Raw genomic sequence first — 72,089 nt, forward strand, 5'->3', positions numbered from 1 at the left:
ATCTATACAGAACATGTAGACAATCCAAAGGAGTGAAGTTATCATAGACTGGCATCACCAACAAAGGCTTCATTGAGCTGGGTCTCAGTGTAGATTTTGAAGAATGTGTCTAGACACAGAAGGAGGAAATTTTCCAAGTGAGAGAAATAGCTCACTTGAAAATCCCTGATATAGGAGGAAGGCCACGGATCTGGGTAGTTATTTTCAACAAAACATGAACATTAGCATATGTCTACGCTCAGTTTGTGGAAGGCAGTTCATCTGTTGAGCCAGGTAGCAAGTAACTCCCAGCCTTCCAGCTAAAGGCCTGATTACCTTTTATATCTACACAGAGACAAGGGGTAGCACTGGAGGAATACTTAGTACATCTGGAACCAAATGGGGAAGACATGCAGAATAATATTTAAATGGCTTTCTCAAGCCTGGCAAACACTTTGCAATTGGGTCTGTCAACCCACTGCATTTGCAATCCCTCTTGGTCACTGTCACAGAGTGTAGAAACAGTGCCATTGAGGCTCTCCTGTCTGTCTTTGAGGGCAGGGATGGAAATGGCACCAAGCTTGCTTGTAAACTCGAAACCACTTTCTTAAAGAGCACCTGCATTGCCACCTTCCCCAGCAGGCCAGGAGTTGACTGGCCACCTTTCCTCTGTTGCTAGTCACCCACAGCAGACCTAAGTTGAACTTGGTTTCTTTCTCTGGATAGATATGTGTCTATCTTTTGAGCAGCTCTCTCTGTTCTCATTTTGCATTCTTATCACTCAGCTGCAATTTTGTATAGAGCGTTGAGCAGCCTCAGGTTTATCCATTCTGTAATAAACCACCCCAAGGAAACTGTTTGGCCCCACGTCCATTTCCATGCCAGTTGCATGGTTTAATCTCCTTGTTTTGGATGTCATACACAGGGTATAAAAGACTTGGTTCCTCTCTGTGGCATGTCTCTGAAGCACTGTACTGTAACAGCCTTTCTTAAGGCAGGAATGAAGCTTAGAGATGAGTCATTACAATGCTGGAAATAGGGCCTCTGTGTGCGGAGTGCATGAATACTTCACCTTCTGGAAAATCAAGTTTCCTCCAGAATTAACACGTTCTCTGCCTCATGATATGATCTCTAAGTTTCCAGTTTCCTGGAGTTTTTCTTTTCTTTTTCACTTTAATTTTTTTTGGGGGGGTGGCATTTTTAAATTCTCACCTGAGGATATGTTTATCGATTTTAAAGAGAGAAACACCGATGTGCAAGAGAAACACCAATCAGTTGCCTTCTCATACATGCCCCAACCAGGGATTGAACCAACCTAGGTATGGTGAACTGACCAGGAATCAAACCCACAGCCTTTTGGTGCACAGGATGGTACTCCAACAAATTGAGCAACTTGGCCACTGTTCTGTTTCTCTTTTAAATTAAGGTTTTGTCTGACAGTTTAAAAACCGAACATACCCTGGCAGGTGATACAATTTAAACACGATACTGCTGGGATGTGCAGAGGTGTGAGGCAGGCCCCCAGCAGATTCATCTCCCCCAGCCTCAGAAAAACTTTCTGAACTTTGTGGCACTCATGTGCCTCATGTTCATGGCTTTTGTGTTTCCCTTCTCCAGTGGCACAAATAAACCTACCCTAGTAGAAAGATATTAACAGCCTAAAAGACACGTTCTGCCTCCATGGATCCCAGCAAACCTTCGCTGAGTGTGTCGTGTGCCTGGTACTGCACTGAGCCCTTGACATGCGTTGTTTATTTAAACCTCACTACAACCCTGTTTGTCCCTATTGCATAAATGGGGAACCTGAGTAACCGAGAGGTTAAGTACTTGTCTAAGGTGGTTGAGCCAGTCTGTAATTCTTGCTGTGGTTCTCAAGCAAGGGTGATTTAGTTAATGTCTGGAGACAGCATCCAGTGGAGGGGATGGAAGAAGGTGTTATTGGTATCTGGTGGGTAAAGGCCTGAGACACTTCTAAACATCCTGCATTGCACAGGATAGCCCCACAACAAAGAATTACCCAACTCCAAATGTTAGTGGTGTTGAAGTTGAGAAACCTTATTCTAGCAGTCATGCAGTTAATTGACTTTCATGCAGAAGACAGCAATGGTGTTTTCTGGACCAGGTGTCTTATCCTGATTATGAGTTACATGAAAAGGAAAGAAGAAACATATTTTCAGTCTTTATGATTTGGTCCAGATCCACCTAGGATCATCTTGGAAGTATTTAGATGTCCTGGAAGGCAGCACAACCCCTGGTTAAACATCTTCTAGATCCCTCAGACCACCCAGGATTGTAGTAAGAACTGGGCCTCAGAAATGAGATCTCCTCCAGTCTGACTCCTTCCTGACTCCAAACAACAGGGGACTGTAGACCTTCACCCCTGTCCCTGTAGCCAGGATCCGTGCACTGCTCTCTCATTGGGGTCCTCTTGCTGAACTAAAATATCTTTGAGAGGTCTGTCAAACCAGATCTTCGATTTCTTAGTGTGAATTCCTAATCCCCAGCAGGAGGAGAAGCCTTTAATTCTGCAGTGCGGATGGGGACTGAAGGTTAAAGTGGGGAAACGATGGCACAATAGGAAAGGTGGCAGCAGTTGGGACACCTTCACCTATTTCACACCTGGAGCCTCAGTCCTTTCCAAAGGAAAAGACAGATTCCCTGGGACCAGCTGCACTTGGGTAGTTGTTGAATACTTGTGCTGTATTGATTTTCCTTTCTTTTTCTGATATTTGTTCTCCACAGGAGGAAGAATCAATTGGACAAGTTAGGTGGAAATCTTTTAAGATAAAAAATGCTCACAACACATAGAATAATACATAGTGTCAGTAAAGAGGATGTTAGCCCTCTTGGCTATTTGTTTTTGCTCACTTAGATTGGAGTGCTTTGAAATCTACCTTCTTAACAAGTGAAACATGACTGGACCTCAGAAAGCAAAGGGGAGTAGAAGGAGAGACAATGTGCTTTTTCTCTGTAGATAAAGCATTGTTGTGAGTGCAACTTCAGATAAGTCTCCAGTTGTAGATTAACAAGCCAAACCCTCTCCCAGACTTTGCAAGAAAATAGATTGTTTTGCACCATTACCTACTTTCCCCAGAAGTCATATATTTTGATTAGCCTCAAGCTTGGCTAAAGGGAAGTATTGGGGGTGTCAAAGAAGAGGCTGCTGTCTGGAGAAGCAGAAACATACATTCAGCTCAACCCAACCCATTCTATCTACATCATGTCTCCTGGGTTTCCTTGGGGACCCAGGTTTGCGTACTCTACCAGTCATACACCCTGGGTTTATGTTGTAAGCAAGAGCATGATGGAGTAGAAAGATTTGGCGTTAGCAAGCTTGAGTTAAATCCTATTTATGCCTTTTATAGGTAGGACGAGTGGGCAAGTTAGTTGGCTCTAAGACTCTCCATTTTCTCTTCAATATAGGAAGATAGTAATAATACCTGTCTGAGCAACACTGCAGGATGAATATGAGGAACAAATGCAACAGAACACAAAAAAGAGCCTTGTGAGCTCAAGAGCACAATTCAGATGTCATCCTCTTACTTACCAGCATATAAACTTCCTGAGCTCAAAACACCTTTACCTCTCCTTTGCCAGTTCTAGAGCATGAGTGATGGGCTTGTGTATCCCCAGACTCTGGTATCTCTGCAGGGGCAGCTGAGAGGATGAGTCTCCACTCTAAATGTCCATGTCTTCTGTACTATTGCATGAGGTCAGTTTGGGTGGGGAGAAGAAAGAATCTCTATTTCTATCTGTCTCTGTCTGTTTGTCTGTATGTCTCTCTCCCCCCTTCCCTTCCAAGAACACTCCGGTCCCAGCAGCTGCTGCTCAGAAGCAAGCACGACCTCAGCCTGCCCCAGGGTGCACTGTCCCAAGCACAGGGGAAAAGCTAGCCAAGCAGCTATTTTGCTGTTGAGATGTCTGGCTGTACAACTGACTGCTCGGCTGAAAGTGAGTGCCTCATCATAGAGACAGAATCTATTTTGCCTCATGGGTAAAGAAGAACGATAGTTCTTTTGTTTTTTTTTCCTTATGAGAACACTAGGCTATGCCAAGTAAATTATTCCAATGCAGCGGAATTTTTAAAGCTACATTTCTTTCCCTCCTCATGTCTCCCCTGTTCTTACTGTGCCCCCTCTCTCATTGTAGCATGTCTTCTCTCAGGATGAGATTCCTGATGCCATTTCTTGGCACAGCAGTTATAACAATGAATGAAAAGACACTTTCTGTTTTATGATGTTGAGGATTTAAAAAAAAAATCATCTCAACTTTAAGAGGTTTTAGCATCAAATTCATCGTACAAGATTTCTACCAGGTCAAATTCATCGTACAAGATTTCTACCAGGTCAGTTCCTTAGTACAGCAGCCCTAAACCTTTTCGGTACCAGGGACTGATTTCGTGGAAGACAATTTTTTCATGGCCCAGGGTGGGGGCAGTGCTTTCGGGTTGATTCAAGCACATTACATTCAAGCTCACCTTATGCTGTGTGGCCCGGTCCCTAACAGGCAAGGACTGGTACTGGTCCCCAGCCCGGAGGTTGGGGATCCCTGCCTTAGTAGATCAATAATGGATCTGTCACCCTTTCCCATTTTCACCCAAGAAAATGTAAGTGTAAATTTAGTGATCATCTGTATGTTCAAAAGATAAAATGGTGTGCATCAGAGCTACTTCTTTCTCTTATTTTATGTGTAACCCTTTAATAGAAAGCAACTTCTATAGACAGGGAGCCTTAACTAGACCTGTAGCTGCAATGACAATATCACTGCCTGAGTCTTCAGCCTCCACCCCCATCCTTCTTGTGCACTGGTGTCCATGGGTGAAGCACAGTATTTATCTTCTCTTCCTGACCAGGATGGGGTTCTGGTCACCTACCAGAGAGATGTTGCAGAGAAAGATGAGCACTCAGATGCAGCACCTATTGGGTGCTAAGTGTAAGGGCTGGCCAGCTTCCTCTTAATATCCCTCCATGACTGATTGAAAATGTACTTACTGCCACTAAGGTGAGCAAAGAACAACTGTCTTGTTGATATTCTACTACTGATCCTTCTTTTCTTGGTTCTCACCCCATCGAATCCCGCTGAGTAGTGAGCAGGAGAAAGGCCTTTTAAACTTGCCAGTTCATGTAATAGCAGTGTCATAAAGTTTCCAACTACCTCCTTCCTTGTTGCAGCTGCCATTTCCTAGGCATGCCCCTTCCCCCACTTGTCCTGCCTCGATGGTACCTGGTTGCTGGAAGATGCATGGCTTACCATGTCCCTGTGTGGGCGAGGGGGTCATGAGCTTGAGGTCAGTGGACTAGAAGGTCTGGAGCTGCTGTCTGTCTGGGCCCTGCTGTCCCCCATAAGAGTGGAGAGAAAATGTAAGGTTCTGGTTCCTTTTCACCCGCTCACAACTGCTCTTGGGCATCTCAAGCCTGGAGTTGTCTCTGTCAGGCCTGGCATCTTTCTCAGCTGTTGACATGGCCTTGCTTTTGGATCAGCTCTGACAAGCACTGGGTGTCCCCATTTCACTTTTCCACAGCCATCATGGGGACACAATGCTCCCTACTGCAAGCCCCCTGGGCGCTTACCAGATGGTTCCACCATCAGCCACCCTGTCTCTCCTCTGATCACATGAAAACTTTGAGACCCTTCCAGGTCACCCAAGGTCAAAACAGGCACATGGTCACTAAAACCAGACCCTCCTCTGCCTGAATATGTCCAAATGCCATTTTATTTATTCTGATGCGACTCAGGATGCTCCTGGTACCCTTCCAGGCCCCCGCTGGGTGAATGGGACAAAAATCTGCTTGCTTTCATCTTTGCTCTCATCCCCCCAATACCTACCCTCTTGTCTCTAACGTGTAGGCTCAGCATGGGATTACTACTCTACACTAGTATGGTGGCTGCCTTCCTTCCCCTTCCCACAATCTAAGGGCCAGAAAAAAGCCTGTCGAGAAGACACTTACCTGTGTCATAACCTCATCCATTTCAAAGTGGCATCTGTCCTGTCCTTTTTCCTGGAGTCATAATGACTGATGAAGTAGAGTGAGAAAACAGCTTGCAGATAAGAGAAAACCCAAAATATTATCTTTACAATACTTCCTTCAAGCTTTCTAACAAGCAAACACCACTCCATAAAGTCATTAGTCATTGTCAAAGCAAAAAGAAAACATGTCACTCAGCTCAATGACATTAAACTTACATTATCAAACATTATGATGGGATAGGAGTGATTCAGGGGAAATTTTTATAGCGACAAGATGCTAGAACTAGAAGTCCTAGAATCCTAGAGAGCATCACAGACATTTCTACTTTGTAGAAGAGAACATTGAAATGCTGCAGTTTTAAATGGCTTATCCTTGGTCTTAGGTCCCAGTGAAAGAGTAAGAACCCAAAATCACATACGCTTGACCACTAATAAAGTCAGAGTTAACCAGCTACATTGTTTCCAGTGGGAAACTATAGATAAAAGGAAAAACAAAGCAAAACAAACAGACAAAAAGAGTATCAGGCCAAGGCCAGGTACATACTCAGCATAGTCCACCAAGCAAGAACAGATGTAAAGTGGGGAGGTTTGGAGCAGCCTCACGTCTCCACACAATTAGGTACATCAAAGAAAACATCAATGTAATATTGGTCCACTTGTTCAACAAATCCATAATAAATCTGCATTATGTACCAGACAACATGGTATAAGTCAGGACATAGAGGTAGGGAAGAGTAAAATAATGATCCGGGAACTAGAAAGCACAAATTCCAAGAACGAAATAAGGGAGGAGATCATAAAGGGAGCAAGAAGTTGGATAAAAGAAAGGCAGAAACAGATGGGAGAGTCTGGATTCCAAGCAAGATGTTTAGGCAAACCCCACGCCCTTTAGAAGACTGCATACTGAATCAACAATCTGCCCCCGGCGGGAAGCTTCTGTGTGTGCTAAGGCAGGAATCTCTCCCAAGAAAGCATCTGTAGGAATGAGCAAGGGGCACCAGCTGGAGTCATCTAGTTCCCTGCACGCACTCTACCTCCCAGTCCTTGGCTCTTAAAACACCCATTTTCAACTTCACTGCTTTTCCCTCCAAAAAAGAGTCATGTGTACTCATTAAGGCAAAGACAGCTGGTTTGATAAATGTTCAGCTCCTCATTACCATTATTTGGGTAAAGTTCTCCTCTTTCTTTTCTCTACTTTTTCTGCTCCCTATGCTTGTTACTGCTGCAGAGGAAACTGGGAAAATGAGAGTAAGAACAATTTTCAACTAGAATGATTCCAGCAAAAACGGGCTTTCTAATTACAAGAAATCTCCAAATGGTGACACAAGTTCCCCACTGAACAAAGATTTTGCTTCAGAGAATGGAGGAAAGAAATTTAATGTAAGCCCTCTGCAAAGTATTTCTGCTGATAAAGAGTGTAAGCTACCTGATTGGTATTTGACATTTTAAAACAATACATCACAATGTAAATACTACACCTAGAGGAATTTTAAACTCATACTTTTTAAAATTAACCTCTGCCATGTTCCAAAAGGATTTAAGTCAGGGAAAACATGCCATTGCCATGTATTTGTATGTGGCCATTTTGTTCCCTTTCATGTCCTTGAGAGCTTAGCATAGCAAGAGGTCTCTAGCTTGCTTTGCAGATATTTGCAGTGCTGTCCTATTTTATATTTTGTAATCATTAAGAAAGAAAATAGGCACATTTTATAAAATTTGTATGTAATAATTTAACTTTTTCCCTTTTTTGCTCTTTCTTTCATTTAGTAACACTTCAACATATGCATCCTCCAGAGGAAATGGTCAGTCATGAATGTTTTGTTATGCTATAACACATGCCAAACACCTCATAGAACTTACTCATATATTCCTTCCAGTTTCAAATCTGTTCTGATAAGAAGATGAAGTGATTCTGCTGAGAGTCCTCAACCTGAAATTCAAGCCCTCCCCATTCTGGTCTCTGAATGCTTTTCTAGCTTCTTCACACACTGCATGCTCTGGCAACACTAGGATCTTCTTTGGTGCCTTCTTTGCCTACTGCCATATTTTTACTCCTTATTTACCTTCCACTTCGGGATGTTTTTCCCCAAATCATGCTTTGAAATGTTCCTCAGCCCCCACCTCTTTCCATAAACACTGCCTTGGTGTCCAGTTTCCCAACAGCCCTCCATTTCATGATTGTGCCATGTGTGCACATGTATGTGCAGAAATCAGATCTATCACTTAGCTGTTTGCTCTGCTTCTTATCATTCTTGAATCCCAGATAATGCACCCTATTATCATGACTGAGATCTCAAAAGGCAAATCTCTCAGGTGATCATTCTCTGCACATCCATTCATTCATTCAACAAATATTTCCTGGGCATTAAATAGATGTAAGGAATTCATTATACTGGAGTAAATTCCAGACTACCCTACCCTTCTGACCAATGTTTTGCTTCATCTCTACTTGACTCTAAATTTGTGGCCCTGTACCTCAGGCCCTGTGTATTTAACTCATCAGCTTATAACTGCAGAGTTGAATTCCACAGTTCATTCACATTTCTCATGAAAACTGCCCGCTGTGGAACTGACCTGACCTAGCCCAATACCTAAGATAATGCCTGATGGTTCCAAACAGGCCAGCATTCCACCACCCCTCTATTGCTGCCCTCACAAGCAAAATTCACTCATTTGTATGTCCATGTTTTTATATTGTCAGCCTCACTGAATATGTGCTCAATAAATGGTTATTTCATCTAACTCACTGTAAAAATGAAATATTATGTGTCACTTTAACTGAAAACTAAAACCGAAAAAAAAACTTTGAAAGTAGATATACAATCTACTTACTGTGCTTTTTTGAGTATGATTTATATAGCACATGATCTATTCCTTTCTATTTGTTTCAATTAGATTATATGAAATTATTTCCTGGTTGGAATTTTTATTTATTTCTGAGTCACTTTGGCTTAGTAAATGATTAGGCTTGAACCAAGCTAAAGCCATCTCAGGAAATAACTAGGCTTCTTCCAAGAGGCCAGTGGGGTACTTCTAATAAAGTACCTAAGCCTATTCACTTTTCAGCTAATAGATAATCAAGAAATATTGAGATGGATGTAAGGGAAGAAAGAGGTGTCTAGTCCCACTTTCCATCCAATGTCACAATCGAGCCTGTTATAACATCACTGGTGACAGAGATTAGATATGGTACAAGGAAGTTTCCTGTTGGGAAAAGTTTACTTCTCAAACTTTCTACTGATGATGGGTTAAGTTAGACATAAAGCAACGGACAAATGCCACTGGATGTTTTTGACTGACCAGTCCTCTTTTGTCCTGGGGTAACTGGTCATTGATGGAGAACAGAGCTTCGAGTAAGAGAGCGCAAAGAGGGAGCAGTGGTCTAGGCAGCCACGCCAGCAGCCTAGCCCTGGGGAGCTGTTGGGGCAGAGATGGTGCATCCAGGCCACCCTTGTTTTTATGGGGAACCAAATGATAGCCCTCAGTCATTTCACCCAACAATCTTACTACTGACCCTTTCACTGAAAATATTCTTTCAGTATGAGAATAGTAATTGTAAGAGTAAGGACCAAGTAAGATAATACATGTAAAGTACCTGGGACAGTGCCTGTCATTTGCTACAAGGTGGCTTTGCAACAAATACTTCAAAACAGCTGGAGTATCTGTCTTTGATTTTCTCCTCTTCTCTAACTGTCATCCAAATCAAATAAGTGATTCCCTTATGGCATGGATTCATCACTAGTTCTTCCACAACTTCTAGCATAATCTATCATTCACCTCCTCAAGCATAAACTTTGTATGAAATAGCACTATAAAGTGGCTATAAAATGTATATCATCTGCCATATCATTTTTTTTAAAAACATAATTCTCTTCCAAAATTTTCATTTAATTGTCTGGATTTTTAAAAAATAATAAATGCTTTATTTGAATTATAGCAGCAAGTTAATGTTTTTATTATTTACCCTTTGTGAAATAGTCCAATGAATATAGCTTGACTAAGGTCATATCTTCAAATATGATCATAGAGAGGTCTGAGTGATGCCCACTGGTCTCTAAATGACTGAAATGTCCAAAAGCTGCCGAACAAATAAGAATAAAGAGCTTATGAGATGGCATAAGAAGCATAAGAAAGGAAGCACTGAAATGATTGTGTTTATTCTCTTAAAAGAACTCTGTTAAGTAATGCATAGCAAAAGACACAGCAACATTTCCCAAACCCAGCAGTTAAATGTTTTTCTCAAGGATTACAAAAAGGATGAATTCTTTTTTGAGAATTTCTGTGAGTAAATTCTTTTCATAGCAGATCACATTTTAATCTTTGTCTTTCTCAACAATTATCTTTTAGCTTGTACAACATTTTACAATGTTCAAAGACACTACCACAGACCATCAAGCCTGTTAGCAACCTTACAAATCAATACATTCAATTACCAGCCTGATCTCTGAGCCTCCTCTGCAAGTCTGCAAGTCTGGATACTCAATCTCTCAGCCATCCACATGGGGAGTTTATTTGCTCCTAAGGCAGCTCATTCCACATTTATGGCTTAGCACCTCAGAGACCTCTTATAGATATTTTACCCTGCAACAACACATTATAAATTGTATACCTATAAGAATTATAAGACTGATATTACTAGTTGATATAGAACACATAAACTTCATCTCAACAGGCACCATTTAAATAATAATAATAGTAAAATACCATCCAAATGTAAGCATTATTCACCAAAGTAAGCATCATTGTGTTCTTTAAAGATGAAAAAATGAGGTTTAAACAATGCCAGCTGATACCCAAAGATCCTCAACATATGAGTAACAGAGCTGCAACAGAATTTAACTCTTCTCTTTCCTGTTAACTCTATTCAACAACATCTCATTGTCAACCTGTATGCCTCCAACTCCTTCCCAAGGCAATATGCACATCAAATAACAAATCTGGTTTACAACCAGTGTATTCTTTTCCCTATTTATTTGACTGAAAATTTTGACTATAAACAAAGCCTAGATTTCAACATATTGTCTCTGAGAAAAATCAGATTTAAAAATTTAACAGTCATTTTGATAAAATAAGGCCTGGTTCAAAATTTAGTATGTCAGCAGATCTTTTTCACCAAACAGAATTACATGAATGCCATAAAAATGATACCTGCCTTTGGAAAGGAATCAGAAAAGAGGGCCTACAAGGTCTTGCCAATTATTGGATTTTCTGATTCCATTACTATGTTTTTATCCTAATGAATATCAAGGACATATAAGCTGCACTTGCTTCTCCAAGATTCCAGCTTATGGAACTAGGTACTGATGCTTTAAATATTGCAAAGGTACTTTATGTCTACTGCATCACTATGAAGTAGACTCTTTAAGTCATGAACAAAAGTTTAACAATATCTGAGTTATAATTAGTTTTCCCAATGATGGTTCTAGAAATTTTCTTCCTACACACTTTTGTTTACCACTAATGATCAAATTACTTTAAATTGGCAGTATTTTAAAAGATGGTATATTATTCTTTGTCTCATTATCAGCAGGTGCTCATATTACTCAGAGTTTTTGAGTCATAGGAAAGTTAATTATAAGAGCTATAATTATTTATCTACAACAATAAAAATGGACCCTTAAAAATACCATTGGGGGTTAATGTTTGACACATGGATAAAAATGAGCAATAATTTTTTAAAATCTGCTTCATTAAATCTCATAATTGGACACAAAAGATTCAGGTGCAATTTGTTTTTATAATTGTATTCTAAGTGGTATAATTTTTAATTATGCATAGAATTCAACATTCATTCCTGAAATCTTTTTAATGATTTTTTATCTTTTTTTTCCCATTACCATTTAGTCCCCTTATACTCCCTTTCCCCTGCACCTGAAATTTTTAAGCTGCAATTTTTATTTTCTACTTGTAGCTCCTCCTTTTTTTGGGTTTTTCTCTCCTTCGATATGGATAATTTGAGTTCTTAACTCAACAATAGATCCAAAGCTTAGTCATTTTTTCTTGTGCAGCAGTAAGATTAAAAGTATGTGGCTTAGAAAACCCAGGCTAAGCCTAAAGATAAAAGTAATAATGTTTTCTCTAATGAGAACAATGTTTTGAGAATCGTCTATGATTTTCCCTTTCTTTCCTCAGGAGTACCTTGCCTGAAGTGCCTTTGTCATTTGACCCAGTTCCCTGTGTATAGTGTGACAGTCACCAACTTTGTACTTTCCCAAAAGGTAGATCTTCACTTCACTATCTTCCCTTGACTTTAATGCAGTAGGAGGCCCTGGTATAGGCGGCTGACTTGACAACCAGTATCTCTGTGGAACCAGTGTTTGGTTTCCCAGCTTGAGTCTTCTGGAAATGTGCCAGGACCTAAAAAACAGCATGTTTATAGAACTCCACTCAAAGTAGACTAATTTGGGTGGAAAAAAAAACTTACAATGAGAAATACTACTTTCTGATAGAAATTTTGCTGGGACATCAACATTAAGATATCTTGAGGAAAGGAGTAGTTGTGATAGTAATAATATAATAATAACAACAGCAATAGTTAATAAATAACCCAAGGGAAAGAAAAAACATTATTTGGAACACACCCATCAGGGCTGGGCCCCTAGTTCCTCAGTGAACTTAAAAACATATTAATCCCCCCCCCTTTTAGACCTTAAGTTGCTTCACTCTCTTTTCTGATTACAATAATTATGCTGTTTTAAAAACATCTACCAAAACTGCCCTCGGAAAATAGAAAAACAGGAGTTATAAAATTCTTAATCTGAAAATAGACTTCACCTTGTTATATAAAGTAGTGGAAACAAAGAACATGGTACAATGGACAGTTGACAAGCTTCACAATCAGTTCCCCTGCTCAGAATCAAACCCCTCTTCAGAATCACAACCGTTGTTCAGTCTCAGCTTTGGCAGGCATGAGCTGTGCAATGTCAGGCTCATCTCTAAAGCTGGTATCATAGAAAAAATGTTCAAGATTGTTCAAATATTTGTGGGAAAGTCTATAAAATACCTAGAGCCTGATATTTAAATGGAACTCAAGTATAATGATGGTTATTAATGTTATTACAGATAAAATATGCTTCAATTTACTCAGTAAAACATCATGTGGCTATGACAATAAGGCTCATAAAAATGTTTTTAAATGCAAACCTTAACATTCCATTGATGAATGAAAAATCATAAAATAAAATTATCCCAGCTAGGTAAAATAATGTATAGAAACAAAGATAATAAAAATAAACTCAGTTTCTAAATTTGCTTATTTTGGAAGTTGGGCCTTTAAGTAACTTCTCTTTTCCTAGTCATAATTTTTTGAGATTGCTAGATTTGTTTCATGTTAATTATACACATGTATTTTCTAATAGGAGAGTCTCCTTATCAGGTCAGCATCATAAAAGCTTAAGTTCACTGACTGCTCTTTATGGTGCCAGCCACTGGTCTAAGCACTTTACATGGATTACCTCATGGAATCCTTATAATTGCACTATGAAGTGTGTATTATTCCATTTTACAGAGAGGATAATTGAGGCACACAAAGGTTAAGAAGATTGCGCAACTTCTAAGTAGTAAAATTACCCAAGATCACACAGCTTAAAGCAGTGAAATTGTTACAGCAGGTGGTTAGTTAGTTATTAATGAAAGAGAAGGGAGCCAGACATCCGGTTAAGCCTGATTAAGTAGGGAAACAGCAGTTTCACTGTCATCCCTTGAAGTAACTGGCATCACTCTGGACAACATCCTGCATAGTCAACTAGGCAGGAAAGATAGTTTTACAGCCACCCCAGGGGTAACCAGCACCATTCTGCCAATTAACAGGGGCAAGGAGAAAACAAGGGAAAATTCCTCTCACTGAGTGCGTGTGCAGTAGAAACCAAATGGTGACCATAAAGTGGGAGAAGACTAGCCTGAAAAAACCTGGGGAAAAGATCTGATAGAATAAGGGCACTTGAAATCCTGGAAGATCCAAGAAAGAGATTGGATAGGGGGAGGGGAAGGTACAAACCCAAACTGGGAATAGCCAAGAAAAAGATTGGGTAGTTTGAAAGAAAGCCTGCTCTTTTCAAAACCCAAGTAAATATATGGAAGCTTAGCAAGTTCCTCAAAGTATGGATGGAACTAGAGAGAATCATGCTTAAATGAAATAAGCCAGGCAATGAAAGAAAAATACCATATGCTATCACCCAATACAGGAGACTAATGAAGAACACAAACAAATGAACAAAATTGAACAAGGAACAGAGTAACAGTTATCAGGTGGGAGGGGGGAGGGAAAAAAGGGGGTAAGTAGGGGAAGGGTTTAGCAAAGGAACTAATATAAATAACCCATGAACATGGACAACGGGGTCGGGATGGACCATGGGAGAAGGGGTGGGCTGGGTGGAGGGTAGCAATGAGGGAAAAAGTGGGACAATTGTAACAGAAAAACAATAAAAAATAAAATTTAAAAAAAAAAGTATCTGCTAGTACAGCCTGCCTGCTCTCTGCCTCTGCAAAGGCATACTATCTCTTTCACTCTAATAAATCTTGCCACTATCACTTAAAGTCCCCCTACATGTGTGTCCCTGAAATTCCTTTCCTGTAACACTGGAGAAGAATCCTATTTCCAGACCATGCATCTGCCTCAGCCCTGTCCTCTCTAGTAACAAAACCAGGACCAACACCTAAAGTTTGACTTGGTGCTGACCTCCCCAGCCCAGACCAATCCCATAGTGCCCCAGCCTGACAGCCATCACCCTGTACAGGGAGCCCTCCTCACACACCCACAGCCCCTGACTCCAAAGTGTTTGGCCTTTCACTCGCCACCTGTGATCAAGGCAATATTTTCTGGCTGACAGAGCCCCAAACTGAGAGTCAAGGATCTGCACACTTCAGACAGCTTCTTCCCTAACCAGATGAGTACCTGCCGTCTTCAGAGTGGACCCACCCATACTAATCTTCTTATAACACTTAGAATTTTATCCTCTGCCAGATAATGGAAGCCTATACAACCTGGCCCAGTTACTGAAGCCTGAAGCAATCTTCTTAAATCATTCTGAAATAGATAGCCTCATTGTCATTTCTAAATGGTGCCAAATGCTGGTAGCTAAAAATAAGTTTCCTTATAATTTTGAGGAATAGGTTACAAGAATAAATAGTTTTAGAAAGATCTTGTATTTCAATGGTACTATACGCCAATCTCAAAACAAAGATCATGATTTTGTCTTATCCCATAGTAGTAGCAAAGAAACAGAAAGTAAACAAGGGCAGTTTCTATAATCAGATGGTTTCCCCGCTTTCAGTTGCATTATTGTAAGGATGAAACAATATGTTGACAAGAATTCCGTAACCTTAAAAATCATAATATTTCATAATCATATTTTCTTCATTACAGGGCCAGCTTGTTGTTGTTTACTCAGGACCACCTTTCTCTACATGTGTTGTTACCATAAACCATTTGTTAAATAAATAAAACTTGTCTCAAAAAAACGAACAAACAAAAAAACCAACAACTTCCTTTTAATTCCTCTGTACCAATATTTTCACTAATAACTATACAGGGCTGCTTGTGGCTATATTTCCCCATCCCCAGTTTATTTCCATCTATGCAAGGAAATCACTGTGCAGTACAGTAGTCCCTCTCTACATCGTGGTTCACTTATCGCAGCCTCACTGCATCGTGGGATTTTTTTAAATATTATATTTAATTATTTATCGCGGATTTTTTTCATGGATTTTCACCTATCGCAGGGGGTCTAGAACATAATACCCACGATAAGTGAGGGATCACTGTATAACAAAGAATGTATCTAGTCTTTTTCCTCTGGTTGTTGGCACAGAGTTTAAAAAAACCTTGGAATTCCTCAAGAGATAGCAGTGTCTTTTTTATGCTAATGTATAAGTCCGGGTGGGCCCCTGGATGCTTCAGAATGGGGGCTGGTCACCAGGGAGACCAAACACAAGATTAAAGGGTTGAACTTTTAGCCCCCTACCTCCAAGAAAAGGAGCAGGGGATTGAGTTCAACAATGTTGCCAATGATTTAATCAATCAATCGTGCCTATGTACTAAAACTCCAAGGAAAATTCTGCACACTCGCTTGGAGAACACCTGGATATCAGGGAGTAACACACCCTGAGTCCATGAGGTGAAGTCATAGAAGTTCAGTTCGGCATTCCCTCCCCGACTACAAGCTTTGTTTATACTTAATGCTAAAACTATAACCATGGGTATTGAGCCTTCCCGAGTTCTGAGAGGCATTCTAGTGAAACTTGAAACCCAAAACCCTGGGGACCATGAAACTTGCAGCTGGCCTCTGATGAGAGGGCTGTCTGTGGAGGGCCCGCGGGGTCTAAGGCTAACTCCAAGTAGTGTCAGCAAACCCAGTTCGGGTGGGAATGAAACAGAACCCACGGGCTGTTCAGTTATGAGAGGCTCTGTTGCCCGCTGCCAAAAAGCATAACTCCCAATACCAGAGTTCGGTGAAAAGGAAAGGAATTGTTTACTTAGAGGTTATACAGATTTAGATTAGTTGCTGATTTCTGCCATTATGTCTTACTTTCTTTAAAACACCCAAAAACATATACTTCTGCCTCCCCCTGTCAAACCAGGCTAGTTTTAGAACAGAAAAGTCAGAGATACCTTTTCCCTCTAGGAAAATAGAAGTCCGTGGCTTTGTATTTCCCACACACAGTTCAGCTTCACCATCAGCTCCCATTCATCCGTGCCTGACTTGGGGAGGTTTTGCCTGTGTCGCAGTGTTTTTCAGCTCTTAATCCAGAACCGTGTGGCACCTTCTTACACACTTGACTTCATTGCCAGCTAGTGAGGTGTTTCTGCTCTCTTTCAAACCATGTGGGCCCCTCCTAATGGCTGCTACCTATTGTTAAATCCCTGACCACCATCTGTGTCAAAATGGGTATGGTGACCAGTTGTGGCCACTTGTAGAATTTTGCGAGGGCCCCATAAGCTTTTCATCACCATTCTATGGTCAAAGCACATCCCATATCCTTGGTGCATACAATGCCATAGCTATTTACATATTAAGAAATTAAGTATCTTTTAGGAAAATGGCAGTGCTCCACTGAGTCCCATTCCCCAAATTTGGGGGCTTCTGTCACTCTCTTACAGGAATACAGCTACAGCGTTCATACCTGACTGGTCAAAAGCACCCAAGTTCAGGCAAATTCTGTCTCCCCACATTGCCACTGAAAATCTCTGTTTGGATTTGGATTACAGGCTAGAGTGTAAATCAGGGTTATCCAACAAAAATAACTGAGAAAGGCACCTTGAGCCAGGCCAGGGGTTCTACATTAAAGACAAATGAGGAAACCAAATATTTCATAGTGCAACAGGAAGCGACAAGAGTGGCTTTTGGAATACTGACATGTTACAGAGCCACAAAACTATTGTTAGTATATAGAATGTCCAGGCCAGCATGCATGACACCAGAGGCACGGAATGGCTATAAAATGCAACCTTCCTTGCAAAAGCCAAGAAGCTCAGCTGTGGATTTTGTTCCAAGGAGGGAACTGGTCCTCGGAGGTGCTGCATGGGGTGTCACACACTGGCCCCACCTCTCCAACATTCACAACTCTTGGAAGTGCTTTTTGAAAAGTACAAAAGAAATAGCTATCTGAATTCCCAATAATAGGGACTGAAGCAAGTAAATTCCAAGACGTCCATGTACAGAAGACTATGTAGCCATCATAAGTAGTGTTGTTGAAGTGTAATCCTGAGCTATTCAGTCAGCATCGAAGAACTGGAAAGTTTGGTACTGGAACAGCATACCTGTTTCTCCTGGGGGCAGGGCTGCCCTGACTCAGTTCACAATCTCATTCTTCCTTGCTTCCAGCACCTTTCTTCAGGCAGCCCTGTAGCCACCCTCTTTATCCACTAAATAATATATTCTTTTCCAGGTCCTCTTCTCTCTACTAGAAGAATAAAATAAAGAATCAAGGAAGGGAGGGTAGAAGGAAGAGTCTCTTTTCTCCCATCTTGCTTTTTCAGGTTTCATCTAGATAATCTGATACCTCAGTGTGCTTCTAACTAATGATCTCCAGGGATTTGGGATGTTAACCCCTCCAGCCATGAAACTTGAGTATTAAGGGAGATTTTGAGCCAAAAGAGAGACTCATTTATTCAATGAACAGACATTAGGCATCTACGCATGTCAGGCACACAAGGAAGGCAAAGAAAAAAGAGAAAAAGACAATCCAGCCTTCAGGTGAGCAAGAAGTAGGCAGCATGGGACCCATGCACTTGGAGCCTGGAAAAAAAGGAAGCAAACACTGGAGAAAGAAGAAAAGCTTCACCCAGGAGGCTCTGGGCTCCTAAAAACTGAACAGGAATTTGCCATGCAGAAAAAAGGATGAAAGGAAATTCCAGGAAGGAAAAATAAATATAAAACAGTAGAGCTCAGCCTGCTTTGGAAACAGAAGTTTAAGATAACTAGGGTATAACATGTGGTGCATGTCTTCATCACAAAGCTCATTATTTTTGAACCACTGGCTTAGCTATCTATTTACCCCTCTAGACTGAAAGCTGTCTGAGTGTCTTATCTATCTTTATTTTCTCTGTGCCTGGCACATATTAGATGCACAATAAATATTTGCTGAATCAAACTCAGGTAAGAGGTAACTGGGATCAGCTGAAGAGGACTCCGGTGTGCCAAGGTTGGACTTCATCCTATACACAACTAGGGTGGATGGGAACTTTGGTGAAGAATTTCAACAACAGGATAAAGGAATCACATCTGTTTGGGGGAGTGGGGGAGAAAACCTGGTGACTCTGTATGAGAGATTGGAGGCAGCAGAGAATGCAGAGATTCAATTATTTAATAGATTTAGGATATTTATAGAACAGTATCAGTAGGGTTTGGTAAGTCAGTGAGTACAAAGAAGTTGTAGTCAAAGCTAACTACAAAGAAAAATTTTAAACAAGGGTGACTGGCAGGCATCGACCATGATTGGGAACAGAGAAGGCAGGTAAATTTTAAGCTAAGGGGGAAAAAAAAACTTAAATTTTGGACAAGTCAATTTTGATGTCTGAAAATCTCCCAGATAAATCAACTTGTAGGCAACTGGAAACCTTGGCCTGGGACCTTAGAGAAAATGGAATTAATACAGATTTGGTCAATGTCCTAATAGAACTCAAAATGATGACTGAGGATGTGGCTAAAAATAAACCACATAAAGGGTTAGTCAAAGTAGGATGGCTTCCAGAGGTAGAGAGGGCATTGGTAACCTCAGCAGAAGTGGTTTCAGAATTATTGTGGATTATTGTAACCAGTTACCAAGTAAATGAGACTTGAGGAACTAGAGTCTGCCCTGAAGAAATTTCCAGTAAGTCTGTGCTGTAGGACGTAGGCAGTGACAGTCCACCACGCTGAGCGCTGTGCTCCCTTCCTGCCCTTAACCTTCCTGTCTGCTGCTTCCCACCTTCTACATGCCCAGACTTTGAAGCAGAATCACAAAGAAATTGCTGCAATTCCCCAGTACTGAAGTATAAAAGAAAGTCACATCTCTCAAAAAGCAGAATAAAAGGGGGAAATGCATCACTTCTTTTCATCAGCTATATCCTGCAACCAGGCACTTTTATTTAGCTGTTCCAATATCTGCCACCCTGAGCTAAAACAACTTACAACAAACTCATGCCAAGGAAAATTTCTTTTTGCACATTTCCTTTTGTTGGTGCACTGAGAGAATAGGTCCTTTGAGCCCCAAAAAGATAAACCACTTCTGATAAAATAGCATTTTGAAGAATTAGCTGACCTACCATCCATATTTCACAACCATGTATCTGTGTATTCCATCTCTTTGTTATTTAGTGTGACAGCCAATAATGGCAGTGTTTTGAAAAGTACATTCCACCATCTTTCCAAAATTATAAATATCCATTTATTACAAATAATAGTAAGATTCTGTGATAAGTTTAGCACAGACTCATTGTTCTGATTTAAATACAAAGTTCCCTTTAATGTATTAGGTAATACTATCTAAAACTTTAATATTTTTAATTGTGTTATTGTTAAAGTAACTTCTGAATTCAGTTACAATAGTTTAGAAAAAATAAAAAGAACTATGTAATTTCAGAAAAGAATGAAGGCTGTCTGAGTAATAATACTGTCATACTTTGAAATGCAAAGCCATGCATTGCTGTCTTTATCAAAAAGAACCAAATACCACCTTATTTCAAAAATTATTCAAAACGTATTGAAAAACAACAAAGTAAATGAAAATGGTTTCTCTTTTATAAACTGGATTTATTTGATAGGTTTCTTCTAGGGAAGGATTATAGCCCTTCAAAAGTGTGTGATTTTCAGTGACATATGTATTTATATTTCACACCTACTTTTAAAATAAGCCTATATTCATAATGTTGAACAAAGGAAAAAATGTACATGTGTGTTTTTCTTATTAATCAGATTTTAACATTAAAATCATATTTTGTTTCTGGTTGAAAAACAGCTCCATGAGAAAAAAAATCAACAAAAGAAAACAGAAAACTTAGTATTCTTTTTATTCAGTTCAGAATATAATATTTGAAAATTAACACGTATTCTTATCCATTCCTAATATCAAAATCAAGAGCAGATGAACCAATTATTTCCCATAAGAGCAAGCTTCTTAAAGAAAAGTAATTACCTAAAAGATGTGTAAGCTCTTCAACAGTGAGCGACCCAAATCAGTTCATTTCCAGAGTGAAAAGGACCTCAATGTCTTTGTAGCTGCTGTTCCTGCTGCCTGAACACTTGTCCTCTGCTTCTCTCCTCCCACACATTACAACAAGAGACACCTCTTCAGAGAGGCCTTCCCAAAGCACTTTACCTAGAATGAGTCTGAAACAAGGTTCTTCTCACTCCCAGAATCCTGTTTGTTGTCTCTGTTGTTCTAATAACCATCTGTAATCATTTTGTTATTCCATTGTTTCCTTGTATATTGTCTCTTCCTCAATAAATTGTGAGGTCAGCCAGGACCCTTTGTTGTTAAGTACCCTCAGGGCCTGGCACATAGTGGACAAGCATTCAATAGAATTTGGGGCTCTTTTAAAGGTTGCAGTCTCCCCAGAAAAGAATATCTTCATGCCTTTTTCCAAGAAGGTAGGTCTGCTGCACGCAGTTTCAGACCCTGCTTGTCCATATGCCCACACCACATTCACTTTGTGTAGGCAGAACACACTCAGCAGACAGTGTTTCTCTAGCCTGGTCTCTCTTCCTCTTTTCGAAGGATTGTTAATCCCATTATTCCTCCTGACCTTATCCATACCTAATTATATCCCCGAGGCCTCTTACTTTGGGCATTAGAGTTTTCGCTGTGTTTCATCTGCAAAGGTCTCTCATAAAGTAACCAGTGTTTGGAACAGAAAGAGGAAGTCATTCCCAAGAAGAGAGGTGGAACCCTAACTCTGTCTACAGCGTACTCCCACCATGCCGCTGGGACTGAAAGAGAGCTCTTCAGAGAATGGGCTTCTGCTCTAGAGGCTTCTGTTTTATCCCAGCCAGCAGCAGCTGCATCAGTCCCTCCCAGCCAATGACATTCCCAACCTTTCATATTTCCAAGTCTCAAAAACTTCAGAATCAATACCAGGTTTATAGGGAATAATACTACTTCTAGCACTCTGCAAGTGGGCTGTCATTCATTTTAAATACATGTTTAGACACCAGTATAAAACAAAGCAAGGCACCTCATCTGAACCTCACAAAGGTCAGAACTTTGGAACTAGAACTTGTTCTTTTGGGATAGGTCACATTACCAGCACCTACTAACAGACCACTTTTTCCAGTTAGGCTTTATTCTATTTTAGGTATTTTATACTTTTGGTGAAAATTTTCTAAAAGGAAGGAGACAAAATTAAACCATAAATTCAATATGAATATTATCATCCTTCTCTTCCAGAAAAAAGAAAAGTTATCCAAACTAGGTAGTAAAAGAACAACACTTCTAAACTCTGTCTTCACATGTAAAATAACACAAGTACTAAAACTGATAACAATAGCATTTCTGTAGTTTGACAAGGATGTGTAGGAGAGGTGGTGAACAATGCCAAAATTCCTTCAGGTATTTGCAGAATTTCTGAGCTAAAGTTTAAAGCTAAAATTATCATCAAAAATACAAAGTATTTTTAACCTCCCACTTCAATTAACAATGCACCTATTTCAATTCTATTGCTTTTGGGATGACTATAACTTTGGAGACGTTTTTTTAAGTAACTTGAGATTTTCACCATGAATATACTATTTCAGGAATTGTATTTCTTTTGTGTTTTGTTTTTTTAACTGCAATATATATATGAGAGAGAGGAGAAGGGAAGAAGAAAGAAAGGGACAGAAACATGTATGTGAAAGAGAAACATCAATCAGTTGCCTCTTGTACATGCCCTGATCGGGCACCCAACCTGCAACGCAGGCATATGCCCTGACTGGGAATCGAATCTGCAATCTTTCAGTTTGCTAGATGACACTCAACCCACTGAGCCACACTGGTCAGGGCCAAGATATATTTTTATCTCACCAGGACTGTTGTTTCCAGCTACTGCCAAAATCTGGTAGAAGTTCGCCGTTTTATATTCTAAACAAATGGATATTTGTTGGTAATTTTATCTATCATCTACTTATTGATCCATTTCTGTGGGCCAGATTTCAAAGTATCCTAATAAAAAATTATATAAGCAAAATGCAGTTGCTTGAATCATGAGGAACTCCTAAACAGTATGACTGAAAAATGTTGTCCTTAAAGTCTCTAGAATTTGGCTGGTTTGCGGGCACAACTCCTTCACAATAGTCCTTTCCCATAAATAAATAAACAAAAAAGTAAGATTACAAAACTACAAGGAGTTTCAGGAAAGTTCCTATTACTTCATTAAAAGAACAGGGATAGTAAAGAAAAAGAGGGAGGGGTTCTGGCTGAAGAAATGAGAATGGGGGTGTGGTACACTGAATGCTTGTGCCCCCCCATTTTTATTTTGAAGCTTTAACCCTCATTGGGAGGTAACTAGGTTTAGATGAGGTTTTGAGGGTTTTAAGAATAATGGGATTAGTGTCTTTAAAAGAAGAGGAAGAGAGACCAGAGCTCACACTATCCTCCAGCACACAACGAAGAGGTTCCGGGAGCACACAGCAAGATGGCAGCCTACTGCAAACCAGATAGAGAACCCACACCAAGAACCAAACCTTCCAACATTAATCTAGGACATCCCAGCCTCCAGAACTGTGAGAAACAAATGTCTGTTCTTTAAGTCCCCCAGTCTGTGGTATTATGTTACAGCAAAAGCAGCTAAGACAAAGTGCCTGCTGGGAGAGCAGTACAGTATTTGAGGGAAATGTAAAAGGCCTCGGAAAAGCAACAAACAGCTTTAGCATTGCCACCAGTGTAACAGAATCACCACAATAAAGCTGTCACATACCTGGCTCTTGGACACTTAATGATTCTTTAGGTTAAGAAAAGAGAGGTCTCTGTTACTTTTGAACAAAGTGCTGCCTCACCCCAAGGCTATAGAGGGGCTCCACCAAACACTGGCCTTTAGAATGCAATTCTCTCCCACCCTCAGCAGACTTCAGAGCAGATTGGGTGGTTCTAGGGCTAAACGGAGCTTTAATGTAGTAACATATAGACATCTCTGATAGTTATATGTTTTAAATAAAGTATTAAAAACTTAAGTAAAATATCTATTAATTTAGCTTAAAGGGAAATAAACTGATACAAACATCTGTCTAGATTATGTCTTAATAATATATATACTGTGCATCTATTGGTTATGTCACCTATATAATACCAGGGTCTACGGTCTAGACTTAACATACTTGCAGAAGAAGAAAATGAATGTCAATTACCATGATCAGAAAAGGTAAACCGATAGAACAGATAGCCACTGGTACCTGTGCATAAAAATTCTATTATATTCACATAGTATCGACTTTAATTCCAAGTTTAGTCTTCTGGTCTCAGTAAACCCTTTCCATAAGTAAATAGTCATACATGCTATGATGACTCTGACAAAATCTCAGAAAGGTGAATTCCTAAATTAAATAAGCCTCTTTTAACAATTGAATTAAATTATCTATTTCATCAAAGTCATATCGATGAGCTAACTTTTAACTGCTTTGTTGACCAGGTTATCACTATATAAGAAAGAGATTGAGTCTAAATATTAAGCATAAGATATCCAGCATTACCAAACCAGCCTCCCAGAAAATTGAACTTAATTTTCTGCTATTTGTGTCATGCATAATTTCAAATCACCAAAAATTTTTCTAACGTTCTTCTCCTATCCTAGATGTAATATGCTTATCTATCCTTCATCAAATCTTGAGAAACAGTAACACTAAGAATGCAGTTGCTAAAAGTGCAATGAAGCAAGATGGAAATTCCTCTTCCATGTATTCCATGAATATTTGTCCTCATGTTCCTACCTGCCTAAAGTTTCTAGCAGGGAAATTATATATCAAACAGACTGGTAATTCCCCCCCGGTATTTGAGATTTATAATCTAAGAAATAGCATGTTGGCAAAAGTAGTCCCCTAAAAAGTAATCTACTCTGGTTTTGATTAAGTCTATTTCCTTTTTTATTTATAGTAAAACCTGGTGCCAGACAACTCTTCCAAGAGCACAGCATATCATTTTCCTGCTAAAGAAAGCAAAATTGCTTCCTACTAACCAGTGGCTTTAGTCACTGGATTAAGATTCATGGCCCTACATCACCTGCCTCTGTTTTTTTCTGCTCACATTTATCTTCTTGTACTTCTCAAAATTAATCCTAAACTCCACCTAGACCAAGCTTCTTATTGTTTTCCCTACTTATATTTATTCTTGTCAATATTGCTCTCACATCAAGTGCCCTTTGGTTCCCCCTGCCAACTCCCCCTACCAACCCCACACATATCCCAGACTTGGAAGTCATTGAGACCTCGGTTTGAACTCCAGCTTTCCTGTCTAGTGGTTGTGGGAATAATACCAACTCTGATTTCATTGACCTCATTAATGGGAATAACATTTGAAGTGTGCCTGGCACAAAGGAGACTCTCGGTAAACATCAGCTTCCTCCCTTGCCTCCATTTATGAAAATGCTAACCATCCTAACCTTGTACAGATGAAAAGCAATGCTTATTCAATAATTATGGTATGGTTCATGTTTAGAATTCACCTTATGGGATTGTCTTCTGTGCCCTGTTGGGAATTCACTCCTCTCTGAGTCATGGATAACCAGGTGAGCAGATACCTAATAATCAAAGGTATATTATGCATATAACAGGACATCTAGAGATGCAAAGTCCAGGGCTGAGATGGTCATTTCAGGATGTGGTCAGGATCTTACCTCCTCCTATTGTTTTTCCCAACCATCCTTAGGATGTGGCCTTTGTCCTCAAGGCATCCTCATGTTTATAACTTGTTGATACTCGCCATGGTATCCCAGGAGGACACATGAGCATAGAAGAAAGGAAAGGGGCCCAAAACTTCCTCCCCTCTAGTCTTTTCTTTTCAATAAAAAAAAAAAAAAGAAGAAGAACCCTTTTGCAGTACTTCCACCTACAAACTATTGGCAAGAATAGTATTGCTTGTCTCCTCATCAGCCCGAGCTATACATAAAAGCCAGGAGATGGAAGAGTTCCCCTTCCCAGCTTCAGTAATAAAGGAAGATAGGGGAACAGGGGCTGAACAAATATGAGATTAGTCAACCTATAGTATCTGCCGCATCTTCAAAGTCTATGTATAAGCTTATAAGTTTACCAAAGAATTAGCCCTAAATCCACCCTTGAAAAAAAGTTGTGTTAACTGTGGCTATTCAAAAGAATGTGTCATGGATTCTTAATTCCTAAGAAGAAAATGCAAACGCCATTGGGAAAATAGCAGCCGCATTGAAATAATTATAAAGTTTCCGAAAGCAATTAGTTTAGAGTAGACAGCATTCATCTAGAAAGATGACTTCCCATATGTTTGGGCTTTAAACAAAGTACATCACACTTACTCTTTTATTCTCAAAGAATGTCATTTGTACACATGTGGTCTCCCAAAATGTTAGGAAGTTCTTTGAAGGCTCCTATGTTTGGTGCCTCCTCTTTACCCTTATTGTACCCAGTAGAGTACACAATAGAATACACTGAGGCAGGGCGACCGGCAGCTGCAAATTTGTGCTGGGCACTTTGGGGTATTATAGTGTTATAATCACACATAGCAGAGTCCTTGTATGTGGTAACCACTCAATAAATCTTTGCCACATTGAATATGGGCCATTTATCTGCCACAGAGGTACATACACTTACCCCTTGTCTACAGATCTGAGGTGGAGAAACAGTATTCTCTGAGTACAGTAGAGAATAGGGATGAATGAAACTAGAAAGGCCAGCAGCATCACACAACTCCAGGGGGCATCATTTACATTGCAGCCAATGGAACCATGCTGTGTTCAACCCTTGGGACACTGTGAGGACAGTCCAAGAACACAGCTGCTGTCGGCAGTGTCTAACAATTTCACAGCTGACTAATAGCTTAGAAAGAAAAATTTGCCCTGGCCGCTGTGGCTCAGTTGGTTGCGCATCATTCTGCAAACTGAAAGATCGCAGGTCTGATTTCTGGTCAGGGCACATGCCTAGATTGCGGGTTTGGTGCCAGGTTGGGGTGCGTGCAGGAGGCAACCAATTGATATTTCTCCCCCTCTCTTTTTCCCTACCTTCCCCTCTCTCTGGAATCAATTAAAGAGATTTTTCTCCAGGAAGAGACCATAATTCCAAGAAATCTGTTGCTATTAATAATTAGGTCCTTTGTATATAAAATATAAAAGCAAATATTGTCCTTTTGATGAAATGATCAACCTGCCAAAAGCAGGTGAATTTTGACATTTCTCATTGTGACATCCAGGATCATGGAGGGCAAGACCCAACAATACTGTCCAAAGTGCTGCCATGTAATTTGGATGATGGATTTTAAATGTGAATTTGGATTTCACTCAGGATCTCAGAAAAGTTAAATGGCACATGGGACCCCAGTACAGCCCCACTGAATTCTGACTTCAGAGTTATGCTCCTAGTTTTAGACAGGTTGAATTGCTGTGTGTCAAGCAGCTACAGAGAGTCAATTGCAAAACTTTAGAACTTCTGCAAGGAAGTTCATGTCATGGTGACAGCTCAAAATTGGCCATGGTAAAACTATTTACACCACAAAAATCCACAAATTCTCCAAATTAGGGCCTTTTAAAGAGCTGTTTGGTAAATATTTACAACATACCACTGCTTATATATAAAATGGGCAAGAAGCTGCATCCTTGGAGCTGCATGGCCAGACACCACACAATTACAATCAGGAAGGCTGGAGGTCTCCCAGAAAAGCTGCTAATAGAAAATCACCAAAGTCTAGGAAAAAGAGTCAAATAACAAGTCAGTATTGAGCATCAACAGATGTTCTACCCTGTGCTGTCCTACCGGGATAAAATAGGAAACTTAAAGCCAATTCCTTAACTTAGGAAGAGCTCCCAACTAAATTTCAAACTATAATAGTGTCAATAGCAGTAAACACTCAAACTTTACAGTGTGCTAGATAGCTATCACCTCACTCCGCAACACCTTATGGCATTGGTCTTATTAGCCTCATTTTATAGATGAAGAAACAGAGCTCAAAGAGGCTGTGTATATCACACAAGCTACCTAGAGTAAAAGCCAGAAATGAGCGCCAAGATGGCTGACCCCTAGTAATGACACCCATAAAACTAGGATAGGATGTAGTGAGGACAAGCAAGGGGCAGACTGCCATGCCAAGACCACCTGCAGATCAGGGAGGGCAGATGGGCCAGGGACTCAGAAGAGGGGGGAGAGATGTAGATGGCGGGGAAATGCAGGTGGACAGCCACAGAAGGGAGCACAAGAAAAGTCCACAGCTATTGTATGTATGGTGGGCCTGTGACTCAGGCTTGACAGAAGCAAAAGGTGACCCCTCTCCAGAGCCACCACAAAGATCTCCAAATAAGCCTTCTGAGGCACACATTGCACATATCTCCCCCAGATAAGCTGCCAGAGACAATGCTTAAACAACTAGCTCATCTGCCTAATATAATTATTGAATTCTCTTTAGCTTAGAAACTCTAAGTCATTACTATAAATTCTCACTCCCCAATATTAACATGTAACTAAACTTATGCTTTCTCACTGTACCAAAACATATTTTATTGGGCTAATTATTAAAACTCTGTATGGAAATTACACTTTGCATTCATGTCATGGTTTAACTAAAGCTGGGATTGCTGGAAATTGTATAACTCTGATCTATCATATCTAAAATCAGATTAAGTATTAATTAATGATTTCGCCTCTTCAGTGATTCTGATATCTCATTAACCAATTATTATCAATCTCTAACTCTTTCAAAGCATGGAGGTTTGGTGAGGTTCTGTGAATTGTTATATTAACACTGTGATGTGTTTCTCTACCTGAGCTCCAGCACAGTAAAGTTTTATTATATGGAATCAACATTTTGTGAGCTAAGTTATATCTTCTGAGATATGTGAATGCAACACAGAAAAGCTCTATTGAAATAGCTGAGATCTTGCCCCTGCTCCAAATCCTAGAGTTAACAGGGCTCCCACTGAATCTGTGGGTACATAATGAACAGAGAGAGAAGAGAGTTGTTTCCCTGGGGGTGAGGGTGAGGATATGGGGGCGTTTTCCTTCCTCTGAGAGCAAGAGGTTTGTAAAATGATTCAATGAGTTCATTTTGGAAATGTTTCTTGACTCGATTCCAGTGAGACACTAAGTTAGAACACAGTCCTCCCTGGTTTTGACTTTTTGACTTACAGTTAATATCATCAAAACACAGACAAAAATGTTAGTTCAAGATTGTTTTTTGAAGTAGTTTTAAAATAATAATAAATATGTAAAAACAATATCAATGACCAAAAATAAAGTAACAACTCATTTTGATGATAGCATTATAGATTGCATAGCTGTTAAAAATCATGTATTTACAGAATATCAATTCCATTAGAAAAGATCACAACATAATATTAGATGAAAAAAGCAAAATGCAAACGTTGTTACTCAAAATTTTAAAAATAATTTATGCATGTGTGTTTCTGTGTATATATGTGAACATATGGATTACATATAAATAACTTTAGTGATATTTGTGCAAATTTTCTCAATTTAAATATATAATACATATTAATATATAGCTATTATATAATGTGTGTATAAAATATTATATAATGTGTTATATATACATAGTATGATAGATATTTATAGTCACATATTATATATATTTCAATTGAGAAAATATACCAAAAAATGTAAAATGTTGCTAAACTTATCTTTGGCTGAAAGAAATTTTTATTTTATTCTTCTTATTTTTAATATTTTCTAATTCTCTACATAAACATGTATAATTTTATAGTTAGAAAAGCCACTTAAAAGCCTCGCATTAACTTGATACCAGAATCATACTGTATTTAGTTATGAATCTCATAACTCTTCACTAATTGCTTCCCTGATGAACTTACTGATCACAAGAATGAGCTGGCGATTTATATTGCAGGCCAATATAAATCAATCTCGGGGCACAGAACTAGAGCCTCCCACTTCCTTACACAATCACGTGCTGTTCAAACCCAGGGATGTGGTGGAGACAGAGTGATGTAACATGCAGATGTGAGGGTAAAATATTTCTGGACATTAGGAAAAAAATGTGTGCACCCTTGGCTAGAGAACAGGAATACTTTTCATCTCCAAAACTCAAAGCAAAGATAGAAAATACCTACAGAGAAATACTAGCAACAGAGACAGGAATCCTCTCCAAAATGTATATGGAACCACAACATATACCAAATAAGCGCAGCAATCTTAAGAAAGAAAAACAAAGTTGGAGGTATCACACTACCTGACATCAAATTATACTACAAAACTATAGTAATCAAAACAGCATCAAAACAGATTCATAGATCAAAAAAAGAGATGGAGAGCCCAGAATTAAATCCATGCCTATATATGACAAAAGAGGCAAGATCATACAATGAGGTAAAGACAGTTTATTCAATAAATGGAATTGGAAAAATTGAACAGATACATGCAAAAAAAAAAAAATGAACTCAAACACCTTCTTACACTGTAAACAAGAATAAACTCAAAATGAATTAAACACATAAATGTAATACTCAAAACCATAAAACGCCTACAAGAAAATATAGATGGTTAAATTTGATATTTCTTTTTTTTTTTACCAACCATCTTTTATTAGTTGTTAATTACAATATGAAAGGATTCAGGGGTACTGTGCAAAGATAATGGTCAGGGTTATGGAATCCACACTGGGTCCTCTTCAGTGGTACTTGCACTGCTGCTCATGTTTGAGTTCCTTATAAGAATGGCAGTTGTTAAAAAGCACATAAGCTGCCAGCACCATAGAAATCCCAACAACAACCCCTTTCTTCACATTGATATACTTGTAATACCGGTAGTAACCTCTTTGAAATGCTCCAGCAATGCCTTTAGGAGTGAAATCCCACATCAGTATCCAGCTTGGCAGCTCCCCTAGTTTGACATCCATGAGTCTCTTCTCCTTCAATGGTATGACTGACGCCATCTTGGAGTCTGGGGTGTCTGATATTTCTCATTAACTTTTTATGATATAACATATAACTCCTCAGACATGAGAAACAAAAGACAAAAATAAACAAAAGGGACTATATCAAACTAAAATATTCTTGCACAGCAAGAGAAACCATCATCAACAACAACAACAAAGACAAATTACTGGATGGGAGAATATAGCTAAAATTTATAAAGTGCTCATACAAGTCAATTCCAAAAACAAACAATCCAATTAAAAAATGGGCAAAGGACCTGAAGAGACACTTCTTCAAAGAGGACATACAAATGGTGAATAGACATATGAAAAGATGCTCAAAGTCACTAATTATCAGAGAAATGCAAATTAAAACCACAATGAGATATCACCTCACATCTGTCAGAATAGACATAATCAATAATTCCACAAACAATAAGCTCTGGAGAGGATGTAGAGGAAAGAGAATTCTCATGCACTGTTGATGAGAACGTAGATTGGGGCAGCCACCATGGAAAACATTATGGAGGTCCCTCAAAAAATTAAAAATGGAACTACCTTATGATCTAACAATTCCACTTCTGGGTATATATCCAAAGAAATTCAAAACATTAATTTAAAAAGACATATGCACTGTTATGTTTATTGCAGTGTTATTTACAATAGCCAAGATATGGAAGCAACCAAAGTGTCCATCAATAGCTAGGTGGATAAAAAGTGGTGTTAAATATTTACAAGGGAATATTATTCAAACATAAAAAATGAAATTTTACTATTTGTGACAACATTGATGGACTTAGAGGGTGTTATACTAAGTGAAGTAAATCAGACAAAGAATGACAAATGCCATGTGATTTTACTTACATGTAGAATCTAAAGAACAAAATAAACAATCAAAATTGAAACATACTCAAGATTTAAAAAAAACAAAAACTGAGGGTTGCCAGATGGGAGGGGGTTTGGGGATTGAGTGAAAGCAGTAAAGAGATTAAGAAGTAAAAATTGATTGTTACAAAATAGTCACAGGAATATAAAGTACAGCATAGGGAATATAGTCAATAATATTGTAATAACTGTGTATGGTGCCAGGTGGGTACTAGAATTATTGGGGTGATCACTTCATAAATTATATAATTTTTTAATTGCTATGCTGTACACCTGAAACTACTATAAACTACCATTGAATGTCAGCTTTAATTAAAAAATAAAATAAAGAAAAACTAAAATTTAAAAAATCTGCTTAAAATGAAAACATCAAAATAAAGCCCGTGATGAAGTCATCCTGAGTCACTCTTGGAAAATGAAAGGCAGGTCTGCTGGGAGCAGAAGACATGATAAGGGAAAGAAACCTTAAGTCCAAAGCCCGTGGAGATCAGGAGAGGGCCATACAAGACGCTGCCCCTGAAACTGAAGACTTACTAAACAGAATAAGGTTCATGCTCATAAGAGCCTTTCAGAAATGAATCACAACCCAGAAGAGTGCAAGGCAGGGGTGAGAGTGTGTGTGTCTGTGCAGCAGAATCGAGACTGAATAAAGATGACTGGAATATCATAGGAATCTATACCCCATGGGCCACTAACACCCAAGCTCTCTGTAAGATCATCACATTAGCATTATCCTAGCTGGGAACTTGGGCAGCTTTGACTACTGGAAGGTGCACAGAGAATCCCTTCTCATCATCAGTTCCTCTGAACTATTCTGGAATTGATTCTCCTACTTAAACGGCTTTCTTACACATGACGTTCTTGAAAGAATTCCAAAGTACCTATGTTCACTTACTTTACTAAATCCCTAGAATTAGATTCCTAGAAATTAGATGCCTAGAAATAATGGGACATAATTGGAACATCCCATATAAGAATCACAATCTGTGGACTTTTTAAAATTAGCTTAGAGTTCATGGATATCTCACTCACTTTGGTATTCATTCAAAATGTATCTGGCACCTCCCCAAGGCAGGTATATGAGGATATGCAATGAACAAAAATAAACATCGTTTCTGTTCTCAAGGAGCTATGCTTAGAGTGGAGGGACATAGGGACAGATCACATGATCACATGTGCTCATGTAAAACTGCAATGCTGACAAGAGCTATGAAGGAGGGATTCAGTGCTGGGAAAGTTGCAGTTCAGAAGAGTCAGATCAGGGGGTCCAGGGAAAGCTTTCTGGAGAAAGGAGCACTTGAACTGGAGACAAGAGGGTGAGTGGAGTTGACCAGGCAAAGAGGCAGTAATAGTAGTGGGGCAGACAGACATGTGACCAATCTGTGGTCACAGAGCCAGTCAATGAGGAACCTAAATTTCTGCTTCTAGGTTCCATAGTTTCACATGAAAAATCTGCTCATTCGGATATTTGCCCTCATAGCTTTCCCATAACCACAATTCTACTGTTCCAAAATGATGCCAAAAATCCCAACAGAATACAAGAGAGTTAAATTATGATGATGATAGTAGCTACAACTATGCAGCATACTAAGTGTTTTACATACAATGCCTAATTTAATTTTCACAACAATCCTGTGAAGTAGGTGGCATCATTATGCCAATTATACAGATGAACACCTAGTTAATAAGTTTTGAGACAGAACAAATTCAAATCCAGGTCAGATGCCACAACCTGACTTCAACCACCAACCCATATTTCCCCATGTCTAGGGTGTCTGGGGCTCTCAGTCACATCCTGTTAAGTCTGTACCATTGATCAAATATCAAACAAGCTTGGTGTGCCCTAGTAGTTTTCAATGACTCCTTTGTGATCTCTTTATCACTTACCCATCACACATCTAGCAGCTTAGACTGAGACCACATTTATACAAACCATCTTGTCAAGGTTTATGTCGGATAGACCATGAACATTCACCTCCAAAAAAAAAACAAACCATCATGATTTCTCTTTCCAAACTATGTATTCTGTCTCAGTATGTGAGAGTACCTAGCTTTGGTAATGTTATGTGATAATATTGAATACATGGGAAGGGATGTGAAAAAGGTCTGTTTTGGGTTCAAGGAAGTATTTGGCCTATTGAGGCAGAATAACAGTTTTGTGGATGCGTGTTCAAGTTCTGCACTGTTGATTTCACAAATACGTCTGGATCTTTTGCTAAAGTTGCAGGAAGGGCAACAGATAATAAAGCATTTGTTCCCAGGTCTAATTAGTTCTAACTCAGATATGAACTATATTTGAGGAGGATAGTGGAGAATCAAAACTAAGTTAGGAGGAGAAATAAATACGGCTATAAATGAAGCCATTTCATATGAGCAATATGTAATGTAACAATTAAGTACAATAATAAAGTTACTTAAAAGAAACAAGATTACAAACCTTATTGTCCAACATGGAGTGGTTTTGATAATGAAAAAAGTCTCTGTTAATGTCTATGTCACAACAACCTAAACTGAGCTGTCCCTAAACATCAGGTCATATGATCACCCACCACTAAGGAGGGTGGAATGTGGAGAAAGCCACATCAAAATAAGTATAACTAAGAAAAAGTTATGGAAGAGGTAATAGATCACATGACAGGAAAATTAAGAGCATGAGATGATTCACTGCAAAAATCCACATGGGGAAAGAGAGTATTTGAGCTGCATATAGGCAGAAGTGGATTTGACTGGAACTTATGATGCTTAAGCATCAGGACCCTTTACAAGATCCTAGCAGTGGGTTCACATGATCCTACATTTTGTAATAAAAAAGAGTAAGAAGTTTGTGTACTCTTTCACTTAAAGAAGTTTCAAGTTGTATAAGCATCTGGCTGCCACCTGGCTCCAAAGCATCAGTGCCAGGCTTAGACCATGGAGAATCAAAATCTTTTTCAAAATGCCAACATTACTCCTCCAAAGTTCTAACTTGTCTCAGGCCACAATTATCAGGCAACATGGCCTGAGAAGTCAGCAGCCTACCCACCACAGTGGTGGAACCAAACCTAGTAAATTGGAGAAGCCACTAACTGGGTACACTTCAACTAGCTATCTAAACATCACTGATCAGAGGATCTGCTCAAGATGGTGGCGTAAGCAGATACCGCTCACCTCTTCACATAACCACATCAAAATTACAACTAAAATATAGAACAACCATAAGCCAGAACCACCAGAAATTGAGTTGAATGGAAGTCTGACAACCACAGAATTAAAGACACCATATCCATCAAGACAGGTAGGAGGGGTGCCGATGCAGAACAGGCAGGTCTCTCCCCAACCTGTGAGGATAATAATTTGTGGGGGATAGCTCAGGAGCCAGGAGTCCCAGCCCCACAACAGGCCCCCCAGCCCAGGGGTCCAGTGCCAGGATGGTAAGTCCTCACAACTTCTGGCTGCAAAAACCAGCAGGAATTGAGTTGGTTAAAGAAACTGCTGGAGCCCCAAGCAGTTCCTCTTAAAGAACCCACACATGGACTCACCTACTCAGACTCACTTCCTCTGAGCTCCAGCACTAGGATAGCATCTTGAAAGATACCAGTGGTATACAAGGAGGAAATGAAGTGTCTGACTTCAAGACAAACAGAGGCCATTGTCTCTTTTCTAGACCCTCCCCCCACAGAGGCCACAAACTGGTGCCATATCTGAGATTCCATCAACCTGGCTAATATTGTTTGACCATATTTGGAGATCTCCAGAGACTCCACCCCACCCAATTTAAGGGCTCACCAAGATTGCTTTTCCATATGAATGGCTGGTCTTTGATCATGCTTCACAACTTCTAAATCCTATCAAACAAGCAACAGCTGGCCTCAGTGAGCTCCAGGCCTAGTACTAGCAACAGCCAGCTTAAATTCACAGGTTGGCTTCTCCTGGGAATCTCCAAGCCCAGCACAAGTATCAACCATCTCAGATTGTTTTATAGCTCAGGCAGGGTGGGCAAAACACAGGTGGGGCTAATTTTGTCCTGCACTTCCAAGGAAACTCTAACACCAGCACACCCAGTGGATAGCTACAGACCATGTTGGAGCAACACCACCCTGCCTCTGCACAGCTGATCCTCCACAGAGGGCAGAGGTTGGTCATAAGTGGTCACAGCCAGTCCTTGCAGCTGACTGGCCTGGATGAGTCCCTCCCATTGACCTACCAACAGCAACAAAGTCTCAACTACAAGAGAAGGGTGTACTCTGCCCACACAAAGGACACATCTTGAGTACCCACCTTGGGTGATAGGGGATGATGTGCCACTGGACCCTAAAGAACACCTACTACATTAGGCCATACTACCAAGACATGGAGTCAAAGCAACTCTACCTAATACACAAAAAAAAACACAGGTAGGCTGCAAAATTGAGAAGCAAAATTGAAGAGGCAAAGAACTATGGCCCAAATGAAAGAACAAACAAGACCCCTCCTAAATAACTTTTTTTAAAAACAGTGATAGCCAACCTATCAGATGCAGAGTTCAAAACACTGGTGATCAGGATGCTCAGAGGACTAATTGATTATGGCCACAAAATTAAGGAAGAAGTGAAGGTTATACCAAGTGAAATAAAGAAAAATATACAGGGGACCAACAATAATGGGAAGGAAGCCACGATTCAAATCAACAACTTGGAACAAAAGGGAGAAGTAAACAATTACCCAGAACAGAAAGAAGAAACAAAAATTGAATAAAATAAGAAGAGGATGAGGAACCTCTGGACAGTTTTAAACGTACCAACATCTGAATCACATGGGGTACCAGGAGTAAAAGAGGAAGAACAAGAAATTGAAAACTTATTTGAAAAAATAGTAAAAGAAAACTTCCCTAATTTGGTGAAGAAAATAGACATATAAGTTCAGAAAGCACAGAGAATCCCAAGCAAGTTGGACCTGAAGAGGACCACACCAAGACACATCATAATTAAAATGCCAAAGATGAAAGATAAAGAGAGAATATTTAAAAAAGCAAGAGAAAAAGCAGAGACTTACCTATAAAGGAGTTCCCATAAGTCTATCAGCTGATTTCTCTAGAGACAATTTACAGGCAAGAAGGAACTGGCAAGAAGTATTCAAAGTGATGAAAAGCATGGACCTACAATGCAGATTACTCTATTCAGCAAAGCTATCATTTAGAATGGAGGGCAGATAAAATGCTTCCCAGATAAGGCAGAGCTAAAGGAGTGCATCATCACCAAGCCATTATTATATGGAATGTTAAAGGGAACTATATAAGAAAATGAAGATCAAAATTATGAACATTAAAGTGACAACAAACTCAAAACTATCAACAACTGGATCTAAAATATAAAAACATAAACAAACTAAGAAAACAACCAGAACAGGAACAGAATCATAGGTATGGGGATCATTTGGAGGGTTATCAGCTGGAAAGGGGAAAAGGGGAGAAATAGAGAAATGGCGCAGGGATTAAGAAACATAATTGGTAGGTACAAAATAGACAGGGGGAAGTTAAGAAAAATACAGGAAAGGGTGAAGCCAAAGAAATTACATGCATGACTCATGGACATAAACTAAGGGGTGGAGGGTGATTGCTGGCGGAAAGGGTGGTACCGGGCGGAGGAGAGCAAAGGAAAAAAATTGGGACAACTGTAACAGCATAATCAATAAAATATATTTAAAAAAATAAATAAACATCACTGACTCAGTAGTCTTTGGAAAAGTTATATTTTCAGCTTCTAGTGAAGATTGTAGGAGCTTTAGACAAGTGTGTGAAAGGCCCAATATCAAAATGAGTTTGCTGGTCTGTTCTTGGATGAAGCCAGATCCCGTCAGTTTTGAAAGTTCTCACTTAATTACATGTGCTAGAATAGGTGTCCCCAGTAGCTAAGTATCACCTCATGAGTTTCCTTTTGTTGGGGCACAGCAAACTCACCCTTTTGCTCCGTCCTCTTTATCCACAAAGAGGCTATGAGGGCTGAAGAGTGGGGGAGTCGAAGCTTTCTAGAATAGGACTCAGGATACTCCAAGATCAAATGTCAGCTTGTATTAAGGAACATATAAAAGATCCTTACTCTGCCTCACTTTCTTAAACCGAACTAGTGGAGCAGAGGGGGGAGATGACAATTTCTTCCTCAGAACAATGAACCCCTGAAAGCTGAGTGGGAGAAATTGGTGACAATAACATGATGTCTGTCAACTTTTGAAAAATTAGAATCATAAAACCAAAAGTAAAGTTGAAAGAAGACAAATTAAGTTATATCAAGATTTGACACATCATTGAATACCTGCTAATGAAAAAAAAATATTTCATTTAAACTTTCTTATTGTCTTTAGGCATAACACTTTTAAAATCACATAACATTTTTATAAGAGTATTAAAAATAACCTTGCCTTTAATATAGAAGAGAGTATGACAGGCGTGTAAAGTTCATTCTCTAAAAATGGCAGCAGCTCATTCTTTAGACTTCTTCTTTTTATTTTCTGAAGCTTAACTCTAAATAATTCAGGTGGAAGCAGAAAGAGAAGCTTTAACATATGCAGAAACATCCCAGTTATTGCTGTTCTGTCAGAAGTTTTAAGAAACAAAGTGCAGTAAAGCCAGAGACATAGCATGAGAGTGAAAGTGGGGACTTACAGCCAGTGCTTAGTTGGAGGAAGTTTGAAGACAGACAACTCCATGCTCTGCAACTGCCTAGCTAGCTGAGTAACCTTGAACATGATATTCAGATCTTCACTTTCTCTTCTTAATAATGGGGCTAGTAATTCTGCTTTCTATTTCAAAGAGTTAATGAGAATTAATAAAATAATATTTCTGAGGAATTTAGCATAGCACTGGCACACACTGAGTACTCACTGAAAATTCATTTTCTGCTATCATGACAATTCTTAACTGATCACAAAAATATAGACTGACAAAGGCCTAAGAAATCATCTCTATCCCAGAGTTGATAGAAAATGCTGTTTGATAAGCTGTACACTCTCAGAGTTTACCATGTAGATGTGTTCAAATAAAAAGAAAAAAAGCATTTATTGTGTATCTGAATTGACCAGTGCACTGAACTGGGCATCAGAAAGTAGAAAACTAAAATATGATTTTTTTAAACTGAGGACAATTTTCTCATTTGAATATCTTCCTCAGGGGATCAAAATGCAACTTGTCAGGGTAATAGACTAAGTTATCATCTACAGTTACCAGATGTGACAAAGCCACATAGCCACATGGCTTCTTAAACTTGAATGAACATTTAATAATGCTAATGTCAGTGAACACTTGGAGATAATTGGCAATTATTTTTGAAGCAGCCATGAAACCTACACATTCTAGAAGACCTTGCTCAAAGATACTCATTGTCAGTGTATGTCCAAACCAGGAGCCACAGTATGGAGTACTCAGGCCATCCAGGAGTCAGTCTGAGTCCAACAGTTATGTTTTTCAATCTCACCTCCATTTCTCATGAGTTGTATAACTTTGAGCAAGGTACAACCTCAGTTTGCTGTGTTATATGTATCCAAAAGGATAAAACACTTAATATTGGACCTGACCCCTTATAAGCTCTAAATAAATGTTAGGAGAATTTTAGGAAAACGGCTCTCTGACTTAGACGAAGGTATGAGAAGAAGGCTTTCTTTTCCAAGTTAAATCCTTTACTAATCCTTTCTCTTATGCTGGCAAAATGACTCAAATACCTTAGATTGTTATATAATATTATGTAGGTTTCAGATGTACAACACTATAATTTGACATCTGTATATACTATAAATTGATCTCCTTCCAAAGTGTAGTAACCATCCATCACCACACAATTGGTCTCCTTCACCCTTTTACCCAAATTATAAGCCCTTTCCCCTCTGGTAATCACCAATATATTCTCTGTATCTATGAGTTTGTTTTTGTTTTGTTTATTTGCTTTGTTGTTGGTGTTTTTTTTTTTAGATTCCACATATGAGTAAAATCATATAGTATTGTCTTCCTCCATTTGACTTATGTCACTTAATATAATTTCTTCAAGGTCCATCCATATTGTTGCAAGGTCAATATTGCATTCTTTTGTATGGCTGAGTAGTATTCCACATTTACCATATCTTCTTTATCCATCATCTATTGATGAACATTCAGAGTGTTTCCATATCTTGGCTGTTGTAAATAATGCTTCAAGGAATATAAGGGTGCACATATCTTTTCAAATTAGTGTTTTCATATTCTTTGAATCAATCCCCAGAAGTGGAAGAGTTGCATCATATGGTGGTAGTTCTATCCTTAGTTTTTTGAGAAATTTTTTTGGTGGTTGTACCAATTTACATTCTCATGATGGAACTACAAATTTTGCCCCAGTTTTTTTTTTTAAATCAATGCAAGGGTGTGTCAAGAGGAGACCACTAAATAAAAGATACTTAAAAGATATAAAAGACAAATTTTAAAAAAACAATAAAATACACTATCTTCTTTTTGTGCTTAAATAATGAATGAAGCTTGTGGTTAACATAACTGTTGTTTTTGATGTCTTGAATTACTTCAACAACTTGATCTTGGAGTTATTTTTCTGAAATATAATGTTTATCCCATGTGAAATCCTATTCCCTGAGCAAATTTATGGTCAGAGTGGGAAAAACAACTAAAAAATTATCCTATAGAATTTCATAAATGATAATGCTGAAAAGAAAATAACAAAAAAACCTCTGTAAATACATAGGTTCTTGAAAATTAAGGGAGCTGTTTTCTCAGCAGTTCCTAAACAAATGAAACATTTCAATGTTGGCAGTTAAATGATGTATGTCATGTGATGCACAGATACTCTGAGGTCTGAATTTCTAAGTGTAAATTATCCAGCTTTCAAAATTCCCTTTTTGTTTCTCATGCTCAACATTAGGAATTCTACTATTCACTATCATTTCTTCTAGACGGAGGGTAAAAGTGAAACAAAGAATAAAGATTCACCCAAATAATCAACTTTGTTCTTTGTGACTAGCTTTCTAGATATAAAAAAATGGAGCTACTAGTAAACATTGTGTTGGTGACTTGGGCCAAACTAATGAAATAAGGAACAGCAAATTGTGGCATAAGAATTAAAAAATAAAAATCACATGCATGTGATAGAATCATATACCTTTAAGATTTCCTTAAAAAATAAATCAGTGAAAACCCCTGCAAACAGTAAGATAATTTAGCATAATAGTTTTAAGTTGACATATTTTTTAAAATAGTCCTCACATTAAAAAACAATAAAAATAAATGATGGAAAAGATGACTCTATTTACATTTTCTAAAAATTGGACATAAACTTAAGATTAAGAAATACATAAAACTTAAACAAGGAAAATTATAAAAACACCCTTAAAAACTGCTACATTTACTGAAAAATGGAAAGATAGGCAATATGACTTGATAGCAAGACTCAGTGCTGTAAAGATACTAATCCTCCTTTGGCTGACTTACAAGCTTAATGCCATCTCAGTAAAACATCAAAACATATTTTCTGGAGCTAGACAAGGTGGTGATAAAGTTCATTTGAAAGAAAAAACATGCAAGAATACCTACAAAAACCCTGAAAAAAAATAAAAAGAAATACAGTTATTCAAGTGGAGTGGGGAAACAATTTCGACCATATATAAAATATTTTAAATTATTGTCACAGTGTAAATAATACAGCCTATATAATTAAAACAGCATGATTATTGGTTCATGAGTACACAGACTAATGGAACAAAATGGAAAATTCAGAAATAGACATAGTTGCACGTGGAAATTAAGTATATGGGAAAGCAGAATCTCAAATCAGTGGGAAAGGGATGAATTCTTAATAAAGTGTTACTGGAATAACTGAATGGTATTATGGAAAATAACAAAATAAGATCTATTTCTCACAATAGACACCAGGAAATTTTTGAATAGGTTTCAAATTTAAATATAGGAAATAAAGCCACACAAGTATGAGAAGAAAAAGAGTGAGTTACTTGATTACCTGAAAAATGCACAAAACTTTCTTAATCATGATTCAAAATGAAGATTGAAGATATTGATCATTTTGAATACATAAAATTAAAACACATTAGCAGTAGCAAAGTACAAGACAAATGACAAACCCAGGAAATAAGTTTGCAACATATACCATAAACACAAACAAAAATGTAACATAGGTAATCTAAAATGAGCTTCTAAAAGTAGAGAAGACCAACAAACTGATGGAAAAAAAAATGGACAATAGGTAACAATTTTTTTAAAGCAGAAAAATAAATGCAAATGGTCTTTACACATATAAAAAGATATACAAGCTTGCTCATAGTAGATAGGCAGAAATCCAAATATTTAACATTATACCCATCACCACATTGCCCCTCCAATATCCCACCTCGCTACAACAGGTACAAGGAGAAATAAAGAGGTACACAGAACTATGGAGATGTTCTAATTTTTTTTACATCCCGGAGCAATTGCTAAATCAGATGAACTCAGAAACTGGCCAATTGTGAGGCTGAACCCACTAGCTGATCAGCAGATATTCCTAAACATGGTTCGAAAGCTAGAAAAATGTCATTAAATTTTTTCAATGGTTGTTTCTTTCCCTCATCATCTTCACAGCTAAGATTATTACTGTACATTTATTGATTAATTTGTACCTAAACCTGGGGTTTCCAGGCTCCTCATAACAGGTCCAGCTCTGGCAATTACCACAATGCTTAGGTCTCTATTAAGGATGGGGCAACCCCATCCTCACAAAATAACTCACTATTTGGAGCAGAAATAATTGTGACATCCCTTCTTGTCTACATTCCAGTGGCACTATACAATCAAGCAGAAACAAGGTGTCATTTTGCTGTGCGGTAAGGACACCGGGAAGATATTGCTTATCTCCTCCCAGGACATTGAATGCCAATATAGGACCCCTCCCCTCTGTTAACAGGAGCTGAGAGACACTGAAAAGTGGATGTTCTGAAATGGGACCAAGTAGAAAAAGCCAAAAGGAAATGTTTTTACCGTGAACATCCTACTTCGACTTGTCAAATTTGGAATTCAAGGGGACTTTCCTGAAATAACCACTTCTATACTTCAATCTGCTACACTTAATTGGAGATTTTCAGGTTAATTATCTTTTTTGGACGTTTAAAAGCAAAAATAGTCAGGTCTGTTCATGGAAGATCAGGTGCCGGGCCTTTCAAAATATTATTCACAGGAATTAAGGCAGTTCCAGGAAAAGCATACTGGACAATGTGGTGTCCAGTGGCCAGCTGCCGCCACCACATTAGGAAGCTCCCGTGGTCTCCATAGGTTTTTCCAGAACCCCTGACCAGGACACAGTCCTTAGGCCAAAAAAAAAAAAAAGCAGAAGGGGAGCTTTTATGTGAACCAAAAGAGAACTTAATAATAAAACCCCCTAAAACACAGATACTCTGATGCAGCGGTTCTCAACCTGTGGGTCGTGACCCCTTTGGGGGTCGAATGACCCTTTCACAGGGGTCACCTAAGACCATCGGAAAACACATATATAATTATATATTGTTTTTGTGATTAATCGCTATGCTTTAGTTATGATTGGGGGTCACCACAACATGAGGAACTGTATTAAAGGGTCACGGCATCAGGAAGATTGAGAACCACAGCAGTCTGATGTTTCCCAACTAGACGTGTGTAACTTGAGATTTTCTTCTGTTTTAAAGTACAGAGTCTTTCAATTGTGTTATGCCTCTGGTGTTAGGCGTGCTTAGACTCACCCAAACAATGAAATGAAAGAACAGCTTGCTGGATGGCACCATTCTCAGCAGCCAAGAAAAAAGGCTTAATTTTCTTCACTGATCATTACCCAGGTTTGCTTTTGATAGATCCCACTCGCCAGAGTATGCCATCTTGGCCTATTACAGTTGTTTATTCCCTTTCAAATACCATCATATGCCTTCACCCCACAGAGGCAGTAACAAAGAAATCAGTGATTGGAAACTGTGGGCATATTGCAGACTTGGATGGATGACAGCAGCAGAAGTGAAGGAGGGTGAGGGATGGGAGGTGGGGGATGGTGAAAGAAAGCAGCAGGGCTTTTTCCTGGGGGAGTAAAAACCCAGACAGACCTGTGGCAGGAAAAGCCCAAACAAATCTTTCTTCTAAAATACATTTTACTTTTTAAAGATGTATTATAAGAACTAATCCTTATCATATTTTGGCCATTTTTTCTAATTTCCTCCTAGGGCTCATTGTGAACCATCAACAATTCATTTCCAGGGCTTTTGTGCAGCCAGAGGCAAAACATTAAAAATGTTGTCACACTCAGGGGAAAAATACAGCGAAGTAGTTCACGAAGCTACACAGCACCATCGCCATATAATTTCTCCATTCCCTATTACTTCACTGAAGAGAGGTAAAATTACCCTTCATTCCTCCTTTGTAACCTAGAATGGCATATGTATGAAACACACTTCTCCATCAGCCTTCAGCAGACACCTTTAGAAATTTATTGCCTTTAAGGAAGTGGAGTAGTTGACATAAAAGTGAAATGGGTCTTTTCTTTCAGCTAATGTAATATTTTTCTGCAGTAGCTATGATTTTTATATTGTTTTTATCTACTTATAAACTGGAGTGTACTTTAAGGGGCTGCTATGCCAAAGTTGATATGGTACTATTCGGCTCTGAATAGAGAGTGCATAAATAAGCAACTTAACAGTTTTATAAAGAGGTGCCTTGATTTAGGCTTTGCTACTGATATAGGATGGAGAAGGCACCAAGTGGGTGGGATATTCCATCTCATCCAAGTGTGGAGGAAGCAGCTTTAGATGAAAAAAATTTTTCCACTGGCTTTGGGCATATTTCTGGCTTTATCTCCAACTTGATTTTTAGTGATCTCATGGAGCTCTTGTTCAGAGAGGCAACACCCATTCTTCTGTATAGATGTTTTAGTAAGTTTCCTTATAGAGATGGTTTCTTATTTTTGTTTTTTCATCTTTTTAATTAAAACATATGAGATTTATTTAAATTGTAAGGCAAAAAACATAATTCCAAAAGATTTAGACATGTGTCAAGTATGATAGAGTATGAATGCTTTCTTAAAATTCAAAATCAGATCCAAGAAACAACCCAGAAAGGACCTGCTCTGAAATCACCTACAAACTGGAAAAGCAAATAGGGCAGAATAGCTCTTGGTTAATGAACCAATTCAAAGTGAGTCTTTGAAAAAACACATTTCTGTTAAAGTAGAATAGTGACTGTTTCATCCAAGGCAACTAAAAGTAAACTCAATGTATTAGAACATTCTGAAAGTGATACTCTTGGTTGTTTTCTTATTTAAAAAAATATAACGCTTTATCTTTGCATTAAAAGATACACAATACAAAGGAAAATTGGCACTAATTCCAGATGTGTTCATTGGAAACATAGGCTATTATTTCAAAGACAAAGCTGAAATCCAAGCAGATGTTTTACAGACTGTCCTTTGCCAAGACATGTTGCAGCTCCCCAGAAAATTATTCAAGATTGAAGTAGCAATGCCTGTACTTGTCCAAAAGACAGAAGTATATCAAGGTGCATTTTTATCAGGTCATTTCCTGATCACAGGTAGTTAAATGATTGTATTTGCACATAAAATATACTCCCAAATATGTTTGTTTATTTACAGGTTAAAATTATTACTAACTGCTTATCACAGGACACTTATGGCATTACATTCATCTTACAGACAAATAGACATAAGTATCTGTTGAGTTATATAGTAAGCTGAATTAATTGTAATTTCAAGGAAAAAATATTTGGATGCCACCAGTAATGTTCATCAAATACTATATTGCTTTCTAAAGAACAAAAACAAAGGAATGCATGGCCAGAGTCCTACAAAGTTTTTATCTTAAATATTAGATTTTTCAGTCAACAACAGAGGGCCAGTAATAAAAATAAATAAACTGGGACTCTTGGAAATGTGAGAATATGAGGAATACATGCCACTCAATCAAAGGTTTACCTGCATGGCAGCTTGCCAGATAATCATTGGAGACTTGTGGGACACAGAAAACAAACAATTCCTGCCCCCACTCCACCACCCTTCTTCCCCTTCTCTGCTCAAACTCCAGCAATCTGCTTTCAGTGCTTAGAGAAGTGAAGAACAAAGCTGTCTCAAAGCAAAGACAATCAGCAGGCGCTTTACCTGTCAAAATCTGAGCACCCACTTTTCTCCCTCCACCAACCTCTCACCCTTGCTTCATCTTAAACAAGCTACTTCCCTCATCTCTCTCCCTTCCTCTTCCCTGTTAGACAAAAAAGAGGCAGCTCTTAACAGAGTTGATATAATCTTTGAATCCAGCTATCTGTTGGCATTCATATTTGTATAGCTCTAAAGGCATTTACTGTGTGGATGTAGTTTGTGCTTTGATTCTATATTTTCCTTTCCATTAGTCCTATTCACAATTCTTCAACAACTTGGCCCTGGTCTTTTCAGTGGTGATTCACTGGGAATCCTGCACTCCATGCCCTCTATTTACCTGGGCTTCAAAAATCAGTGGCTTTCAAAATATATATGGACTTCAATTCAACAAAGAATTGAGTACCTATTGTGTGTGCAGTGCAAAATTAAGCATCCAGAATAGGAGATATGTGAATCACAGTTCCCCAGGAGTCTCAAGGAGTTCCCAGACTCCACAGCGGTAAATGCTGTATGGGATTGTGAACAAGCTCTGCAGTCATCAGATACCAAGATTGTCATTGTATAAACAGAGAGAGAGAGAGATACAAACATAAACTTATAAATGTTAAGTAAAAATAATCTAATCTATTATATAAATTAATAATATAATTCACGTTCATTGAAGAGTCTAGAGTCAAGAATCACTGTAATGACCAAATAATGATTTCTGAGTAATATTTATCACTAAAATGAAGTAGGACTCTGGAGAAATAAATAGCCAGCTTCAGGTTTAGGGTAGGATATGTATAACATGAGTCTGAGACATCTTATTGTGCCCTAAGGTAAGGAAGCTACAGCTGGTTTTGTTAAACCCAAGACTAACGTGAAAGAGATTCTACTTGTCATCAATATTTGAACAACAAAAACATTAATGCATAGTTGGAAGCATATCAAACATGCAAATTCCTTGAGTTCTTAAAATTCCAAAATAATACTTCATTGAAAATTGAAAATAAAAGCTTCATCTTGCCTTTCTTGTATGCATTGTATTTTAGAGCAAATAATTGATGAGGAAAACTTTTTATATATGAGTTCCAATTAATTAATGCAGAAAAGAATGACAGAACTGGAAGTCACAATTTTACAATCTTTAATGAGATAATTGACTTGGGCAATGGTTGTTAAAACCCTTAGGTGAGAAGCTGATAGGGAATTTTATAATGGGTGGGTCAGACTTACAATATTTAAATTCATCAGTTTGAACATCACAAGAAGTGGAAAAACTAGGCGTTAGCATGACCTGATGTAATGCCTTTGGAAGCATACAGCACCATATCTACAACATATTCTTACTCAACAAAACAAAGTTGCATTTACTCTGCCAGTTTACAGAAAATATATGGAATAAAGAGATATGTTAAACAATACCTCAAGGGTGCAACTGGATGAGTGTACAATACAAGAAATTTCACAGGAAAAGTACTTATTTTAAACTCATAAATAGCAGGAAAAATAATTATGTGGATTATTAAAGGTAAAAATCATCTTTATAATACATGGCTCACCAAATAATTTTCTTATTTTGATTCCAATTTGAAACAGAAAAAAATTTTCCAAGTAATTTTTGAGAAAATGGAGAAAGACTGAATAAAGTAAATATTGGGTAATATTGAGAAATTATTAAATTTATTGATGTAATAATGGTATTCCGTAACTATTAGAAATACATACAGAGGTATTTGTAGGAGAAATTACATGGTCTAGAATTTGTTTTAAAATACTTAGCAATTTAAAAAGGAGAATATCTAAAACTCAAAAAGAGGTAAAATGTTGGTAATTGTTCAAGCTGATGTTCTACACGTGAGGGTTCATTTTTCCATTCACTTTAATTTTCTGTGACTGGAAGTTTTCGCACAAAAATGTGGCACCTGAGTAAGGGGATATAATATACAGGTACAATCATTCCCAGGTTCTCAGTGGTCAGCCTGCCATGAATCCAAGCCCTCATCTTGTTGCAGCTATTTCAAAGGTTTAAGAGAGTAAACCTTCATGAAGACGCCCCATGCTGCCTCTAGCTTATTGTAAAGGCTCATTAAACATTCAACAAAGCAATGTTTTTAAATGTGAATTCCATGGTAACGTAATTTGCTTAATGTTACCCACATAATACCAGACCAAGACTATAAGATTTCTTAGCTTTTTCTTCCAAATGAATCAAGCTATATAAAGACCAATACTAAGATATTTAATTTCTGCAGACAAAGAAAAAGTAGAAAAGGCTAATAAATAAGTTCTGGGGCCTGAATCATAGAGCCAAGAGGATCCTGAGGGATGTGTAACACAAGAATCAAAGAATCTTGCCCAAGAAAGTCAAGAAAAAGAAGAGCAGGCAAGAGGCATGGCTAAGAGTTGGCATGAGCTGTCTATGTGAACCCAGGATCTGAGCTCATTCCAGCTGTCATTCACTGTTCTGAGCTGTTAATGCTGACCCTCTAATCACTGCTTTCTTCCTGCTCTTCTGCTTCAGGCCACCTAGAGAGATGTGGTTGCCCCAAACCCAATGGTTGATTATAGTCTAATCTGTAGATCAGAGACATGGACTTCATTGATGTAGTAGCAGAAAATTTAAGCAATAGGAGAACTATGGTAACTAAAATGCTGGGAATCTCAGTGAAGTCAATGACACGAAATATTTAGTGAGCACCAATTATTCATGAGTCTATTCCAAGCATGTAATGCATCAAAGAATCCTTCCAGTGAACTTACATTTCAGACATGCTGATGACTGACACCTAAGTCAGAATTGAGTTTTACAGAGAAAGTACAGTGCCCTGCACATAATACTCAGTTGACATATGATAAATGGATTAATTAATTAATAATATAAAAATCAACATTTTATTTCTATCTTCTCCTATCTCGACATATGGTATAGAGGGTGGAAATAAAGATGGCAAGGGTGGAGATTGGGGAGAAAAATCCCTTATTCTTTTCTCTTGCCTTGGAGTTGAGAATCAGTTGTCAAGTTGAACGAAGAGAAACCATAGCTTCTTTCTAATAATGGTTCAGTGTACTTTTATACTCCTTTCCAAATGACTGTGTAGAGAATGACTCACCATATAGGTCATCTTTCTTATATTATGCTGTGAATGAAAGAAGAGACTAATAAGAAATTTATTTTACTATAAATTTTAGTTAAGAGATTTGTTTAGTTTATAATATTAAATATAGAAAATAGCTACAAACAGGTCAGACAAAATACAATTAAGAAAAAGATTTTTGAAAGAGAGGTAGGAAGGTTGTTTTTGACAAAGATTGGTCCATCTGTCTATTTGCTAATGATGAAAGTGAGAAATGCTTTATATTCTTTATTTATGCAAATGGTATCTGTTCCAGTGTCCTGATTATTTTTGACCTCATTAAAACTTAAGTGATTTCAGAGAAGCTCTTCTGGAGACTTACTATACCCATTACAGAGCAAAACCACCTATTCTAGGTGAGACCTTACTTTTTCCTCAACCTTTTTTTTGTTTGTTTGTGTTCAGTGGCAGGGAAGCATAGATGGCAGTGCTGGGAAAACTATGACATCTCCATGCTAAGGAATTCACTAAGAAAAGGCAAAGAGAAAAACAGTGCCAAATAAATTAATTCCTGTGTTAATCTCTCTACTCTTCACAGAAGGCAATAAAGAATAACACACCAGACAAGCAAGAAGAGTAGAATTTGAAGGAGAATGAGCAAAGTGGAAGAACAAAATTTGGCAACCAACTCCAAAAGATGCTGATGGATGTGTGTCTTAGCTATGATAATAAAGGAGTTAGTGAGAGATGTCTTGTACATAAGAGTCAAGTTGGCCCTGGCTAGTGAGATGAACAACTGAAAGGAGAGCAGTCTCCAAAAGGTGGTGGTGGATCTGTGGTCCAGACAGGAAGAGTGTGCAGGAAGAAAGATGAACAAAGAAGAAGAGCCCAGAGACCTGAACAGAAGAGTTAATTTTTAAAAATAAGGTATGTGTGAGCAGGAAGGATACACTAAAAGAGAGTTAGGAAAGCTGGGTCCATCTCAGAAGTTTGCTGAAAGCTGACCATTCATAAACAGGAAAGGCCATTACGTTTGCAATATAATTGCTATATGGCTGCCATAGGTCCCACTGTGTCCCCGTATTTATGATAAAGATTTCTTCAATTCCCGTGCAAAAGTACATTCTATCCACTAATTAAGTCTACTTGCAAGCACATAGGAAAAAAATATATAGTAGTAGCATCTTGCTGGGTTTTCTTAACTCTGACAGATGGCTTCTTCCTAGATCTCTGCATGTTGGTGATACCAGCCTCTTAGATAGCCAAGTGTGGAACACAGTCCTAACAACAGGCTGCTTTTGCTTGGTGTCACTTCAGCTTCCTCCAAACTAAATTAAAGCAGCAGTCAGTAAGCAATTGGAAAAACATATCAAAGGGAGGGCACTTAACTCAAAACAGATTTTTCTAATCATCCTCAATGTATGTGTTTAGGAATAATGCATTTTTAGTTGTAGCAAGGCAAATATCAGTGATTATAATCATGTGTGTAATAGCTTGCCAGCAATTTTTGCCTTTGAATGACAAAACCCATACAAAGTCCAGGGAAGAATGTGGAACTTTCATGGGATTCAGCATGAAATAGAGAGCTATGAATGGTGGTCACAGGAAGTGACACTAAGTCATGGGAATAACCCTTTGTAGGGAAGCATGTTGGTTTTTTTGATCAATATGGCTGAAAACAGTAAATGTATGTCCTCTCACCAACACTAAGAATGCTTAAAGAACACAAAAATACAACTAAATTTATTTGAGAGGAATATAATTTCCAAGGGCTGCTAAAAGAGGAATCATTCTTACAAGAGAAGCTCAGAGAAAGGGAGATGCTAAAAAGCCTGAGAGCTCTGATGAGCCCTGTAATGACATCCCTTCTGTTTCAGCAACCTGGATGCATCTCAAATTTTGTTTCCCAAGCAAGAACTAGATTTTACTCAGGAAGGGAAAATATTTATTACGGTACATTCTAAAGTCCTTTGTAAGGGAAAAATCCACTTCACTGTGTCTTAGAATATGTATGAAAAAATAAAAATGTTATGGTTGTAGTTGTCTCTGAGTTAAATCAGTAAATAAAATGTTTGCCTGTTCTTTTCTGTTTTACCAAACAAAATACAGCTGCCAATTCATCCATCTGTAAAAGTACTCCTTATGTACTCCTCAAGAGAATTACTGAATTATTTTGTTTGCAAAAGTAGTTTCCTTCCATAATGTTTACTTGCTGTGACTAAAGGGAAGGGGGTGTATTTTGGTCCCTTTAGTGACCTTCCTATTCCATGCACAGGCTGTATTTTGCTGAGGCTGTTTCCCTATAAGAACAGCTGATCCCTTTTTTTCACTCCAAATCCTCAGTGTCTTCAGGGTCTAACTCAGGCTCCTAAAGAGCCATCCCCAACCTCTTACCTTCTGCAGGGTTGTCCCCTTCCTCTGTGTATTACTGTTCAATGTTATAGCACTGGATTACCTTCTGTCTCACATTATTACAAAATTCTTTTAAAATTCTGTCTTCTTCAACCAAGTGGTGGGACAGGCATGTTATGTACTTACCAGAAGTCACTGCAGACCTAAAATGTATTCAGATATACCTTTTTGTACTTGAATGAAAATGTTTCATTCTCGACTAATCTCCAAACACATAATGGGACAAATATACTTATTATTGCAGTATTTTTACGCTAACCATTTGATGAAAGAGTAAGAGAAAATATAGGAAACAATGAGGGAAAACGTGTGATTGTGATAATTCAGGGGAATGCTTCCACAAGAAGAAAACAGTAGAGTTAATAAGTAAACCTGAAGTGCATAAACTATTTAACTGGGAAAAAAATTTAAATTGAAGTACAGAGTTGATTTCTAGCAATGTGGTAGACCACCACTGCAAAGGGGTTCTTTTCTTGCCAAAATCACAAAATACTGGATAAAATAACTATTAAAAATATTTTCAAATATATAATCAAGTTTAAAATACAGAGAACTCTTCAGTTGTCAGATATTGAAAAAGGACTTAAGACCCTGAACAATAAGAGAAACCTGATACTTCCAGGGGAGAGGGGGGAGAACACAGGGTTTAAGGTCAGTATGGTAGTTCTGACACCCACACAGGGAGGAGTGTTGTCTCAATCAGGCCTGCACTAGGTAAAAGAAGCCCTGAGCTCCTTGTCTTCATAGAAAAATAATAATAATAATAAAGACAAGCCAATAGATTACTATAAACACTGTTCCAGGACCACTGACACTGCCAGGACTGGACTCAACAGCAAGCTAGCACAAAAGTGATGTGTAATGTCACTGTCCAGGCCAAAGGACTCCCAAAGAATATACATATACACGTGCATATAATACACACGCACACATAAAAAAATTTGAAACCTCTGTAAAAGATCAACTCCCAATAAAAAGTTGCAGACCATGAGAGAAAAAAGGTTAAAAAAAGAAGGTCATTTTATAAAGTATAAATTGCTCCCCAAAGAACACAAATTCTTTGAAAAACCTGAAAGAGATTTAAAATAATTGTGTTTTAAATAACTAAAGATAAAATTGGATAACAAGAATTAAAAAAAATTTTTTAAAGATAGCAATAAGACAAATGTCCCCTTTTTAGGCCCTCTTTGCCAGAGCTGGCTGGGCCCCATAAAACATGACTATCCCTAATTGTTTTTATGAGCCTTGAAGACTTGAAAATAGTGTATATGTTGCACTTTTTTCTGATTAATGATCAGACCCATATGCTTTAAATTTAGATATTTTATTTAACCCAAAAATGTATCTGTCTGGAAATTGAAGAAAAACATATTGATCATGTAATTTAAAAAATGTAATTCGTCGTCGTCGGCAGCCGTCCGTCTCGAGAGACGATGGTGTAGCTTCTCAAGTGTCTATCTGCACCGCCGAGAATGGCTGTGCAGTCCGACACGGGAGTGACACGGCATCTGTCTCCTCCCGTGTTGAATTGACATCTTGCGATGACGCTGGAGTGTCCTCTCCAGTGGAGCTGAAGCTACAGAGCCTGGGCAGGGTGATATGGAGGGTCTGCTGTTGCCCATGCAGCAGACCCCCCCTCTCTTCGCAGCTGAAGGATCCAAGGGAAAGACGGAGTCGATACAGCTTGGCTTCAGGTGCGCCGCAGGAGTTGCCGGTGTTGACTACAACGTCAAACCGCCTTAGGGACTCCGGCTCCGGATTTTCTGTCGGGGTTTACTCCCTTAGCCTTTCCCCAGAAGAGGTATGCCGCAAGGCAGCGGAGGTTTTTTGGAGTCAGAGTTTTCCTTCTCTGAAAAAAAAAAAAAAAAAAAAAAAATGTAATTAATGTACTGTTTTTTGTTTGTTTGTTTTTTGGGGTTTTTTTTACTATCTAGCATTGATTTTCAAAAGCAAAAACAAACAACAAAACTCTGTGTAATCTGTGCCTTAAAGATGAAGATGACAGTCTATTTTTTTTTATGACAGTATGATTTATTTATTTATTTATTTATTTATTTAAATATGTTTTGTTGATTATGCTATTACAGTTGTCCCAATTTCCCTTACCTCTGCTCCCCTCCACCCAGTGGCCCTCCTCCCTCCAGTTGTCCCCCACTTTTAGTCCATGTCCATTGGTTGTGCATATAGCTCTTCTCAACCTCTTCCTGTCTATTCCATTCCCTCCTACTATGCTTGTTAACTCCTGTACTATCTCACTCCCTCTCCCCTTTCCCCCTCCCTGCTGATCTCCCCCCAGTGTGTTCCCCATACTTATAGTTCTTTTTCCACTCTCGTTGCCTATTTAGTTTGCCTTTGTTTCAATTCCGAAGATTCTGTTGTTGGTTATTGTGATTCAATTTTTATTTTAATGTTCATAGCTTTGATCCTCTTTTTTCTAAACCAGTGCTTTTAACATCTCTTATAATAGTGGTTTGGATCTAATGAACTCTTTCAGTTCTATTTTGTTCTGGAAGCACATTCTCTGCCCTTCTATTCTGAATGACAATTTTGCTGGATAGAGTATTCATGGCTGTATGTTTTGGATTTCCATTACTTTGAATATTTCTTGCCAATTCCTTCTTGCCTGCAGGGTCTCCCTAGAGAAGTCAGCTAATAGTCTAATTGGGACTCCTTTGTACATGATTCTTTTCTTCTCTCTTGCTGCTTTTAAGATTCTCTCTTTATCTTTAATTTTTGACAATTTGATTATAATGTGTCTTGGAGTGGTTCTCCCTGGGTCCAGTTTTTCTGGAACTCTCTGTGCTTCCTGGACCTATAAGTCTATTTCCTTCCCCAGTTTTGAGAAGTTCTGTTTTATTACTTTTTCACATAATTTTTCAATTTCTAGTTCTTCTTCTTTGCCCTCTGGCAATCCTATAATCCATATGTTCGATCGATCTCTTATAGCTGATCCTCTCACTTTCCTTGCTTTCTGTTTCCTCTTTCCCCACTGGTTGACTGTTTGTTCCTTCCCTATGTTCTGGTTTGTTGATTTGATCTCTGAATTTTATTTCCTCATCACTTGTCTCATATGTGTTTTTGTTCTTTTCAGTATGAGTGGCTTTCAATCCTTTCTCATCTTGTTCCAAATATTTTGTTAATTCTGTAAGCCACCAAATGACTACAGCTCTGAATTGAGCCTCTGAAAGGTTTCTTATTTGTTCGTCTGTCAAATTCTTCATCTGTTGCCTGGTGAGCTGTGTCACCAGGATCTCTCTATAGTTGTCTGCCTTGTTTTGATAGATTTGTGTTTAGCTTTGCTTCTTGGGCAGGCTGTAGGGCGCAGAGCCCATGTACTCATCACAACCCAGCGACTGGCGGTGATCCGCAACCTTTTTCACAGCACTGTGGTGCTTTGTGTGGGGGCGGGGGTCCAAGGTGGATTCCTGCCATTATTCTCTGCTGGGAGACCGAGATCTATCCTCCTGCCCTCTGGGTGTCGCTGTCTGAGGCAACGCGGGGCTGCCTTTCCCAGAGTTGGGGTCGTGAGCTGCCAGGGCTGGACTGCGGCTGGGACTGCTCTCCCTGCCACTGTCCCTGGTGCTACCACAAACAGCACCACCCAATTTCACTCTTCCTACCTGTCCGATGAGCACCGCTGGTTTATAACTTCATACGTTGGGCTTCTGTGTAGTTTTATTTTCTGGAATTTATAGTTATCTTTTGTTTCGAGGTAGTTGGATTCCTTTCTAGTTGTAGAGGGAGACCGAGCATGTCAGTCTAAGCCTCCATCTTGGCCAGAAGTCATAACTAATATACTGTTGAAAGATAAGTTTGGGTTAGGCAAAGATTTCTTAGAAAATAAAAAGGTATATAAAAAAACAAATTACACTTAATAAAATAAAAATTTATGCTCTTCAAAAGACACTGTAAAGAAAATTAAAATACAAGTCATAGATTAAGAGAAAATATTTGCAAAATATATATTTAGTAAAGGACAGGTATATAATTACATAAAGAATGTTTTGAATTCAATAATAAAAATACAGACAACTGTGAATATACCCATACAAAAGAATACAAGAGAACAATAAAAATAAATTAACTATGGATGCATGCCACAACATGGATGAATTTCAAAAGCATTACACTAAGTAAAAGAGCCCAAAACAAAAGGCTACAGCCTCTTTGATTTAGTTTATATGACATTCTCTGAAGGCAAAACTATAAGGACAGAGATCAGATTAGTCATTTCCAGGGGATGGAAGTCAGGAAAGAAGATTAAATACAAATGGATGTAATAAAACTTATTGGAATGATAGAAATATTCTACACCTTTATTGTGGTAGCAGTTACATGATAGTATAAATTCATCAAAACTCATGACACAAAATACTTAAAGAAGGTGAAATTTATTATATGTAAATTATTCCTCAATGAACATAATACTTTGTAAAAAAAATGGATATATACTGTTTTCTGACTTTGTAAACACTCTATAGAATTAAAGTACCAACACACACTAATTGAAGTTCCGGAAGTAAAGAACAGAGTGGGTGTGAATGTATCATATTCAAAAATATGAGAGCTGATTCTTTTTCATTAAAGAAATGTATTTCTACTTATGACCAAGATGGAGGCCTAGATAGACATGCTGCATCTCCCTCCACAACTAAGAAGGAGTACAACTATCTCAAGACTAGAAACAACCAGAAGTTCCAGAAAACTGAGCTGCATGGGAGTCCAACAAACAAAGATATAAAGAAGAAATACTCATCCACACAGGTAAAAGGGGGCGGAGCCAGGGTGGAGAATAAACAGTGTGGTAGCAGTGGTGGCAGTGGCAACAACGGTGGCAGCAGCAGGCTGGCAGAAAGTGCAGTCACACATTTTAAAAAGTCAGGAGGGACACCTGGGGAGCACTCCCCGCTCCAGACCATACCACGCAGCTTATGGTCCCAGTGCCAGGAAAATAAAGCCTCATTACTTCTGACTGTGAAAACCAGTGGGGGTGGGGTGGAGGAAGAAACTGTCAGTCTCTCAGCAAAGTCCCCTTGTTTAAAGGGCCCCCACAGTCCTAGAATATCCGCAGATCCACCCACTCTGAGAACAACAGCCAGGGAAACAGCTAGAGAGGTGCCAGTCCCATACAGAAGTGGAAGAAATACCTGGAAAAGGGCGAGTGCTGGGCAAGCAGCATTGTTCCCTCTCACACCCCTCCCCCACATACAGCACCACAACATGGTGAAATGGGTCACCCCATACTGATGAATACCTAAGGCTCCACCCCTCACAACATAACAAGTGCAACAGCTCTACCTAAGACACAGGCAAACAAACACAGGAGCCCATCAGAATTAGGAGACAGAGAAGCATGGCCCAAAAGGGGAATGGATCAAGGTTCCAGGGGGAGAACTAAGTGATAAGGAGGTAGCCAACCTAACAAACAAGGAGCTAGCCAACCTAACAGATGCAGAATTCAAAACACCGGTGATAAAGATGCTCACAGACTTAACAGATATGCTTGAGCATGGCAGATGCATAAGGGAAGAAGTGAAAGCTATGCTAAGTGAACCGAAGGAAAATCCACACAAAACCAATGGTGAAGGGAAGGACGCTGGAGTTCAGATCAATGATTTGGAATATAAAGAAGAAAAAAACAGTCTACCAGTACAAATAGAGGAAACAAGATTTTTTTAAATGAAGAGAGGCTTAGGAACCTCTGGAACAACTTTAAACATGCCAACATCTGAATCATAGGGGTGCCAGAAGGAGAAGAGGAGAGCAAGAAATCGGAAGCTTATGTGAAAAAATAATGAAGGTAAACTTGCCAAATTTGGCAAAGGAAATAGATGTACAAGACCAAGAAGCACAGAGAGTCCCAAACAAGCTAGACCCAAAGAGGACCACACCAAGACACATCATAATTAAAATGCCAAAGGTGAAAGATAAAGAGAGAATATTAAAAGCAGCCAGAGAAAAGCAGAGAGTTGCCTACAAAGGGGTGCCTATAAGACTATCAGCTGATTTCTCAGAAGACACTTTGCAGGCAAGAAGGGGCTGGCAAGAAGTATTCAATGTGATGAAAAGCAAGGACTTACAACCAAGATTACTCTATCCAGCAAAGCTATCATTTAGGATGGAAGGGCAGATGAAGTGCTTCCCAGACAAGGTAAAGCTAAAGGAGTTCATCATCACCAAGGCATTATTATACAATGTGTCAAAGGAATTTATTTAAGAAAAAGGTCAAAGCTATGGACACTAAAATGACAACAAATACAACTATCAACATCTGAATCTAGAAAACAAAAACAAACTAAGTAAACAACTGGAACAGGAACAGAATCATAGGTATGGGGATCATTTGGAGGTTTATCAGCTGGGAGCGGGAAGGGGAAGAAGTGGGAAAATGGTACAGGGACTAAGAAGCATAATTGGTTGGTACAAAATAGACAGGGGGAAGTTAAGAATAATATAGGAAAGGGTGAAGCCAAAGAACTTATATGCACAACCTATGGACATGAACTAAGGTGGGTGGGATTGCTGGAGGGAAGGGGCATACTGGGAAGAGGAGAACAAAAGGAAAAGAAATTGGAACTACTGTAACCACATAATAAAATTCACTTTTAAAAAAAGAAATGTATTTCTTTGGGTTAAAGAAGCACATTAAGTCATGAGCAAGATAAATAAAACAAACTGCAGTTATGAAGTTAAAGTAAATTCAAACAGTTACTAAAGAAAAAAGATTAAAAGTAATGACAGTTTTCTCAATGACTAGTCTTCAGGTTTATTATTTTATCTTCTTCCTATATGCCTATTTTTCTCTTCCTAATAAAAGAAAATCTCTTTGCTGCTTTTTCTCTTTCTGCTTTGATCGATGTCCAACTCTGATGGAAAACTTAGTATGATATTATTTGGAGGTATCTCATATCAACAATAATTGAGATATTCTTCATACTTACGTGTTGTAGTTTATAAATATTTTCTTATAAAATATTCTGCTATAATTTTACTCATAAAACTGTCATGAGAGTATCAACTTCTTGGATGTTTAAGGCTAAGATACTGCTAATAGATAGTGCAATTAGAATTATTCATGATTTCAGCAGGCTATGGAAGCAAAAGTTTTCTAACTTATGTAACTCTTCAATGACAATTGAAAAAGAAATTAATAACTGCGTATTAAAGAGCATACAACATAAAAAATTTTAGTTAAAAATTTTATTTTCAGATAATTATAGATCCACATGCATTTGTCAGAAATAATATGGACAGATCCCAAACTCTTTAACCAGTTTCCCCCAATGGTAACATCTTACAAAACAAAACTGGAGTACAATATCACAACCGGGATATTGGCACTGATACAGTCAAGATACAGAACATTTCCATAAGCACAAGGATCCTTAATGTTGCTCCTTTATAAATACAATTACTTCCTTCCTATTCTTGCTGCCTTCTTACCTGTACTCTGTTCTCCAGTTCTAAGACTTGTGGTAATATATAAAGAATCATATGTATGTAAATTTTTCAGATTAGCTTTTTGTCTCTCAGCATAATATTCTTGAAATTCATCCTGGTTGTTGCATGTAACAATAGTTTGTTCCTTGTGATAGCTTGTTTAACCATTTTCCTGTTGAAAATATCTGGATTTTTTCCAGTTATTATAAATAAAGCTGCTATAAATATTCACGTATAGTTTTTATGTAAACATGTCTTTTTTCTCTGGGGTAAATGCCCAAAAGGGCAATTGCTAAGTCAGCTGGTTCTTGAATGTTTATTTTTATTTTGTAACTGCCAAACTGTTTTCCAGAGTGGTTGCACCATTTTCCATTCTGATTAGCAACATACATATGAGTTATCCAGTGTCTTCACATCCTTGTCAAAATTTTGTGTTGTCATTATTTTAGTCATTGTGTACTTTTATCTCATTGTGGTTTTAATTTGCATTTTACTAATGACTAATCATTATCAACATATTTCCATAGTCTTATCTGTAATTTGTATATCTTCTTTAGTGCAATTTCTGTCCATGTCTTTTGCTTATTTGCTAATTTTTTATTATTTGGTTTCTTTACTGTCGAATTTTTAGAGTTCTTTATATATTCTAGGTACTAACCCTTTGTCAGGTATGTGGTTTGAAAATATTTTTCCCCAGTCACAGTTTGTCTTTCAATCTCTTAACAGGGTCTTTCAAATAAGAAAAGTTTTTAATTTTTATGAAGTCTAAGTTATCAATTTTTTTATTTATGAATTGTCTTTATAATGTCAAGTATAAGAGGTGTTTGCCTAGCACCAGATTCCAATATTTTCTCTTGTGACCTTTTCTAAAAGTTTTGTTGTCTTATTCCTTATATTTAAGTCCATGATACACTATGAGTTAATCTGTGTACAAAGTGTAAGACTGAGGCCAATATTCACTTTTTTTTTTTGTCTCTGAATGTCTAATTGCTCCAGCACCCTTAGTTGAAAAGGCTATTTTTGCTCCATTGAATTGCTTTTATACCTATGACAAAAATTAGGTGAACATATTTATGTGGGTTTATTTCTGGGTTCTCCATGCTGTTACATTTATTATGTGTCTTTTGCTCCACCAATTCCATAAAGTCTTGATTACTGTAGCTATGTAATGAATATTGAAATCAAGTAAACTTATTTATTCTACTTTATTCTACATTTCCCAGAATTGTCTTAGCTATTCTAATTCCTCTGTCTTTACACATAAATTTTGGGATATTCTTGTTTATATCTACAAAGAAATAGAAATTCCAATAAACTTGTATATGGAGACATGACACCTTTATTATGTTCAGTGTTCTAATCTATGAATTCAGTATGTATCCCCACTAATTTAAATCATTTTTCAATTCTTTCATAGATCTTGGAAAGGAAAAAATTTTTTTCATTTTATAAATGGAAAGTCTAATAAAATTCACACAAAAATATAATTTCTAATGAAATTTTAACAAGTTGTTCCCTATAAAATCAAAAACTTTCCTAAAACTTGATTCAACTAACTAAAAATATTATTAAGAATGCTATTATTGTCCACAATAAAAATGAAACAATTAACAATGGAAATAAATATAACAAAAGAGGTCCAATATCTAGAGAAAGAAATTTTCAATACTTTACAGAAAATTATTAAAGAAGTCTTAAATGAAAGAAGAGATAAGTTATGTTCATGGATGAGAAACTGAATACAATAAACATTGAAATTTACCCCAGTTAAATGCAATACCAATCTAAATCCAAACAAGATCTTTGTGTTAAAATTGATGAACTCTTTCTACAATTCCATAAAAATTATTACCAAATATTTTTCTTAAAGAAATGAAAATGAGAAAGGATTTGTTCTATCCAAAATCAGGACTTTGTTATATAAGTTTATAGCAATTAAGAAGGTGTGAACCTGGCACAGAACTACATAAATAGAGCATTTAGGAAGTAAAGAGACCAGAAACAGACCTCACAAATATCTGAAAAAGGGTGTTCAACATATGGGATTAGAACATGAATACACATTCAAAAGCAAACTCTAGCTAAATTAAAGCTCTGGGTAGGAAATCAAAAATGAAAAATTAAAATTACAAGAAAATATAGAAAAATATCTTTATGATCTCAATTTGGGAAGGTTGTCTGATTTTCTTTGAAGGCTTTCTGAGTTGTTTCATTTTATTTGTGATTTAAAAACACATAATATAAAATTGGTATCTTAGCCATTTTATAGTGTACATTTCAGTGGTGTTAAATATATTCACATTGTTGTGCAACAGATTTCAAAAACTTTTTCTTCTTGCAACATTTAAAACTCTATACCCGAGGATCCAAGGTGGCGGAGGAGTAAGTGGAAGCTACACTAACCTCCTCCCAGGGGATCAGCCTTGAGTTACAACTTAATTGTGGAGAAATAATCTGGAAAAACTAACCAAATAGTAGCTGGAAAGAAGTCTTATGACCACGGAAAGACAAAAAAAGGCAGCTACATCACAACTTGACAGGTAAGGAGTGCGGAGACGTGGAAGGGGTGGCTGGTCTCCTACGGGTGGCAGCTGAAGGGACTGAGAAACAGCTCAGCAGCCAGGGGTTCCCCCTGAGAAGGGCAGGGTCTAAACCCCCAGCTGGGCTTCCCAGCCTACAGCAACAGAATGGAAAGTAAAATAGTATCAGCTGTGAAAAGTGAAAAACCACAGGGTTTTTTGCTAGCTGGAGAGAAACAGCGGGAGAAAAAGAGCTCTTAAGCGGATCACATACAAAAATTTGTTGGCCCCCACTTACCCTGGGCTCAAGCAGAGGGAAGGCAGAGAGGACTGGAGACATTTGGGAGAGTTTGGCGTTGTGGCTTTGAAGGGACAACTGGGGGAGCAGCCGACCGGGTCCCAGTGCTGACTCATCCCCAGTACTGCAGGCAGACCATTCCCCTCCAAGTGGCATCAGCCTGAGGGGAAACAAAAGCCCTGCCTACAGGAATTAAGTTGCCACACTCACAGTCCTAAGGCTTGAAGGCTAATCACAGATTGAATAAATTAACAACTAAAGAAGACAGATAAAGGCAGTAGATCCCTGAAAGTCTCCAACAGGCTGCCTAGGCCCAGACTGGTACAGGATCTGACACCACTAGAGGCAGATCCAGGAAGTGCAGATCATTCAAAGAAGCACCAAAAAATAATAGGAGACACAAAAATGGGGAGACAGAGAAAAAAAAACCCATAGAAAGGAAAGGTAGAATCCCCAGGAAGAGTGCTAAATGAAATAGAGGGGAGCAAACTATCAGATATGGAATTCAAAAAAACATGGATTATGGAGAAGCTCAATGAGCTCAGCGGAAACTACAAAGAACTCCAGGGAAACTACAAGGAACTCCAGAAAAACTACAAGGAACTTACTGAGAATTACACCAGCATGAAAAAGGACATAGAAGCTATCAATAAGAGCCAGGAGGAAATGAAGAATATGATCACTTAATTGAAGAACACAATAGAAGGAATTAAACTCAGGCTAGAGGAAGCAGAAGATCGGATCAGCGAGCTGGAAGACAACGTACACAAAAACTCCCAGACAATGCAACAAAATGAAAAAAGACTGAACAAGACTGAAGAGGCTCTAAGACAGCTGCCGGACAACGTGAAATGTAAAAATACTTGTATCATAGGAATTCCAGAAGGAGAAGAAGAAGAGCAAGGGATAGAAAACCTCCTAAAAACTAATGACAGAAAACTTCTCTAACATGACGAGAGAAACAGTCATGCAAGTCCAGGAAGCACAGAGGGTCCCAATGAAGATGAACCCCAACAGGCCCACTTAAAGACACATCATAATTAAAATGGCAACATTCAAAGACAAAGAGAGAATCCTAAAAAGCAGCAATAGAGAAACAACTAATAACATACAATGGAGCTCCAATAAGGCTATCACCAGATTTCTAAGCAGAAACACTACAAGCCAGAGGGAATGGCAAAAAATATTCCAAGCAATGAGAAACAAAGGCCTACAACAAAGAATACTCTATCCAGTGAGGCTCTCATTCAAAAGGGAAGGTGAAATAAGGAGTTTCCAAGACAAAAGAAAGCTAAAAAAATACATCTCCACCAAACCAGCATTGCAAGAGATGCTAAAGGGTCTGCTTTAAGAAGATGAAGAAACAGAGAAAGACAGAGAGGAACACGAGTACAAAGGGGGAAAATGACAATGAGTAAGTAGTTATCGGTAATAACCTTAAATGTAAATGGATTAAATGCTCCCATCAAAAGACATAGTATAGCTGAATGGATTAGAAAGAATGACCCACATATATACTGTCTACAAGACACCCACCTTAGAACAAAAGATCTACACAGAGTGAAAGTAAAGGAATGGAAAAAAGTATTTCAAGCAAATGAACAATAAAAAAGGCTGTGGTAGCAATACTTATATCAGAGAAAACAGATTTCACAGCAAAGTCCATAAAAAGAGACAAAGAAGGACATTTCATAATACTTAAGGGAAAAATCTATCAAGAAGATATAACCCTTATAAATATATATGCACCCAACTTAGGAACACCCAAATATATAAGGAAAATTTTGAAAGACTCCAGCTACACACTCATAGTAGGGGTCTTTAATACCCCATTGTCAACAATGGACAGATTTTCAAAGCAAAGAAACAACAAAGATATTTAGGCACTGAACAACACTCTAGATCAAATGGACTTAGTCAATGTATATAGAACTTTTCACCCCAAAGAAGCAAAATATACATTCTTCTCAAGTGTACATGGAACACTTTCAAAGATAGACCACATGGTAGGACACAAAACAAGTCTCAACAAATTCAAGAAAATTGAAATTATATCAAGCATCTTCTCAGATCACAATGTCTTAAAATTGGAAATCAACCTCAAGGAAAAAACTCAAAAACATTCAAACTCATGGAGAATGAATAACATGCTCTGAAATAATGAGTGGGTTAACAATGACATCAAGAAAGAAATCAAAAAGTTTCTGGAAACTAATGATAATGAACACACAACAACCCAAAACCTATGGGATACAGCAAAAGCAGTCCTGAGAGGAAAGTTCATAGCAATACAGGCCTACCTAAAAAAGCTAGAAGAATCTCTAATAAAAAATATTAACCCTACAGCTACAAGAACTAGAGGAAGAACAACAAGCAAAGCCCAGATCAAGTAGAAGGAAGGAAATCATCAAGATCAGAGCACAATTAAATGACATAGAGACTAAACTAACAATTCAAAAGATCAACATAAGTAGGAGCTGGTTTTTTGAAAAGATAAACAAAATTGACAAGCCTTTAACCAGGCTCATAAAGAAAAAAAGAGAGAGGACCCAAAAATCAGAAATTAAAGAGAACTCATAACCGATAGCACAGAAATACAAAGAATAGTAAGAAATTATTACGAACAACTATATAGCAAGAAATCTGACAACCTAGAGGAAATGGACAAATTTCTGGAAACATATAGTCTTCCAAAACTGAATCAATAAGAAGCAAAAAGCCTGAATAGACCAATAACAACTAGTGAAATTGAAGCAGTAATCAAAAAACTCCCAGCACACAAAAGACCTGGACCAGACGACTTCACAGGTGAATTCTACAAAACATTTAGAAAAGAGTTAACTCCTATCCTCCTCAGACTATTCCAGAAGATCCAAGAAGAGGGAAGACTTCCAAACTCGTTCTCCGAAGCCATTATTACCCTAATTCCAAAACCAGGTCAAGGCACAACAAAGAAAGAAAACTACAGGCCAATATTGCTGATGAACATAGATGCTAAAATCCTCCACAAAATATTGGCAAACCGGATCCAGCAACACATTAGAAAGATCATACACCACGATCAAGTGGGATTCATCCCAGGGATGCAAGGATTGTTTAATATTCACAAATTAATAAACGTAATACACCACATAAACAAAATGAAAGAAAAAAAACATGATCATATCAATAGATGCAGAAAAAGCATTTGATAAAGTACAACACCCATTTATGAAGAAAACTCTCAGCAAAATGGGAATAGAGGGAGCACACCTCAACATAATAAAGGCCATACACGAGAAACCTGAAGCCAACATCATACTCAATGGGCAAAAACTGAGAGCATTCCCCTTGAGGTCAGGAACAAGACAAGGATGTGCACTCTCTCCACTCCTATTCAACATAGTGTTAGAAGTCCTAGCCACAGCAATCAGACAAGAAAAAGAAATAAAAGGCACGCAAATTGGAAAAGAGGAAGTAAAATTGTCATTATTTGCAGATGACATGATAGTGTACATAGAAAACACTATAGACTTCACAAAAAAACTACTCAGACTAATAAATGAATTCGGCAAAATAGCAGGGTACAAAGTCAATATTCAGAAATCAAAGGCATTTCTGTACACCAACAATAAAATCTCAGGGATAGAAACTGAAAGAAAAATCCCATTTACCATAGCAACAAGAAAAGTAAAGTACCTAGGAATAAAGTTAACAAGGAGGTCAAAGACCTGTACTCAGAAAACTACATAACACTGAAGAAAGAAATTAAGGAAGATACTAATAAATGGAAGCATATACCATTCTCATGGATGGGAAGAATCAACATCATTAAAATGTCCATACTACTCAAAGCAATTTATAGATTCAATGCAATCCCTATTAAAATACCAATGACATTTTTCACAGACCTAGAACAAATACTTCAAAAAGTTATATGGAACCAAAAAAGAACCTGAATAGCTACAGCAATTCTGAGGAAGAAGAACACAGTAGGAGGAATCACAATATCTGATATCAAACTATACTACAAGGCCACGGTAATCAAAACAGTCTGGTACTGGCATAAGAACAGACATATAGATCAATGGAAAGGAATTGTGAACCCAGAAATAAACCCAGGTCTATATGGTCAACTAATATTTGACAAAGGGGGAAGGAACATCAAATGGAGTGAAAAGAGCCTCTTCAACAAATGGTGTTGGGAGAACTGGACAGGGACATGCAAAAAAAAAAAAAAAAAAATCTAGACCACAAACTTACAGCACACACCAGAATGAACTCAAGATGGATCAAATACTTAAATGTAAGCTGTGATACCATAAAAGTCCTAGAGGAAAAAATAGGCAGGAAAATTTCAGATATCCCACGTATCAACATTTTCACTGATATATCTCCTAAGGCAAGGGAAATAAAGGAAAGAATAAACATATGGGACTACATCAAACTAAAAAGTTTCTGCTCAGCTAAAGAAAACATCAGCAAGATGAAAAGGAAACCAACCATATGGGAAAATATATTTGCCAATGACATCTCAGACAAGGGATTGATCTCCAAAATATATAAAGAACTCATACGACTCAACACCAAGAAGATACAACCCAATTAAAAAATGGGCAAAGGACCTGAACAAACACTTCTCCAAAGAGGACATACAGAGGGTCCATAGACATACGAAAGAATGCTCAACATCACTAGCCATCAGAGAGATGCAAATAAAAACCACAATGAGATACCACCTCACACTAGTCAGAATGGCCATCATCAACAAATCAAGAAACAACTTGTACTGGAGAGGATGCAGAGAAATGGGAACCCTGGTGCATTGCTGGTGGGAATGCAGACTGGTGCAGCCACTATGGAAAACAGTTTGGAATTTCCTCAATAAAACTAAAAATGGAACTGCCTTTTGAACCAGCAATTCCACTGCTAGGATTATATCCGAAAAAATCCTGAAACACCAATTCAAAAGAACCTAAGCACCCCTATGTTCATAGATAGCAGCACTATCTACAATAGCCAAGTGCTGGAAACAACCTAAATGCCCATCTGTAGATGAGTGGATCAAAAAACTGTGGTACATTTACACAATGGAGTACTATGTAGCAGAAAGAAAGAAGGAAGTTCTACCATTTGCAACAACATGGGTGGAACTAGAGAGAATTATGCTTAGTGAAATAAGCCAGGCAACGAAAGAAAAATACCTTATGCTATCACCTATTACAGGAAACTAATGAACAACACAAAGAAATGAGCAAAATTGAACCAGAAGTATGTAAACAAGAAGTAGACTAACAATAACAAGGGGGGAGGTGGGAGGGACAGAAGGGAGTAAAAAGGGGAAGGGTCTAGTCAAAGAATGTGTATAAATGGCCCACGAACTTGGACAACTGAGTGGGGACTAAATGTTGGAGAAGGAGGGAACAGGGTGCAAGGAAGCAAGAGGGGGAAAGAAAGTGGGACAAGTGTAATGGAAAAACAAACAAAAAAATTTTAGTGAGGGAAAAATGAAAATATGAAGAATGGAAATGCCAGTTCAGTGAATATTAGAAGGACAAGGATTTTCCTTCACACTGTATATTTTTCTCCCTATCTGATACCTCCAGAGTTTGGCATTCTAAAGAAGTAAATAATGACATAAGTTTCTTTGCATAAAACTAATGAGACCAGTTGTTAATAGAGGTTTTTTTTTTGTTTTTTTTTTTGACCAAGACTTTGACCGGAATGTCATGCCTAAAGCAGACATGCTTGGGCTCTGGTTGTTATCAAAAAGCCCTGAGGAACTGGGAATGACTTTTGAAGGTAATAAAAGCCCAGGAGATAAAAGGCCTTGTACTGTGGTTGGTTGTGCAGTCCACAGCAATCTTTCCAGGGAAGGAATGAAGGTTGTTTTCCTGAAAGATGGCTAGAAGGGACCTTAAGGCACAATGGAAAACCAGAAGGACTTGGAAAAGAGAGGTGTGTACAGGCAAGGCTGAATGCCATGTATGTGGCTCAGCTTCTGTGCCCTGAAGGGCAGACTGAAGGTCGCCCTAAATGTTCCTTGCGTAAGTTTCAGCAAAGCTGAACTAAAGATCATAAGTGATCATTTGCTGCTCTTGTTGTGTTTATGCAAATGAACAGGATAAATTAAAAATGGACTTAATGCAGTCCCTTTAATGACAAGGAGAGTAATCTTAGGGAGAAAAATCGTGATTCAAGGAAAATCACAATGATCAGTGATAGACTATGAAGTAGTGCAGCTAATCGTTTTTAAAGTTTCTTTTCATTTAAAGTATGTTTTCACTTGAAAGTTAAACTGTCTGTGGTATCATCAAAGATATTTAATTTACAGGCAGGAAGAATGTCAAACGCCTTGTAACTGGATGTCTTTCCAATAAGACAGTCTTACAGATTTAGAGACTTGTTTGTGGGTTATGTTACATAAATTAACATGTGTTTTCTGTTTTCAAAGGGCATAAGCTATGATCTCATTACCTGAGTGATTGTCTGTACTTATAGGCCTCACTTAATCCTGTCTGCAGCACTGCCTCCTGAGACTCAACGGTTTGGCTGAACTAAGTGGGGGGTGGGGGGGGTTGGTGAAGAATAGGGTGGTCTGTGGGCTTCACTTTAAAACTGGTTCCTCTTTTCTATACTAATGGCTTGGACTGAAAGGGCCCAGAGCTCTGAGAGGTGGGAAACCTAAAATATTTCCCTCAGCCCAAACCAAGTATAATGGGCAAAAGGATTTTGGACAGGTGAGATGTACCTGGCACACCTTTCTCCAAAGAAGCCCCCCCTTTTTTTTCCCTAATGTGGGACATTGAAAAATTAATACCTGCCTTTTGTCATCTAGTAGTTATGGATTGAATGATGTCTTTTAACCCTTTTGCCAAATCTGTTGCCCCTAGAATACAACAAGGATGCCAGCGTGTTAAACCAAGCATGCCGTTGTCCAGGGACTGCCAACTGACCTGGAGTCTGCACAATCCTTCCCCATGTGGGAAGGCCACCCTCCCCTCCACACCCCACTCTTATTAGGGATTTCTGAACCCAAGGGTAGGTAAGACGATGACCATGTCCAGCTTGAAGCAGTTAGAGGAGCTTGAGACCTTCGGCCATTGTCCTTTATAAGATTATAAAGGGTCTTAATATCTGAGATGGAGGGATTGTTATTTTTTATTGTTAAAATAATGAATCATTTATTTATTTTTTAAAAAGTAGTATATATGGAAGGGTGAAGCGGGAGAGCTTGTATGTACAACCAATAGGCGTGGACTTGCGGGGGGATTGCTGGGAAAGGAGGGTGCTAGGTGGAGGGGAGCATAGGGGAAAAAATTGGAGTTATTGTAACAATATAACCAATAAAATATTTTTTTTAAAAGATAGAAATATTACAGAGAACACACAAAAGGACTTACCACCATTTACTCAAACACGCCGTTGTCCAGGGACAGTGAACTGACCTGGAGTCTGCATGATCCTTCCCTGTGTGGGAAGGCGACCCTCCCCTCTGCACCCCCACTCTTATTAGGGATTTCTGAACCCAAGGGTAGGTAGGACGATGACCATGTCCAGCTTGAAGCAGCTAGAGGAGCTCGAGACCTTCGCCCATTGTACTTTATAAGATTATAAATGGTCTTAATATCTGAGATGGAGGGATTGTTATTTTTTATTGTTAAAATAATGAATCATTTATTTATTTTTTAAAAAGTAGAATATATGGAAGGGTGAAGCGGGAGAGCTTGTATGTACAACCAATAGGCGTGGACTTGCGGGGGGATTGCTGGGGAAGGAGGGTGCTAGGTGGAGGGGAGCATAGGGGAAAAAATTAGAGTTATTGTAACAATATAACCAATAAAATATTTTTTTTTAAAAGATAGAAATATTACAGAGAACACACAAAAGGACTTACCACCATTTACTCAAACACGCCGTTGTCCAGGGACAGTGAACTGACCTGGAGTCTGCATGATCCTTCCCTGTGTGGGAAGGCGACCCTCCCCTCCGCACCCCCACTCTTATTAGGGATTTCTGAACCCAAGGGTAGGTAGGACGATGACCATGTCCAGCTTGAAGCAGCTAGAGGAGCTCGAGACCTTCGCCCATTGTCCTTTATAAGATTATAAAGGGTCTTAAGTCTGAGAGGGAGGGATTGTTATTTTTTATTGTTAAAATAATTAATTAATCATTTATTTTTAAAAAAGAGAAGAATATATGAAAGGGTGAAGTGGGAGAGCTTGTATATACGACCAATGGGCATGGACTTGGTGGGGAGGATTGCTGGGGGTGGGGGGCGGTGCTGGGTGGAGGGGAGCAAAGGGGAAAAAATTGGAACCATTGTAACAATATAATCAATAAAATATACTTTAAAAAAAGTTTATACCCATAAAACAACTGCACCCCATCTCCCTCTTTCTCTGATGCCTGGAAAACACCATTCTACTTTCTGCCTCTGTGTCATGAGCATATGTTCATGATATGGTCATTCCTACAAGTCAGCTGGGCAGCTGCTCAACTAGCTTCCTGCTGAGCAGCCCAGCACCAAGGAACAGACAAGAGTCACACACAGTAACTATCATGTTCACTCAGCTTTTCTTGAATGCAGGTTCACTCAAAGCAGAACATCAACATGCATTAATATCCTTACACTCTAACAATCTAAAAGAATTACACACACACACACAAAGAGCAATCAATGAGGGACAATGAACCCGAGTCCCATAGTCTCAGTTTGCAGGTCCAGGAGAGAGCATGGTGGGCAAAGTAGCTGGTCAGTGTCTTGCAAGGAAGGCTCTCTGGAGCCAGGTGGGCAGCAGGGAAGGCGAAGTCTTCAGTCCAGCAAGGCAGAGCCTCTGGCGGCTGATGCCAAGGAAGATCAGCATGGCGTGGAGCAGCACTCTGGTGTGCGGAGCTCGGTTGTCTCAGCAGTGGTCTGGAACCTGCCTCAGTTATACCTGGAAAGTGGTGTACTCCACCCTTCAGGGTCTTTTGGATAGATATCTTGGCACCCATGATGCCAAGTGTAGAATTTGTCCAAGAGCCTATGGGTGATACATGGCTGTTCTGCTTGACACCCCTGCTGGTAAGAGAGGAATTCCCTCAGGAGCCTACCTATTGGTGGTTCTACTCTGTAGAAATGGCTCTTCTGAACACATGTGTAGATATCTTAGCTATGTCACCTTGCCAGATGTGTCTGCTCTGACAACATGGGTAGATATCTTAAGTGTGTCCCCTTGCCAAATGTGTCTAGAGTGACTTAGGTAGTTTTCCTCTTGAACCAAAGTGTCATGACTGAGTAAAAATCATTTTAGTTGACATGAGTGACTCCACTTTGTTTTTATACTTCATGCTACCTTGATCAGACCAATGCCACTTTATTGGTTCTGTTCTTCACACTCTGTGAATTTAACCACTTCAGATACCTCATATAAATGGAGTAATATAGAATTTGTTGTTCTGTGTCTGGCTTATTTCATACAGCATGGTCTTCTAGGTTCATCAATGTTGCAGCATGTGACAGAATTTCCTTCCTTTTAAGACTGTAACTACTGCATTTTCTGATCTATTCACCAATGAATGGATATTTGGATTACTTCTGCCTCTTAAGTTATTGTAAATAATGTGCTGTGAGCATGGGTATATAAAATATCTCTTTAAGATATGAGTTTTGATGCTCTTGGATATATAACAAGAAATGGAATTTCTGGATCATAAGTTAGTCCCATTTTTTTTAAGATGCTCCATACTGTTTTCCATAGTAACAGCATTATTTTACATTTCTACTAACAGTGCACAAGAATTTCAATTTCTCCATATCCTCACAAACACTTGTGATTTTTTTTCTTTGTTTTTTTTCTTCATAATAAGTATGGACTATTGGCAAGATTTCTTAACACCAATAACAAAAGAACATAAGAAATGGATTAATAAATTTGACAATCTCGTAACTTGAAAATTAATTTAATAAAAATCTTTCTAAACAAACAGAGAGACGACATTGGCCACATACTTAACAAAGAATTAAGATCTACAGTGTATAAGTAACTCCTACAAATAAAAAGAAGAAGTTAAACCACTCAGTAGAAGTTGGCCAGAGGATATGAATAAGTAGTTGAGAGAAATGGAAGCTCCAATGATCAATGAATACAAGAAAAAATGTTCATTTCACCTGTTTTCAGGCTGATGTAAAGTTAAACAACAATGAGGGGCTATTTCACACCCATCATATGGATAAAAATTTTAATGTCTAACAAATTTGGAAGAAAATGTGATGAAATAGGAATTCACAATACTGCTTTTGTGGGAGTAAATTGGTACAACTGCTTTATAAGCAATTTGACAGTAACATAGTTAAAGGGGCACATAACTCTAACACCCTAGTAATCCAATGCAGGAGTATTTCTTGAGAGACTCAGGAACAGGTTAGCAACAAGATAAAGTCAGAGGCATTTACTGCAGCATTGTTTGTAATGAAAATAAATTAATGCTCATAATAAGGTAATAAATCATAAACTGTGGCTTAATCATTCCATAAAGCTAGTAAAATAATGAAATAAAAACACATATATTAACACATATAAATCTCAGAAACATAATGATTAATGTCAGAAGTATTCATGAAGTGTTACTCTTAAATATGATTTTAAAAACACATAACACAATCCTATTTTATGAACCCAAAAAGATAAAATAAAGTTAAAAAATATGGAAAAGAATACCCATGCACTTCAAAATTGGCTTGCTCTAGATGTAAGGTAAGAAACAATATGGAAAAGGAGTAGGAAAAAAAATGATTTTCCTGTTAACAATTTTTTACCTTAAAAATAGAAAATATGGCAAAGTCTCTTTCTATTCCCGTTGCCCCCATTTGCTTATCTCCACATAGCCCCCACCCCATTTCCCTCTGGCTATCACCACAATATTGTCTGTGTCTATGGGTTAAGCATATAGTTTTTGGTTAAT

The 72,089-nt window shown here is 38.2% G+C and overlaps 1 pseudogene; it reads right to left on the bottom strand.

The window, feature by feature from the left end:
• Nucleotides 1–30,208: 30,208 nt before the first annotated feature.
• LOC150004399 (ATP synthase F(0) complex subunit f, mitochondrial pseudogene) lies at nt 30,209–30,478 on the bottom strand (annotated as a pseudogene).
• Nucleotides 30,479–72,089: the final 41,611 nt, after the last annotated feature.

Source organism: Furipterus horrens, unplaced genomic scaffold (genome assembly GCF_987537825.1).
Source record: "Furipterus horrens unplaced genomic scaffold, mFurHor1.1.pri manual_scaffold_7, whole genome shotgun sequence".
NCBI classification, from domain to species: Eukaryota; Metazoa; Chordata; class Mammalia; order Chiroptera; family Furipteridae; genus Furipterus; species Furipterus horrens.